This window comes from Mya arenaria, chromosome 17 (assembly GCF_026914265.1).
Source record: "Mya arenaria isolate MELC-2E11 chromosome 17, ASM2691426v1".
Classification (NCBI taxonomy): Eukaryota; Metazoa; Mollusca; class Bivalvia; order Myida; family Myidae; genus Mya; species Mya arenaria.
The window spans coordinates 16,316,004-16,366,523 of NC_069138.1; the positions used below are offsets into that span (position 1 = coordinate 16,316,004).

Genomic DNA, 50,520 nt, shown 5'->3' on the forward strand with positions numbered 1-50,520 from the left:
AAATGGTTAAACAGTTCTCGCAAATTAGTTTTTCGACCGATCAACTTACTTCCTTCGATCATATATGTCAGGATAATTCTGGCTCTTTAAGATGATGTTTTTGTTTTAGTTTAATGCTTTTTAAATTTTTCCTCATTATTTTGGGTTTTATTTGGTCACCAAAAGTTGCATTGAATTAAGAAGGAGGTAAACAAAATGTGCTATTTAAAGTTATTTATAGACATCCGATCTCTTAGCTTCCAGCTTCCCATGTATTTTTATTCTCTTTCAAATGCAATGTTGTAAAAATATTTTAAAACATCTGTTGATCGTTTTTGAACAATCATGTAAAATACGATGAAAGTCGATGCCCAGGAGAGGTAAAAATCCTGTGTAATCAACAGTGCGATAATGTATTCGGAACTGCTCGACCATTTTTATCGAAAACAACCTCGGATGTATGCCGGTATATCAGTAGAAGTAGTTCGTAAATTCAGTTTGGATTACATTATTAATTATTTAGTGTAGTGTTTTAGCTTGCATTTATTGAGTTAAGTTTAAATTGATTGCCAGTGAAGTGTACTATTGCAAACATAATTAAGATTCCCAAGAGTTAAGTCATTAAGTTTAACTGCTAAATTAAATTACCACGCGATCTACTTATACTCTGTTTCATAACCTTTTCGCTCTTTTGTTCGATCTGAAAATATGTTTTTGTTTTCTGCTTGACTCCATTTTTCCTATATCATATTTGAAATCAAATTATAATACTCGACATGAGACAGTTATGATGTATTTTTAAGTGTTCATGTTTATCAAATGTGTAGTTAAAATATATCGAAGCATAATCGTTTCTATAAAGTTTTTTAATTGACAGTTATCTTTGAAAATTTTACAGCTTTAACTGGGAATAGGATTTTTTGTTATTGATCCCAGGTTTTATTGGCAATCTGGACAATAATAATGGATACCATATCCTTTGCTGTGAAACATTATGAAAAAGGTCTTGAAAAGATAATTTCCCAAAAATAATTTGGATGTAATCCTGTATAACCTTTTCTATCTATTTTTTCGCAATCAACCCAACATGTTTATAAATACATATTTATTACTAGTATTTTGATATTATAGTTACATCAATGGTTTTTTGGTCATAATCTGTATTAGTTGGTAAGTTGTTTGGTAACGACTGCACTAGGTGTACATAACTGCCATTAAATCAACGTGATATTGAATAAACAAGGTATACATACACATCCAAGAAGTCATTGGTAATTTACACGTGAAATTGGACATTTTAAGACACTTTTTTTAAAACGAAAATTATCTCCCTACTCTATAATACAAACGTTTTTTAACCAAAGGTACAACGGAATTTCACTAAACCTATCATAATTATGAGTCTTAAAGTTGAAAAAAAACAACAACAACAAAACCACAATACATACTCCACGTCAGCAGTTTTACCTTCCTCTTTATTCACATCCAAAGTTATTTGTTTGTGACCGGAAACGGTTGAAAATGATGTCATACAGTCCATGGCGTCTGCCGGGAAAACAGACGTAATTTCAAGCTTTTATTTTTACGGAACTTTTTTCCCATCTTCGCTGTTAATGAAAAATGTCCACCAAAACGATTGGTAAATAAACGGTCGTTCATTGTTAGATTATTTGAAATACATGTGAGGATAAGCATTTAATTACTGATTGCATTTATTTAAAATCCATTTAGTTGAGAATAGTAATACGGAAAATATGCAGAATAAAACACAATTCTGTGTTAGCCTGACCTTTTGACATTTCGACTTAAGAGCGAATGTATAATTTCAATCTCGAGGGCAGCGGGTAGGACTGCAACGATCTATATAAAAAAACACTGGCAATTAATTTGTTTTGGGTACTTAAATAACACAATATTTTGCAAGGTTGTTGAGTTCCAAAATGTTATGTACATATATACTTATCCTCATCCTCCTCCGAATCCTTAATTTCGCAACTTCAGATTTTGACACTAAAATAGAGTCTGAGCTTTTAGCTCGTTCCATGGTTTCCTTCAGACTTCTGGTTCATGCAAAAGACACACGCACGCACGCACGCACGCACACACGCACACACACACACACACACACACACGTATATATACTAGTTAAAGCTGCACTCGTGGTCTAATTTCAAAGGTTATGACCACACTTAGGGGTCAATGGCATGTATAAAGAATACTATTAATAAGAATACAATCAAACTTATTAGCATTGTAGACCACCTTGGTAAGGTATATTGCGCACGACTTTCGCCCTCTTACATGTATGTTAATTGACAAGGTCACACTAAGACATGGCCTCTAAACGCCAGCTCCACCACTTTACGGTGGTGCAAAGAAAAAGAGCTGTCGACACTTCCGTGATGGAGCTGTGCCTTATGTTTACATGAACAAACGTGAGTATAATTTATAGTATATTTGATCATTTCATTTAACGGACATATTTCGAAAAGCGGAGAATGTGGTACCGTGTAAGAACACTTCTACTGTAGGCTGGTTATTATTTCGTTTCAATATTGTGCAAACTGTTGTGCCAGTTTGTAGAGGACTTAGAACTATATATGCAAGATAGCATCACTTCCGGTTTAAGTATTGATGACATTTTATTAATTATGTTGCTATTTGCTGACGATATGGCCATTTTAGGGAAATCGCCCGAGGAAGTCCAAAACGATTTAAACACTCTTTACTCGTATTGCAAAGCATGGGGATTAAATGAAAATACATCAAAGACAAAAATAATGGTTTTCCGTAAACGGGGTGGAATACGTCGTAATGAGCATTGGACATATAATGGCCATACAATCGATGCTGTTGATAACTTTAATTATTTAGGTTCTGTGATAAATTACACTGGAAGTTTTACATTGAATCAAGAGCATTTGGTTGGAAAAGCTCTTAAGGCCATGAATACTTTATTATATAAATGCGAAGAATACGACCTTAAACCTAAAATATTTTGTCAACTATTTGATTCTTTTGTTGGCTCAATATTGAATTATGCCTGTGAAATATGGGGTTTTAGTAAGTCAAAAGATATAGAACGTATACATTTAAAATTTTGTAAGCGATTGTTACACGTTAAAATAAACACATGTAATGCTACAGTGTATGGAGAACTAGGTAGATACCCTTTATACATTAATCGATATGTAAGAATTATTAGATACTGGTTTAAGATTTGTAACAGTAATAACATTATAATAAAGTCCGTGTATAAACAGGCCATTGATGACTGTAATAAGGGTTTTATAAACTGGGTTTCTAAGGTAAAAAAAACTGTTAAATGATTATGGTTTTGCATACGTATTTGATAACCCAAATATTGCGCATGTTAATGTATTTATAAACGAATTTAAATGTAGAATTATAGATACATTTAAACAAGAATGGTATGGTAATATAAGTAACAGTTCTGTTTTGGATATGTATAGAATTTTCAAAACTTCCTTTGATTATGAAATATATTTAGATTTAGTTCCAAAGAAATTACGTTTATACTTTGTTGGATTGAGAGTTTCTGTACACCCTTTAAGAATACAAACAGGACGTTATGCACGTTACAATAAACCTCGTAACGAAAGATATTGTTTATGTTGTAATAGTAGGGACATAGAGGATGAATATCACCTCATATGTATTTGTCCATGCTATCGTCAGTTACGTGTAACTTATATAAAACGATGCTATTATGTTAATCCATCTGTATTCAAATTCCATCAATTATTGGTATCATGTGATAAAAAGGAAGTTATGAATGTTTGTAAATATATTAAAGAATCATTTGTTATACGCAACTCACTTATAAATAGTTTAACTTGATATAGTATTTATGAAACATTCCCTCACTGCCAAAGTTAACATAATAATTATTTGGTATTCAATTTACATACTATTTTTGCTTATATTTTATTTTATTATATTATGTTTGTAAGTTTAGATACGTGACATGTTTATATGTATAACTATATGTATTACGACGATGTACACATGTATAAGTCGAATAAACTGTCTGTTCTGTTCTGTTCTGTTCCTATATCGAAAACAAACGGCTAAATGCTGTTAATATTTCCATAGAACTATAAGTATCTATCATGTGTGTCCGGTCTTTGCATACCGGACGTGTGTTTCCGGTCAATTTACCAGTGCTGGAAAAACACATCTTACACCACCATGTAAGATGAGGTACGCGCAACAACGCGCTACTTCTTATTTCTTTTATTGTATGGTTTATGAAAAGTACATTATTTCAATAATGCGCAATCAAATATATAAGTGTGCAATTAATTAAAATAGATAATGAATAATCATTAAAAACGCGATTTACTGTAAAGGTTACTAATTGACATCTATAATGATTTAAAATTACTGCGCTTTATGACGTCAGTAAACAACATAGCATGCGCATTTTGGTAAAATGTACAAAAGTGCGTTTTCTACGTCAATTTTTCCTCAAATTGATAATTTTAGATATGCAAGAAAAAAACATCAATTATTTTTTCCGGTCCGGATCGAAAAATCCCTCCCTCGGCAAGCCGCGTTACCAGCTTAAGCGCGTGCACTCGGTTAGATTTTTCTATTCGTAACGGACACACATGATATATACTTATAGTTCTATGGAAATATTAACAACACCTAGCTGTTTGTTTTCCAAATAGGTTATTACGGTTAATGTAGTTTGCGTAGAGTTTTGTTTCCGCAAGAAGTATGCATAACCAGCATAACAATAAATGATAAACATAGAAACCTTTGTATTCATTCCAAAAGCGTTAACTTTTTTTTATATTACTCCAAGCACAAAACATACGCGATAGCGCAACCACTACTCGACAGCGCCACCACTAGGGCATCAGCGCCACCACTTTTATAGATATGTGCATTTTTTTTCTTTTTAAGAAGTGCTTATCAGTTATGTTGTGTTCCGGCATAGGTACTATACATAACAGTTATGTTTACATGCGTGAGAATGTTCTTACAGGGTGTGTAAGCACCGAAATGTACTTGCTATGCAATCAGATCTCAAAATATGCACAAGTCCGATTCGGGAGAAAAGCTCCTGGCACAACAGTTTGCACAATATTGAAACGAAATAATAACCAGCCTACAGTAGAAGTGTTCTTACACCGTACCACATTCTCCGATTTTCGAAATATGTCCGTTAAATGAAATTATCAAATAAAATATAAATCATACTCACGTTTGTTTATGTAAACATAGGGCACAGCTCCACCACGGAAGTGTCGACAGCTCTTTTTCTTTGCACCACCGTAAAGTGGTGGCGCTGGCGTTTAGAGGCCGTGTAAGAGGTCCATGTTGCAGAGTATAGACTATATAGCAATAGTTCGTGTCTCACCCATATTTTTAACTACATGTATTAAAAGGAATGCAATCAAACGTCCGAGATTTGCAGAGCGCCAAAGATGGCTGTGATGCGCAAACAACACATGCTCTTATCTCGAAGGTTTAGGGTCGTATTGATAACGCTTTAACTAAACACTTTCAACTCAGTAAAAAAAAAATCAAATTTTTAACAACGGATATCTGAATACCCGCTATTTTTCATTCAATTTATTCATAGTCCTTAATTATTTCCTGCTCATTTTCACGCAAATATGCACAAACTGTCACAAAGAGTTATTTTCACCTAAAATATTGCTTTTTCAAACGAATAAAGAACATGTTATGGGGTAAGTTGTGAGTTCAACAAATATATATTTCAGTCCTTCCAAAATAAGACATCGGGGCAGCATTCTCCAATTTCTCTGATAATTTCTCTGATAATTATAAAACACACACGCACACGCACACGCACGCACACACACACACACACAGTATATCGATCGTTGTTAAAGGAATACAAGATACAAGTCGGGTCCAAGAAAATACTCAAGCCGGCCGTTTCTCAGTCTCATCTCATGTTTTCCACATTATAGCATGTCATGGTTGAACAATACTGAGTCTTTACTATTTTAAAAAGCATCTTGATTCTCTTTTTTCCGTTTATGTTGATAAACATCATTACTCAATATTGCAAACAAAATTAATTCTAGCACAAAAACAATATGACCAAAAAATAATGAATTTGACTCATCAAGTGAATTTTTTACCCTGCAATATTTTTAATAAAAATATATATCTAATAATTTTTAAAACATCATCTATGAGAGGAGGCGCTTTCACAAAGAGTAAAACATGTACAATTTGTAATGTATCATGCAAAGGTGTTACATAATGGATTGTTTGTTAGTTTCCAATAAAGTTCATGTTGCCCTTTGATATTGCTATTAAGAAATGAATACTATTTGCGGAGTCAATCAATCGAAACAACTCGGTCATAACCGGCAAGCTTCGAGTTCTTTTTTATTTTGATGGATAATGGTGCTCCAACTGGTAACAAATGAAATTTTCTTTCATTTTGGTAGTTGAGTTGTTTTATCTTTCTGATAGTTTTTCTTTCTGGTAAATTAAAGCAAAATAAATATTCAAGATGGCGCTCAAGAAAGCTGTCAACGATAGTAAGTTTCCTTTTTGGCTTGTTTCAGATTATTTTAACACTTATATTGTTAGGACTTCCAATAATCTTAATGTGTAAGTTTTTCCTGTTAATGTTTACCTATGTTTAATAACTTCTTAATTCTTGAATAACAGCACCTGTCAAATGTCAAATCGATCATTTTCAACTATTTTTATATACTCGTAATAGCTAACAAGAGTGCTATGATATCACTTATAGACTTCCCTTGAGCATTAGTACAAAACTGTATGAAATCATTTTTCTGTTTTGTTTTTATTAGAGACTGTCAATTTTAAAAAGAGTTATTTTCGGGTACAGTCCACTTGCAAAACTACCACTTTCCTTGATTTTATAAATACATTGTGGACTTCCGCCAAGTACGTAACCCGCTTTCCTTGCCAAAATCTGCTGAGTTTCACCCAGTTGCTTGTTTTCCATGGACGGTCTTATTACCGTTGATTGCCGTTCATGTTGATTTATTGACCTCAAAGCTGAACTGGGTTGTATGTATTGCTGTAGCCACAATAATGTGCGTTTAGGTAACTTTTTTAACGTCTGGATATTCATTTTGTTCCCTAAATGCCACAAGTCGACTATTTTATATCAATGTAAAATATATTCTTGAACTGTAACTCCACAATACTAAACACTTTCCTGTTGAATAAAAACACAAAAGTTACAGTTACACTTTAATTATTTTAGCCAATACGTTTTACTTATTACACAAAAGTTTTTAATGAAACATCGCCATTTTAAAAACATCTAGCAGGTGCCTGTTATCTTTCCACTCAATATGCTTAGCGCTGGGATCTGTCATTCTTGGCTAGGAAAACAACAGGTGCGATATGGACGCGTAGAGTCGCCAAATAAAAAATCGTCAAAGACTCTGAAGCAGCTGTTTATATGGACTAGCATTGCTGCTACATACTGCTCAAAATTAAATGATTACACATACATGCCATATCCCCCGGAGGGGGATAAAATCCCCCGGAATTTCGACCCATCCCCCGGTCTCCCGGAGGGGGATGAAAATCCCCCGGAATTAAAGTGTTTAAAATTACGCAAATTTATCACAGGGTTTAATTATATATGCCTGTTTACAGTTATAATGCCCTTCCTGTCTTGAAGCTTAATTGGATTATCAACTGATGGTGTGTTTTAACAACACCTATTGGGTGACACTTAATAAATCAGCAGGGCACATTTCATGTATTGTTTTGATTGAAACTGACAGAATTTGCGTAAGAAATGTCAATTAGACTGGTCAGATAAAAGGACGATTTTCATTGGTTAAAACTATAATTTTTATCCAATCAGAGAGGATGTAACAAATTAAAGCGTTCTTCATAACATGTGTCATTGTCATCAAAAGGATTGATAATTAAAATGTGACAGTAAATTATTCATTAAAGAAAAGGATTATTATAACTAATAGACAATGCTGTTCTTTGTTATGCCTCACTAATATGTTTACATACATGACATTGACATATGTTTACATACATGACATTGACCTTCATCGCAAATATCGGAAAATAACAGAACTTCCAGAAGAGAAACTGAAAGTAGACAATTCGGATGAAATGACTTTTATTTATTTATTATGGTGGTGATGTTTTTATTTTTTGACCAATGCCAAAAGAAGATATGTTTATGAACTTAAACAATAAATTATGCATTTGCTTTTTATCAGAAGCAAACAAATCTGACTATTTGGGAACTGAAATGAAAAATATTGATAATTCATTCCATTCTCTCTAATAGTCTGAAAGTCATCATTTATGATCATAGGCAGCAGATTTTGTATCCAATTTTAGAGGAAGGTAAGCCCATTAAATTGTCTCTGAAACATATTTTTCTGTGAAGTATTCTATTTTGCAAGTGAGTGATTTTATTATGCAATATGGTTGTGTCTCATAAAAATATAGATGAAGTGCTGGAAAAAGGGGTAAACAAGGTGAATTGGCATGTGTGTCATGCCCGTAATGCTACATGGCAATGATGAAAATCCCCTGGTATGTGACCAAAATCCCCTTAAATTCTGGACATAATCCCCTCAGGAGCCTTTCAAAATTATGGCAATTTGTTTTTTTTCGTACTTGCGTCTTAAAATACTTTGAAATTTTGCTGAATTAGATCTGCTAAAAAATCCCCCTGAATACTACCAAAATCCCCCTGAATTTTCAGACTTTTGAACAAATCCCCCTGAATGGTCTCCAGAAAATATGGCATGTATGATTACATGCAAAGTTATATTGTTCATAACAATCAGTCAATCCTCACATTTGTTTGATTTTTATGCATCATAATTTTTCTGTTGATATCCTCACTGTCAAATATAACACAATAGCATATGTGTTTGTGAATTAATCATTGTAATCTGAAACTCTTACTGTGTTAAATTGTTGAGATCTTAATTGGATTGGAGTAATGAAGAAGCCTTTCCTATCAGTGATGAAAGCAGCCATTTCAAGAGGCACTATTAATCCAAATGTTTACAATACCAGAAACCTAAGTTAAAATAGATATCAAACACTTCATTAACCCTTTGGCTAATTCAAAATCTATAATTAGACTTGAAAATAGAGACAGTTGCTTGACAGCACCTCTCTGTTATGAGGTTTAGTAACATGGTGTAAATAATAAACACATGTTTTTAAAAGGTCATTTTGTATAACAAATTTTATTATTGGCAGAATGAATACATGTACAGGTATATGTTTATGAGTGGCAAATTATTTTTTTAAACAATTATTTCTGTTCATGAAACTGAAATAGAATTTAAATGAATATAATACTTGACATGGCGTGGGATTAACAGTTGAGAGTTGTGGCCTTACTGGTTGAGAAGCAGTTTCCGACAGAAAGCAGTTTCCGACAAATCACTTTTTCGCGTACTTTCTTTAGATCTTCATAAAGAAGGTACTGCAATTCAGCTATATGGTAACTAGGCAATCAAAAGTTGAATTTTTTACCGAGACACGTAAGTAACTGTTATTATTATTTAATGTTTAATGTTTATTTTTCATTTTGTACACAAACTTGCACGTGGGGGATCAAGCACGGGCAGCGTATTTCACATGCGTGTGAACCTAATATGCATATCTATGAATAGCTACAAGGTTTTCCTAAATTGACTTATACAAAAGATGATCATTGTGTACATATTTGTGAACACTGGTGTCATGCTTGTTTTGCACCCACATTCACTTAAATGTATACAAACACAAGTTTCTATCAGAAATGAATCAAAATATCATTGATATTCAGTGTCTGCCTGATTAAGAGTATGAATTGACTGTTGTAAATTTTAAGGTTAAAATTTTTCATAAATGCTGAAGAAATAAATAACATTTCCCTTATTAAAGTCTTATATTTAGTATATTAAATAAACGGATAATAAAAACACACAATAGGCACCTAATTCTGCCCCGCATTCGATTTGTCAGAAACTGCTTCTCATCACAAGCTAATCAGAACAGTGTAAGTACCCTCTTTGCGCCCCTATTAGATACACTATGTGTGACGTCACACTTGTGAAAAATATATCGACAATAGCAGCTTGAGCCGTAGTTATCTAAAATGTGAACAATTTTAGTAGGTATTTAAACACGTATAAATAATTCAATAAAAACGTACAAAAACTGCTTCTCAACCAGTATAGGGAAATATTAACAATGTCAATGATTATTTTTTTATCTGAACACCCATTATTGTGGATATGTCAACCATTTTTAAGAAAACCAATTTGATATGTCAGTCTAAAAAAGATGAATCTCCTTACAGAGAGTTTGTTTAGTTTAAAATATTTTTTCTCGTTTTTATAACACCATTTGTCTCTAAATAGCATTAGGCTTAAAACAATAAGCGTTGTTTCAGGTTACAGCCTGAAAAATAATGGTCAGTAGGTAGGGATTTTTTATATTCCTTTTTTAGCTCTACTGGCCAAAGGCCAGAAGAGCTTATGCGATGGTAATGTGTACGTAGTATGTGCATCCGTGCGGTCGTGCGTTCGTGCGTCTGTAAACAATTGCTTGTGAACACAATACAGTCTTCAGTTTTGATTGTATCTCGATGAAACTTGTACAGTATCTAGATATCCATTAGAGCTCGATTCCTTTCGAAAACCAGCCAGATCCGCCCATGAATGCCTAGATTATGGGCCATGAAAGTTTTAAAGAAATGCTTTCTATTTTTAGCCAGGTCTGCATGAGCGAATTCTATTTTTAGCCAAGTTTACATGTACATGTATTCAAGTCTAGAGTTAAGGGAGACAATTTGCAAGTCTAGGATTTTGAGAGACAATTTGCTTTTTGCTTCTGCAGTTGATTTTGTGAATTACTCTGCCTTGTTCTTGTTGAAAGCCCAAAGGCCATTTTTTAGCTTTAAGTTCTGTAGTTTGCGCATTCATCTAAACAAAATTGGTTGTGAATGTTTAAGTTAAGCACCTAGTGTCATTACTGGCCACACCCAGGGTTCACAGGTTTGGTAAACATAAATCTGGAAAGGTTTGAAAATCTTTTTGTGTGTTCGTGCATCCATCTCAGCACAATTGATTGTGAATGTTTGTTCAAATTTATCAATGTTGTCCTAGGTTGCCCTTGACTTTGACCTTTTGACCAACTTTTTTTAATTTTTAAAACTACAGAATTTTTTTCTATGAGTACAGTTTTGAAAGCATTTTTTTTTTGTCAGTTGACTTTGACTTGGCACATATTAAAATAGTTCATGCAACTAATCTACTTACAATACTTTCTGGGCTCAGATGTTGAACGTGCTACGTTTTCAGGTAACCCAAACACAAAACATAAAGTATATGTCTGTTGCCTTTTACCCATACATACATGCTCTGGATTGATATGACCACAAATGCCATGCCAGTAGAGCATAGGCCCTTTTGGGCCTCTTGTTATCATTTGTGGGCTTGCTTTCGTTTCCACACCAACCCCAACTTTGTTGCCGCTTGTATGGTGAAGTATCTCAAACTTGAACAGCCAGTTTTTAACATTAATGTTTAATTAAAATGAATGACTATTTTCCCATTTTCAGAGATTATGCAAGATGTGATTCAGTCTGCAAAGAAAGATGGTGAGTGGAGAGTGCTGATTGTGGATCAGCTGAGTATGAGGATGATTTCCTCCTGCTGTAAGATGCACGAGATCATGTCCGAGGGAATAACATGTAAGTAAACATGTACAAACAGTCACATTTTCCAGATGTACGCTTTTTGAGCATGAACATAGGATATACTTTTACGTTTGAACACTAGACAAATGATATGAGCACAAAACAAAATAACCATTGCAGAATAGAGAAGGAACCTCTAAAACTTATACTGTGTCTGCCTTCTACTTACATTTTGAGCTTAAGCCTTTCTGAATCAAAGGTGTAAGGATAAGAAAGTCACAGTGGTTTCAATAGTGATGACAGCCCTCAACAAACTGAACAATACACATCTATGAAACTAAATGGATTATTATGTGATCCCATATTAAAATAAAAATTAAAAATACAATTGTTATGAAACTGCAGTGATACACAATTTTTTTTTTTATTTGTCAATGAATGCATCAACTGTAAGTTCACACTATATGTAACAATGTGTACATGTAATTTAGTGGTAGAGAACATCAACAAGCGTCGAGAGCCATTACCTAGACTTGAGTCTATTTACCTCATAACACCAACTGAGAAGTCGATACGGGCGCTCATGCAAGACTTCTGGAACCCTAACAATGTGCAGTACAAGTGTGCACATGTTTACTTCACTGAGGGTAAGCAAATCAAACTGAAATATGTTGCAACATTTTATCTTTAACTCACCTGTTCTTCAATTTGTTTATTTGTCGGTGACATTTTTTTTTCGGCTACTTGCCTGGTGCAACGTTAACATGAAGCCAGTTTCACATGCCCAAAATATATTTGCAATGATTTAGTCATTGAACATAATAAACATGGAAACAGATGACACACTGCTTTTCAATCATAACAGTAAATTATGTGTATCAATACTGATCTTTCAAACTACTCAATTCACTATGTGTTTGTTCATTATTAACCTCAATTGACTATGTGTTGGCATCCATTATTAACCTCAATTGACTATGTGTTGGCATCCATTATTAACCTCAATTGACTATGTGTTGGCGTCCATTATTAACCTCAATTGACTATGTGTTGGCGTCCATTATTAACCTCAATTGACTATGTGTTGGCGTCCATTATTAACCTCAATTGACTATGTGTTGGCGTCCATTATTAACCTCAATTGACTATGTGTTGGCGTCCATTATTAACCTCAATTGACTATGTGTTGGCGTCCATTATTAACCTCAATTGACTATGTGTTGGCGTCCATTATTAACCTCAATTGACGATGTGTTGGCGTCCATTATTAACCTCAATTGACTATGTGTTGGCGTCCATTATTAACCTCAATTGACTATGTGTTGGCGTCCATTATTAACCTCAATTGACTATGTGTTGGCGTCCATTATTAACCTCAATTGACTATGTGTTGGCGTCCATTATTAACCTCAATTGACTATGTGTTGGCGTCCATTATTAACCTCAATTGACTATGTGTTGGCGTCCATTATTAACCTCAATTGACTATGTGTTGGCGTCCATTATTAACCTCAATTGACTATGTGTTGGCGTCCATTATTAACCTCAATTGACTATGTGTTGGCGTCCATTATTAACCTCAATTGACTATGTGTTGGCGTCCATTATTAACCTCAATTGACTATGTGTTGGCGTCCATTATTAACCTCAATTGACTATGTGTTGGCGTCCATTATTAACCTCAATTGACTATGTGTTGGCGTCCATTATTAACCTCAATTGACTATGTGTTGGCGTCCATTATTAACCTCAATTGACTATGTGTTGGCGTCCATTATTAACCTCAATTGACTATGTGTTGGCATCCATTATTAACCTCAATTGACTATGTGTTGGCGTCCATTATTAACCTCAATTCACTATGTGTTGGCGTCCATTATTAACCTCAATTCACTATGTGTTGGTCTATTATTTATTAACTTCAATTCACTATGTGTGTTCATCTATTGTTAACCTCAATTCACTATGTGTTCATCCATTGTTAACCTCAATTCACTATATGTTCATCCATTGTTAACCTCAATTCACTATGTGTTCATCCATTGTTAACCTCAATTCACTAAGTGTTCATCCATTGTTAACCTCAATTCACTATGTGTTCGTCCATTCTTAACTTTCTGTGATTCTGTTCCATTCACAGCATGTCCAGATGAGCTATTTAATGAACTCTGCAAGAGCACCAGTGCTAAGTTCATCAAGACTTTGAAAGAAATCAACATTGCTTTCCTTCCATACGAGAGCCAGGTAGGTGAAGTTTTTTTACGATGAATGTTTACATAAAATATAAAAATGAAATATATGTCAATTTCCATGTGTTTATTAACAAGTTATAGGGGTACAGAAATAACCACAAAGAATTGGAAAGTAAATCTTAAGTTACAAGCATAATGGGAAACTTCATTGGCATAAATGACTGTTAGTGAAAAGTAAAAAATCAAGGTACCATATTTTGCCAAGTGTAGTTGACTTTATGTGAGTTTATCCTTTACGAAAACACTTTCAAAGTTCCAATTTGAAACTTGGTACACTTGCTGCGAGTGCAAAAATAAAATGTTAACTCTTGAAATTGCAGGTGTACTCACTGGATTCCCAGGAAACATTCCAGTTCTACTACAACCCTACCCGAGCATCCGGGCGCACCATCAACCTGGAGAGATGTGCCGAACAGATAGCCACACTATGTGCTACACTCGGGGAGTATCCAGCGGTCCGATACAGATGGTATGGCTTTTTATTTGCCTACGATAATTTATTGACTTAATGGTGAGTGTGGTCTGGCGATATTGGTGTCAGTCTCTCACCCAAGAGGTTGTAGGTTCAATCTCCAACAAGGGAACTTGCTCTTGTCCTCTCAAAATAGACACAAGTACTGGTTTCTAACTGACTCACAATGGAATTAAAATAAAAATTTTAAACTAAAACCGTTTAGCAATGGCACACTTATTTTAAATATATGCTGCTGCTAGAATCCAGTACAAGAATAAATCATTTAATGATGAAACAGAATAATAAACCATTTTGATTACACCCGTAACAGATATTTCATTGAGTATGGCTGTTGACAGAAATGCGCTGTTAGTATAATGAGTGAACATGTATTGTTAAACAAAAACTTACTGATACTTGTATGCTAGATGTTGCTAAATACACATGAAAATAAGACCTTCACAAAAAAGTATGTGTACCAATATTTCAGTGAGTATGACAGGAATGCAGAGTTTGCCCAGCTAGATCTGTAATGTTCTCATGTGTACTGTAATGTTCTCATGTGTACCAATATTTCAGTGAGTATGACAGGAATGCAGAGTTTGCCCAGCTGGTACAACAGAAGCTGGATGCTTACCGGGCTGATGACCACACAATGGGAGAGGTACAATAGCTTTTTTATCTTTTAAATTAAAAATATTTTTTTTGTTAAGTCAAATATTGTAGATATTTTTTTTATTGATATGACGCATAACTTGTAATACGACCCGCGATAGTAGCCTACTTATTGAATCCAAGTCGACATGAATTTATTGTCCAGTGTGATAATGCAACCAGTAAATCTCACCATTGGTTGTTTAACTGTTATGATTTGGTTTAGCTGTTACCCTTTTTTTAGGAAGATTTGTCGTTATGTCAGTTTTATGAGGCTTAAAGGGGAACAAAGGTTTACACTTGATAGATGCACAAAAGAAACATACTTATTTTAATTCGTTTGACTTAAATGATAAACAAACACCTATATTGTGCTACTTTAATATGTATTCATTTTTCTGCCAATTGAAGAAGCACATTTTTGCAAATTTCCCCAAAACTGCATGGCTTTGCACAACATATATTTATATAAACAAGTCCTGAAATGGCTCAGTGTGTTTGAAGTGCTTAATGTATTGATCAACAAATGCATGAAATGAATGATTTTTCATTGCTGTTCAGGGACCACAGAAGGACAGGTCCCAACTTGTGATCATTGACCGCGGGTTTGACCCTATCTCCCCACTGCTCCATGAGTTGACCCTACAGGCCATGGCGTATGACCTGTTACCTATAGAGAATGATGTATACAAGTAAGTGTGGTTACAGGTATCATGGTAGCTAACAGCAACTAAACATAGACCAAGGTTTTCACCATCTTATGTATTTATCAAATAAGATTAAAAAAATAATCATATTAAACTTCGAGCATCAGGAACAATGCTATTCTTGAATACTTTTGTGAGAAAATTTTAGACCAGAAAGTTGCTTTTCGGATTCATTATGTTGTATTAGACATTATTATGTTCATAATTACAATGATTAATGTGCACATACAAATGGACCTCAACTCATTTTTACACATTTATCAATGCAGATGTATCATGTAGATCATTGTCCTAGAAATAAGAAATTTGAGGAATAAACCACTGTTATTAGTTTTCTATCGGAATCTACAAACTTTTTGTAATATCCAATCAGACAACAAGTGATGTTCCGTTTGAGAATTGCACTTACTTTATATTGATATTAAATGATTGATTTGTGTTTTAATATCTGTTTAGGTATGAGAACACATCTGGCAATGAAGTGAACGAGAAAGAAGTTCTGTTGGATGAAAATGATGAGCTGTGGTCGGAGTTAAAACACCAACACATTGCTATTGTGTCTACGTAAGTTACCATAATTTTTTATTACTCACATAATTTTGAAGAGATGTGATATGAAGAATAAAGATAACTTTAGTTCTTTATTGTCATTAAACTTGTTCCTTATATTCTTCAGATGTTAATTTTGACAATTATTTAAACTTATTTTTAGCTCGACTTTTCGAAGAATAAGGAGGGCTATACTACTCTGGTCTGGTTAACGTTTTAGGGCAAGTTGGGATTTTCACTTATAAGTCCAATACCCTTCCTTCAATTGACTTAATACTTCACACAGTTGTTCAGGGCCATCACATAATGAGGTTAGATAACTCTATATTATCCTTTATACAAATTATGGCCCCTGTATGACTATGGAACTTAGGTTAAAGTTTTAGGGCAGGTTGGGATATTTATTAGGGCTGGGTATTGCTCAGAATTTTTCGATACGAAACGTATTCCAATATGGAGGTGCGATACGTATTGTCGTTACGATACAGCAATAGTTATAGTACAAAATTGTCTGAATAAACTGTAAAACAATTCTTATTTCAGAAAAACTTAAAACATGTAAACAAAAATCACCAACAAAGAGTGTAGTTATGTTACACAAAACAACAAATTACGTCTAGAATCAAATGATTAACAGACAAAAGGTATTTTAACTGTGAATGTATTAACTAACAAGCCTTTTCTTAAACATATACATGACCATGCAAAATGGTTAAATTGACGTCTTTTTGTAGACAGTTAAAACAATATTATCTAATGAACATGCAAATAATGAAAATTGCCTGGCCAATTCCGTTGCCGTACTGGTAAAATGAACTTTTGTCTTCGTCATTGACTTATGGTTCAATGCCGTCATGTAAATTTATTTTTGAAAACGAGTAAAAAAAAATAATTATACCGATCTGTCAGCAGGTAAATCATATTTATCACATGCTTACCCTTGTTTTCCGTGTAATATACCCATTACGAATATTTTTATCTTACACATGTGTAAGATAACTTATCAGACATTTCGATTGGCCAGACTAATCACACGCAACCTAGATATCCCTCCGCATTGTTTGTAAACAAAATGGTTTAAATGCCAGCAAATACTTACCGTAATAATGAAGCTGTAAGACTTTCGGGAGAGAAATAGCTAACCAATCATAGTGCCAGAAAGCATCTTGTACACAAACTTTCTGATAACAATGTTCCGCCAACCAGATAATGCAGATTACTAGTCACAGAAATATCCAGTCAGTCAACAAATACAGCCACAATAGTGACAAACACCACAAGAACATTTCAAACATCTCCATCTTGACCAACACAAGCAATATTCAATCAATGCCATTTGCTTGCCAATTTAATCAGCTGTCGGTTACCGAAAACACAAATACGAATTCCGCAGCACAGACATCTCATTACACATCCAATGGCGGCTAGAACATCATGTTCTCTGGAAACATTCCTGGTGGAAATTAACTTTTTCAACAGCAACATCCATGCAGTACAGAGTAAGGCTTCGCCATTATCATCTGCATGTTGTGAAACACCATGTACACGCTGCAAAATCATCGTAGAAAGTGACAGCGAATAACTTTTAAATCCGTGCACACAGAAAACTTGACAGACCGATGTAGGTCACATAAACCGCGTAAATGCATGTACTCTGAGTGTGACGTCATCAAATTGTGTACTTATTGGGTTTTTTGGTTAAAATCGTTCGTTATTCATGTTGTTGGATATTTTACTACACACTTTTGTATTTGTGACTTGTTAAGCGCTTTATCAGCTTTTAAAACTTGATAACTGCTAGTTACTTTTGTCATTTTAATTTGGAACTATTTGGCGCATCGTTGACATTCTACTCTGAGTACTTTGGCTGTCAAACAATCGGTTCAGAAAGTGGAACTTAATTGGTAATAAAAACACCGTTTTAAGCATGTGATAAAAAAGATCTGACACTCGTTGTCATTTAATTCAAGAATTTTATTAAACTCCTCCATGAAAGTTGTTAGTAAGCTCGCCAGAGGCTCGCTTACTAACAAATTTCATGAACTCGTTTAATAAAATCTTGTATTAAATGATAACTCGTGTCAGATCCTATATAAATCTACCTCCCGACACTACAGCGTACCTTGATGTACGGGCTAGTCAACGGTTTTTAACACTGGAGTTGGGAGTGTTAGGTAGATAAATAGATAGACATGCTTGAAGTACTGCGAGAACTAGCTACTTCTGCTTTACAAATATTGCAAACAGTCTTGATATCGTTTTGATTTATGTTTGATTGATTGATTGACTTAGGTTAAAGTTTAAGGGCAGGTTAAAGTTTGAGGGCAAGTTGGGATTTCAATAAAAAAAACTTCTGTACCCTTCCTTCAATGCACTTAATACTACGCAGAAACTATGACCATCTTACAACAAGGAACATAACTCCATTTTAACCTTACATACAAATTATGGCCCTTGAATGTTTATTTTTTTTTTTATTTCTTTTTAAAGGCACATTTTTATATTCTTAACCACATTTTCATAGAAGGAAAACAAGTTATTTGAATGACTTGCATCATGGGGCGGGCTGGTGGGAGGGCAGCATCAAAGTCACCTTATGTATCGATTTCATTTTAGCTTTTTAGCTAGGTTTGACATAAAGATACCAAACTTGGTAAATACTAAGAGTTTATGGAGACCTTTCATTGGAATGCGTTTGAGGCACCTAGGAGCAAGGTCAAGGTTACTATTAATAGAAAAAGGGTTGGTATTGAATAATTTAAGTAAGGGTCTACATATTGCGACCAAACTTGGTATACAGGAAGAGTTTATAGAGACCTTTCCTGAGATTGTGTTTTGGGCCCCTAGAGTTATGGTCTAGGTCAAGGTCACTGTTGCTAAAAATAGACATATGGTAAGTACTGAAAAACTCAAGTAAGGGTTGACATAGTGTGACCAAACTTGATATATAGGACAAGTTTAATGCAGAGCTTTCATGGATTGCCTTTTGGCCCCCTAGGGTCAAGGTCACTGTAGATTGCTGTTTCAGTTATGGTTGACATACTGTGACTAAACTTTATATGTAAGAAGAGTTTATGGAGGACTTCCATGGGATTGTGTTTGAGGATCAAGGTCACTGTTACAAAAAATAGAAGAAAGCAGTTGAAACTGAATCTCTTCTGCCAATCATTAAAAACCTGGTTTTGTCACATAAAGATCCTTGTTCACTTTTTAATTTGATTGTTATATTGCTTTTGACAGGCACATCATACATCATTATTGTATTCACTTCTAAGTCAAAGCGGCGTAGTCGAGCGTGCTGTCTTACGACAGCTCTTGTTAATATAGTGATAGTAAAGTCTGTCTGTAGGTCCTCAAACTTTGTATGGTGGATTGTTATGACAAGGGTCCCTATTGACTTTGATGTCAAGAGTTCATCTTGAAAGCAAAAATCTTGTCAATCACTATAAAAGAAACCCTTACACTAACAGTCCTCAAACTTGGTGGAGAGGCTCGTCATGACCTAAGATTACCCCACTCATATTTAATGCAAAATGACTATCGTAAATGACTGGTTATAAGATGCAGTTTTTCCCCTCAGATTCCGATCTAAAAAATGCTTGCGTCTTACAAACAGTAACAAGCTTTTGACATTATTTTTGAAGTTAATTTCAGAGAAATAAATGAGGAAAAAACTGGTTTGTTTATGTTTTTAAGAAAGGGATATAACTCACATCATCTCAATTGGGTTAAAACGGCAGTTGAAGATGGGGATATGGTATATCATAATTTTTTAAATTTTTTTCTTTGTTGTACGAGTAAAATTATTCAATATTATTTTGTATAAAACAATAATTAAACATGCATGTCAAGAAGCATGGCTGTGCACTGTCGAAATATTTTTTATCAGTGGTATTATAAGGTGTGAAAATCTCGCACTGCCTTTAAGCAGTTTAACATACCAATAGTACAAACAGTAACTGTTGCAATAAAAGTCATGTTTTTTCACACTTTGCCACATTCTTTATACTTTCCAGGTGTTGACATTTTGATAACAAACAGCTACAATATAAGGTTTTTGCTTTACAAAACTTTTCAATCTTGGCAGTTTATCGTTTACAATACACCATCAGAAAGCCTTTTCTGTTTTGTATTAGTATTGCATGGTTTAAAATAACCATCGCCGATTTCACGAAAAAAAAAAAATTTTGTCACTGTCAACAAACATGGTGGCCAATTGTGGCAGACGATTTTAAAATTAATCGTAATTGGCTGCTATATTGGGGCATAATTTTTTACAAGCATCTCTTTTATATTGGCTTTTCCTGTGACAAGACACAATCAGGGGTATTTGTCATGTGACAGGTCTGGTTAATATTTAAGGTTATAGAAAATGTATTGCTGTAGAATAACACAATGTAGAATAACACAAAATTTGTTTACAGACAAGTAACCAAGCAACTAAAACACTTTGCTGATTCAAAGAGGATGACATCTAGCCAGAAAGCCAACCTACGGGACCTCTCCCAGATGGTGAAACAGATGCCACAGTACCAAAAGGAGCTGAACAAATATGCTACACAGCTCCACCTGGCTGAAGACTGTATGAAGGTGTTCCAGCGACACGTTGATAAGCTTTGTAAAGTAGAACAGGTGAGTACACTACACAGCTCCACCTGGCTGAAGACTGTATGAAGGTGTTTCAGAGACACGTTGATAAGTTCTGTAAAGTAGAACAGGTGAGTACGCTACACAGCTCCACCTGGCTGAAGACTGTATAAAGGTGTTTCAGAGGCTGAGGGAATTTCTTTTTAATACTGTGCTAGATAAAAAAGATGAAGTTAATGTTTTCAACATACGAACTTAAGACTAACTGAGTTAAATATAGAATACACTATGACTGAAATATAGCATTGAAGCAGATTGCGATCTGTGTTTTATTCAATTATTTATTCTGATATTGTTATTATTCTAAAGACATTCAAATTGATATGTTCACTGTTTGAAAGAGGTTGATATAATAAAATGGTCCAATAAGTTGTTTAACAATATTTGGCACCCAAATAATTTTATTCACGACTGGCTTACTTGTTGGTTTCAGGACCTGGCCATGGGTACAGATGCCGAGGGGGAGAAGATAAAGGACCACATGCGCAACATCGTCCCCATTCTGCTGGACCAAAATATCACCGCGTACGACAAAATACGCATAATACTGCTCTACATTATCCATAAAGGGGGTATGTATTTGTGATCTAGTTCTCTGAAACAATCATTTGCCTGCTGTTGTGTTCTTGCATGTTGTAGGGTTTTGTGCTTCCCCCATATATTTATGCCCCCTTCAAAGAAGTGGGAGTATATTGCTTTGCACATGTCCTTCAGTAGTAGACAAAACCTTGGCTAATTGATAACTAGAGTATGCTTGGGCATACGGTCCTCAAACTTGGTGTGGAGGTTGGTCATGAACTGTAGAGCCCTATTATATATTAGACCCATGTTGATTTTAAAGACAATAGTCAAGGTCACTAGATTGACTAAAGTCGTGATAATCTTTCAAAACAGGAATTGACAAAAACAATACAATGATTAATTCCTAAAACTGTTTTGCTTGAGAAAGTGACCATTGTCAGATTTTTATAAACATATTGGTTGACCTTTAAGCAGCTATCTGTATATCTGTATAACTTGCATTTAAGTAATTCTGTGCTATGAGGTTGATGCATCATGTTTAACTGAAAACTATAACTCAACAACTCCTATGTTAAGAACGGGTCAATAAATATACCTGCCATCCTAAAACTTGTACTGGGCATTGGTCATTACCTTAAATTACCCCACAGACATTCAATACAAATGATTAAAGGACTGTCATTAGGGGAGGTACTTGTTTTACACGCCACTAACCATGCAGTTTGTCTGTGCCAAGTATGAACACTAAATAAATTGAGTTTTTCTATGTTTTTTTCCCTATGATTTCAGGCATTTCCGAGGAGAACTTGGCCAAGCTTGTACAACATGCCCAGATTCCGGTGGAAGAGAAGTTCATTATTAACAACATGCAAAACCTTGGAGTACCCATTATCTCTGATGTAAGTATTCAACAAATGTGGCCTTTCAATTTGCTAAATGTAGACACAATCCCAAATTTAACAAAAGCATTGCAACTTTTATAGATACTGTGATGACTGTGTACATTTTGCATTTATCCGTAGTGTAATAAGTATAAACATACATTATTTTGTTGCACGCAAATACAATCATTTGTTTTATTATTTATTTCTGAGTCAGACAAATGTAATTTTTTTTAACCATTTGGTTTCTAATAAAATATTAAATATCATTTTTTCTTACAAGAATGTAGATTGTAATATATCCTAGAAAACCAGCTTGTAGAGAACCTGCTTTATAGCCGCTGTCCGTACCAGTAGTGTCAAACGAAACCACCTCTAGATCTCTGTTTCAATAAACACTTTACCTTTTCTATTTTTTTTTGGTCTTGAGAAGTTCTATATTACAAGTTCTGAATCTGCCTGATTGATGATGTAATAAACAATCAATGTGTAAATACCAGGGCCTGGTTTCACAAAAAAACCAAAGTCACATAATAAACTAACCACTCGCAGACTTTATAGCCACATTATTGAACTGGTTTTACTAAACCGTTTGCGGAAAACATTTTTTTCGTGAAACTTTCCATAGATATCTTCATTATTTGTCTGGTTATGACATGTACATAAATTATACAATATATGATATTACTTTTAAAGATGAAAAACATTATTTTCAAATGAATTGTTAAAGCAATCAAGTAATGGCATACACTGATAATACAGGAGTTCTGTAACCTCACATCACATTTAAAATATTGTGTCACATATAGCAACAAATATATTGCACCTACACTCGCGAAAATGTTCACCTTCTAATCAACATTTCATTCGGTCTAACAGAGTAATGGCCCTTGACTTAGTAAAAAGATGGTCTCAAAGGTCTGTGTAGCTGCAAAAGTTACTTCATACAAATGTTGGTCAGTTTGGAAAATTGTGCCACTGTGATTTATGTGACATTTCACCTGGATTAACAAAAGTAACCCCCCTTGAAATGGTCTGAAAATATTGTGTTAGCGTGTGAAATTGTGCAACTGAGACTTGTATGATATTTCACTCATTCTTTCAACAGTTATGGCCTTGTGAATTATCATCTGGACAATCTTCAGACTGTCACGCAACTGCAGAATGTTGGTTATAGACCACTAAATCAATTCACAATATATTCTATAGTGAATTTTCCAGCAAAATAACACTGATTTCTAAAATAAATAAAAGAAGATCAATCATGTTCAGCAATGTGTTTTAAATTACAAACCACTCAAGACCTACAAATATTGAAAGTAACAAATGGTCTGATGTTACATTACTTGGATTAACTGTCATGTGTTAATAAATATATAAAACATTTGAATAGTCACTTCTGAATTGGTGTAATTTGCCCGGATTGTGAGTTTTACAACCCACATGCTCATGTTGTTAGTTCTAGGTGGCGTCTTGGGGCATTCATCACTTTTGTGACAGCTCTAGTTATATATTAGGCATGTCAAGCTGTTTTTTAATTATAAATGTTTACATACAAGAATGATTGAGATCCAAGTTTTACTTATCTTGCCTTCTTTGTTGTTGTCTGTTTCAATATGTTTTTTCACATGTGTGAGTGTTTCTTAGTGTCTGATATATAGGACTTCCATGAAAATAACTTAATGCTTTTTTAAGGCCTTAGATAGTAAATGTCATTAAAATTGAAATCTGAGAGCATTTTTATTAAAAGATGATGAAATGATCATAAAAAGCTTTTTTTAGGTATAAAATATAGAAACTGATTGCACATGAATATGACAATTTTGCCCCCAGAGTAAATGTACCAGGGTCAAGTCTGGGGCATATAAATGTAAAATAAGAGATGCTAAGTTTTAATGGAAGCCCTAGGCATTGTGATGATGGATGCTGTCCTATCAAGAAACATATTACTCATATAGTGTATGGTGTCTAAGAATGACATGTTCGGATGGTATAATTAAAGTAGCTAGAAATGAATGTCAAATACATTATTAAACATTTTTAAATCACAAATTGAAAAAAAAGAAGAAAGAATATGAATAGCAGTGCTATAAGTTGCTATAGATACCAGTATGAACTAATGAGAGATGAAGGCCTATTCACATGTATCAACTGTAATGCATTAAGAAAGTACATGTCAGTGTATGAGTTGTATGGCTGTTGATATGATAGTCTTCTATTTTCCTGCATGTTTATGTTTCTAACTTTCCACATGCAGAGTGACAAAGGAGGTAAAGTTAATTTAGGTCTTATCCCGGACACGTACGGTACGTTTCCAGCCAGTGTTGCCCAGGTGAGCAATGGAGGAGGGAATACCTTGGGTCTATGATCTCTTGCTTTCTTGTTTTTTAATTTCATTTTAGTTATCAACAAGATATAAATGGACACAATTATTTGCCTCATTTTTGCTGAAATTTGAATGCATTTGTGATTTGTATGCATAGCTGTAATCAAGGTATGAGATGTTAAAGAAATTACCTGTAAAATTTTATGTATACATAATATGATAAAAGTATTTTCTTCTTAATACTTGCTTTTTTCTTACTAAAACTTAAACACATGTTTAAGTAGATATAAATGTAATCTTTGTTACAAAGTCGATATAGGGAATGAGCATCACTAAAACATATTGTAAACAAAATATTACGAATTCTAACTGTCTGTTGCTCTGTGCTTTGGTATTACTGATCTTATTGAAATTTTAATATATGCTGTTATGCTGCTCAGTCATTTCGGCATAATTTTATAAAAATATAATCAAAGCCTTATGAAAAAGAGAAGTAAAACCACTGTTTTAAATTATTTATCCTCCAAATTTTGCTCCAAATCCCTGAATGACCCAGTCCTTGACAGTTAATTTAACATGTGATATTTTAACTCTTTCACCATGCTTTGATGCTTGAATTATATTTGCCACAAAGTAAATTTGTGTTTAAAAGCAATGTTCATTATCAAACAAGTAAAATGCATGTTTGATTAAAGCTTTTACACATATATTGTATTTTAAGGCATTGACTGTATGCTATGAGATGATTGTATGACATTTTATGTGGCATTTTAGGTTTTCGATGAGGTAATGTATTATATTAAAAAAGATACTGGTATATTACCTCCCTTTGATAAAACTGTAGCTTGTTCTTGCCCTTTGCAGCTATTATCACCCCTAAATGAAATCATGACAAGTGTACAACTAATCCAGAACTTGTTAGCTTGTCTGTATTTTTTGAAGGTAAAATTTGAACTGTTTTCATAGCCTTGGTGTCAGTTGTAGTGTTATTGTCATTATAATAAGTGCCAAACCATGGATGAAGGTGTTAAATTGAAACTTGCTACTTATTCGGCTGAATACAATAGTCACATGCACAACAAGGCTGTAGACAATAGCCACATGTTCATCAAGGCCAATAACTCTGGCTGTAGACAATAGTCACATGTACATCAAGGCCAATAACTCTGGCTGTAGACAATAGTCACATGTTCATCAAGGCCAATAACTCTGGCTGTAGACAATAGTCATATGTTCATCAAGGCCAATAACTCTGGCTGTAGACAATAGTCATATGTTCATCAAGGCCAATAACTCTGGCTGTAGACAATAGTCATATGTTCATCAAGGCCAATAACTCTGGCTGTAGACAATAGTCATATGTTCATCAAGGCCAATATCTCTGGCTGTAGACAATAGTCATATGTACATCAAGGCCCATAACTCTGGCTGTAGACAATAGCCACATGTTCATCAAGGCCCATAACTCTGGCTGTAGACAAAGTCACATGTACATCAAGGCCCATAACTCTGGCTGTAGACAATAGTCACATGTACATCAAGGCCCATAACTCAGGCTGTAGACAATAGTCACATGTACATCAAGGCCCATAACTCTGGCTGTAGACAATAGCCACATGCTCATCAGATGAGTTTTAGCATTTCCTCCATGACCCTCTTGTGCCATGTGTTCATTTTAAACTTCAATACTTTTTTGGGGATTTCCTGGCTGGCATGACTAAATCATCTTACGTTTTGGGATGAGAATCTACAGTTTCTTTGCTATATATTACCTCTATCTCAGCTTCACTCAACATCTTACTTAATTAATGTCACAACATTTAATTAAATGAACACCAGCATTAAAAAAAAATGAAGTAGTTAGTGGCATGGACATAGTGAAATAAAAAATGCACTATAACAACTATTTATTGAATAAAAGGTCTAAATCCTGAATAGAATATAGCCTTCTACAATCAAATGAGATGCATGAAGCTATTATATAGTATTATATGCATATTCTGAGGGTGACCTAGGTTATAAAAATGTAGATGCACCATTAATATTCAGAAAATGAAACACTATGATCAATTGTTTTGATAATCTTGATGACCTTTAACAGGCCAAAGGTACATAGATCTTAAAGTTGGATCATCTTGCTTGAGTATTTTGTTCAAAGAAGATAGAAAACTATTATGGAAGCAATTGTGTAAATGTGGGCTCTGTTGTACAAACACATTTAACTTGGCCATAACTAAAAAACACATTCAAGATACATGAAACATGGTACAGTTTAAACATTCAAGATACATGCAATGTGGTACAGTTTAAACACTCAAAATACATGCAATGTGGTACAGTTTAAACACTCAAGATACATGAAACATGGTACAGTTTAAACACTCAAGATACATGCAATGTGGTACAGTTTAAACACTCAAGATACATGAAACATGGTACAGTTTAAACACTCAAGATACATGCAATGTGGTACAGTGTAAACATTCAATATACATGAAACATGGTACAGTTTAAACATTCAAGATACATGGAATTTGGAACATGTTAAACATTCAAGATACATGAAACTCGGAACAGGTTAAACATTCAAGATACATGGAACAGGTTAAACATTCAAGATACATGAAACTTGGAACAGTTTAAACATTCAAGATACATGAAACATGGTACAGTTTAAACATTCAAGATGCATGGAATTTGGAACATGTTAAACATTCAAGATACATGAAACTCGGAACAGGTTAAACACTCAAGATACATGGAACAGGTTAAACATTCAAGATACATGAAACTTGGAACAGTTTAAACATTCAAGATACATGAAACTTGGAACAGTTTAAATATTCAAGATACATGCAACTTGGAACGGGTTAAACATTCAAGATACATGAAACTTGGAACATGTTAAACATTCAAGATACATGAAACTCGGAACAGGTTAAACATTCAAGATACATGGAACAGGTTAAACATTCAAGATACATGCAACTTGGAATGGGTTTAACATTCAAGATACATGCAACTTGGTACAGGTTAAACATTCAAGATACATGCAACTTGGTACAGGTTAAACATTCAAGATACATGAAACTTGGAACAGGTTAAAGATTCAAGATACATGCATCTTGGTACAGGTTAAAGATTCAAGATACATGCAACTTGGTACAGGTTAAAGATTCAAGATACATGCAACTTGGTACAGGTTAAAGATTCAAGATACATGCAACTTGGTACAGGTTAAACATTCAAGATACATGCAACTTGGTACAGGTTAAACATTCAAGATACATGCAACTTGGTACAGGTTAAACATTCAAGATACATGCAACTTGGAACAGGTTAAACATTTAAGATACATGCAACTTGTTACAACCTATCGCAAGCAACAATTCAAACAAAGCAGACATCTGTGATGCTATTGTTTATCTGCTTTTGATGCATGCTCTCTTATCTATCCTCAGTGATAATTAATGTTAAATACTTGTTCTGTGTTTGTGCTTTTGGGAACATTCTCTGATGTAATGTTAGTTATTTTATGCCCTCCTTTTATGAAGCAGGGGTATATTGCTTTTCACATGTTTGCTTCAGCCTAAGGGCCTCAAACTTGGTTTGGAGATAAGTTATGACCAGCAGATGAGCCCTATTGATTGTGAGGTCAGTAGGTAAAAGACCATGAACATGTGACCTTGGACACAAACAGCTTGTCTGATTGATAACTAGAGTATGCTTGGTCCTGTTGTCCTCAAATTTGGTAGGGAGGTTGGTCATGACCAGCAGATGACCTGCATTGAATTTGCGTTTAAAGGTCATGATGACATTGAACATAAAAAGCTTTGTCCAATTGAAAGCTACAATATGCTAGGTCCGACTTTCCTTAAACTTGTAGGGTTTTTGGTCATAACCTTTATTTACTCCACAGACATTTAATGTGCAATGAATAATTGGTTGCCTTTAGGGTGGTATAGATGTTTTTTCACACATTTCTGGTGCTATAATAATGGCTATCAGTTTGGCAAAGCCCAACTGGGGGTATTGTGTCTAGTGACTGTGACGGATCTTGTTTGTTTTGTTTGATCAAGGGAAATTGTAAAGGGAATATTATTTTTATAATTTTTGGGATATTATACCTGGATTGTTTCCTTTAGTTTGTTGGTGAATTTTGTACATATTTGGGCAATATGGAATTATTTGTCATGACAGCTTGAACCAAATATATTCAATATTTTATGTTTATTATATGTGTAATGTCTGATGTTGGACATGCAAAATTGTATCTGTTAAGCTTAATGTCAATCCAACTTAACATAGTTGTCACAGTGGTGGACAATTGACATGATGCTGAAACCTGATATAAATATTCAGCATTTTTTTATGTTAAACAAATCAGCTGTCATAATGTGATTTAAGTGTCATGTCAATTGTATGTTGAACAGGCTGTGGTGACTGCCAGGTCTTATCCTGATTGTAATCTGATCATATCAATGGTCAAACTTGCAAATATTCTGGCTTGGCTGGACAGTATTTTGAATGGGGAGATTTTGAAGTTACTTGGTACAAATGATGTTCACCATGACATGTTTGCAGGTCAAGGTATGCTTCGGGGTCAATGGTTAAAATTTTATATTTTTATATAGCTTGTCTGGACTGTGCTGTAAATTAGTCATGCAGTAGATGATTTTGAGATAACTAAGAACACATATATATCATGCTGAGATTGAATGTGTGTAGTGCAAGATACAGCAGGACTGAAGGTCAAGGTCAAAATTAGACTGTCAAAATGGTCATATTTCAGCTTGTCCTGACTGTAATTTGGTCATAAATTGAAAGATTCTAAAAACACTTGGTGCAAATATTCATAGTGGGAATATGTCTCAAAAGGAAGACCTTGGAATGTAGGTCATTGGTCAAGGTCATACTTTGAGTTCATTGGTTAAAATTATATGCACATATTGATATTTCATTTCCAAAGAGTTTATTTGAAAAATTGTTGGCTTATTTCCATATATACTAACATTTAATAGATGTTTAACTCAAATATACTTGGACACTAATAATTTACTCCCAATGTACACAGATGTTATTATGTTTCACTGATAACTTTAGAACTGTAGAATGTTAACACTTTTTTTCAGGCTTTAATTTGGTCATTATACATTTTTATATTGTATGAGTACTGTTTTGTATGATTTCACACGAAGTCTATTTTAATGCTTGACAGTATGTTGTGCTAGTCTAGATAACAACTTCACATTTATGTTTGTCTTGTTGAAATTGTAAATGTTTGCCCGTACAAAAAAGGGTCAACATTGTAAATTATTTGAGTTAAAATGCTGATGCATCAACGTATGTATTTTCAGAGCGGTAAGAAAAAGTCAGCCCAGCCATATCATCAGTATAACAGGAAGGAGCGCACGTCTGAACACACGTACCAGATGTCACGATGGACGCCGTATATTAAGGACATTATGGAGGTAAAACTAAGGAGGAGGTTAGAGAGTTTGAGAGATTTTTTTGTCTCAGACGTATGAGTATTTGTCATTTAAAATTTGTGAATGTTGAAACACACGCCTACCAGATGTTTTAACTGACTCCACATATTAAAGATATTATAATGGAGGAATACCGTATCTTAATGAGGTGTTGCGAGGTGTAGAATGTTTGTCAATATTGTAACAATCAATATTTATAGATTAGCAGTTGTAGAAATGGTCTCTGAATTTTAGGACATTTTGGAAGTATAATTAATATAACTTGTTTTGTTTTTAAGATGAGGTGTTTTATGTTGTATAAATAATGACCTGATGTTTATTTTAAGAATCCCAAACATAAAACTGTAACTAGGTTCACAATGCAGTCTGTACTAGTATGGATTTAAACTGGTGATCCAGTATTGTCAAAAGTTGACTGTTTGGCTCTGAATTATGTAATATTCAATTATGATTTCAGCAAATTTGAATATTGCAGACAAGTTCAAAATAATTTCTTTAACTAAACCCTATATAAGGACATTTTTAAATGGATTTTTTTATACTGAACCTGAAATAAGGTTAAAAAATGCTTGTTGTCTACAAATAAGAGTTAATTATATCCACTAGGCTAGCATTGTACATAGTTCTGATCAGCCCTATTTGTTTGTATTTCTTCTATTTTTAGAGGAATAAAAGTTGTGTTTTTGTCCTAAATTAAGTGTCTTTGATGTGAGTGGCGTCGCCAGCATAGTGATTTAACATAAAATTAGGTTAGATTTATAGATAATGTTCAAGATATTAAACTCAAACATGGTACACATGTGGCCAGAGACAATATGCAAATGCATTTGAAGGCCCATAACTGGTTTAAATATTTGTTGAGTTAAGCCCCTTTTTAACCGAAATGAAGGGTGCTCGTGTTTAAAACACAATATGAACCTAGATCACATTTTTACAGTATTTTCTTCCAATTAACATAAATCCAGTTTAAGAATTAATGAAAAGGGCCTCTTCTATAATCATTCATGGGTTTATGTTTGATTTTCAAACATTAAAAGTATATAATGGAGAGTTAAAGATAGGGGATGGAGAGGTCAAACATTATAGCTGAATATTAAACAACTTTTGGACATAATGATTATGCACACATGTCAAAATGTCCAGACAATTATGCAGTGTTAAAAAAAGAGTCTTATACCTTGTCCAATTTTCATAAAGATTTTTTTTTCTCTAGGAAGCTGTAGATGAGAAGTTGAGCACACGTCAGTATCCGTTTCTGTCTGGTGGGGCAGCTCCAAGGACAGGCTACAGACCACCAATTAGGTGAGGTTACATACAACTATGTTCATTGTTGTACATAGTGTTTTTCTGTTTTATATTCAAGATATTGATAAAAATGGTTTGGGGATATGTTCACTACTTTTGATAGAAGATATTTGAATTAGAGTTGTAATGTTTCATTAGCAAATTTCTTGCTTAATTGTTGTTGATAATGAACCCTTTATATAAATAACTCTTTATGCCAAAATGAAATTCATTTTAAGAAAAAAAATACAAAAAGAAACCTATCAATCAGTCTATGAGACTTTGTATTCAGGAAGAACTGATGTATTCCTTGTGATTCATAATGTATTGATAGTCAAATGTGTTACTCAAGACAACTGACAAAGAAATCATTGTTTACTGTTGTACTAAAATAAAAACATGGAAATGTTTGTTAAAAATATAGTTAATCATCATATTTGGAATGTACATGTAAATTCAGGTCAGTTTGTACACTGTTGGTATATATTGTGGTGTTTTATTGCCCGATGTTTTTCAGCGCCAAGTCAACGGGTTCCGCAAGGTTTATACGCTAGTTAATTTTCTGTTGCCTATGGCATATTCGAACCTTTATGTTTGAAGAAGTCATATTTATTTGACCTGTTAAAGAAAGTTGCAGTTATCTTTATATTTTAACATCAGAAACATATTTTATTGAAAAGAAATGGTAATTAAGTGGGTTTCATATACTTTCTGAGATGCATTTTATTTTTGCAAAACTAATCAGGTCAGAATATTATGGGATTTTGTTCAGGTCAAATAAATTTGACTTTAAATTGAATGCAAACTGTTTATCCCAATTCCTGCAAACATAAATGTTAATGTTTTCCATATTGAGGTTGGCTTACTAGACTGTACATTCTACATGAAGTTGTATAAGTACAGTCTTAAGGCAGCCATCAAGTAACTGAAGGTAGAACCAAGGATTTTCGTTGTTTAAAGTTAAGAAATATTGAATTACATGCTGATGTAGTTTACCCAAGATAATATAAAGTATACCAGACATCATGCCATAATAATGCCTTGGTTTTACACTTCATAAATTGCAAAAAGATACAAATACAATCTTAAGGTATTGCATCGTTCTCTTGAATCTAGGCTAAATGGCAATTATTCGTCATTTTTCGTAGTCAATTGCTTGACCAGTTTTCTTCTTGGATCAATGTGTATGTACAGCCTGAAATAAAGCTGTAAAAGTACATCTCATACTTCCCAGTATTCTCTGACAGATAACACAATTTTAGTCCTTTGTAGAAAATAATATTTAAAGCATGATTTTATTTGATCCAATGAAGACTCTGTTGTCTTGATGCCTGTGCTGGTATTGAATTATGACCCATTAGTTATGTATGGATTTGTGACGTACCTTGTTCTTCTGATAAGTAGAAGTAGCAGGGGGAGTTACATTTGTTCAAAAATGTGTACTTTAAGATTGTCTTCTTGTTATTAAAAATTTGCTCTGCATTTAGCCCTGATTGATAATAACCAGGCTTTCGATATGCAACTTCCAAAATGCGAAAATCCTGACTGTCCAAGAACCACTCCTCAATTGGTAGACCTCAGTACATTTAAAGTGCATACATTGTCATTGTAGACAAGAACATTTTTAAGTATAATTACAGTACATTAATATACATAGACACATAATTATTGATATGCATTGAAAGAAGAAGTAGCGGTAATGTGATGGGTCATGATTGAATTTATCATTGTTTGTCATACGTTATTTCATGCAACACGAGTTTCTGAGTTCTCCTTTGAATATGTGCAGTCTACTAACAGTAATGCTTATTTCATTGGCTGAAGCTCTCAATGGTGCATTTTGCCGTTTGATAACATGCAGATTATAGTTGTATTTTGTGTTCTTTGGTGTATTTGGGTATACCCAAGTATCTCAAATCCAAGTAAATTTTTAAACTAATTGAAAGATTGAAAGGAAAGGTAAGGCTACTCTTAAAGTCATACCAAATTGATTCTATACTTGGGGATGTAAGTTTTGCATGGGTTTTCAATATTAATACTAAAAGCACTAAGGTATATCCAAACATGAAATATTATTTACTTTATGGATGTGCAAGAAAATCTTTTGAACCAGAAAGGTTATAAGCAATGAGCATACGTTACGGATGATTAAGTAGGTGAGCTATCAAGTTGTCTATTATCCCCTCCTTGAGATAAAAATGTAGTCATTTCAATAGATTCATACATAGATGTATTGTCTATTGATCATGGATTCCCACAGCAGATGCTGCTTTTTGCAAACATGTTGAACAGGATAGTAACATAAAACAACAACTGAGTAGGATATTGACAGTTCCAAGCGGATGTAAGCTGTACAAACATCAAAGACCTTAATTGTCCACGGACACAACATGTCTATGACGGACACAACATATCTATGACGGACATAACATGTCCATGACGGACATAACATGTCTATGACGGACACAACATGTCTATGACGGACACAACATGTCTATGACGGACACAACATGTCTATGACGGACACAACATGTCTATGACGGACATTACATGTCTATGACGGACACATGTCTATGACGGACACAACATGTCTATGACGGACATAACATATCTATGACAGACACAACATTGTCCATGTTGTGTCTATGACGAACATAACATGTCTATGACGGACATAACATGTCTATGACAGACACAACATGTCTATGACGGACACAACATATCTATGACGGACATAACATGTCTATGACAGACACAACATGTCTATGACGGACATAACATGGGACACAACATGTCTATGATGGACACAACATATCTACGACAGACATAACATGTCTATGACGGACACAACATGTCTATGACGGACACAACATGTCTATGACGGACATTACATGTCTATGACGGACACATGTCTATGACGGACACAACATGTCTATGACGGACATAACATATCTATGACAGACACAACATTGTCCATGTTGTGTCTATGACGAACATAACATGTCTATGACAGACACAACATGTCTATGACGGACATAACATGTCTATGACAGACACAACATGTCTATGACGGACACAACATATCTATGACGGACATAACATGTCTATGACAGACACAACATGTCTATGACGGACATAACATGGGACACAACATGTCTATGATGGACACAACATATCTACGACAGACATAACATGTCTATGACGGACACAACATGTCTATGACGGACACAACATGTCTATGACGGACACAACATGTCTATGACGGACACAACATGTCTATGACGGACACAACATGTCTATGACGGACACAACATGTCTATGACGGACACAACATGTCTATGACGGACACAACATGTCTATGACGGACACAACATGTCTATGACGGACACAACATGTCTATGACGGACACAACATGTCTATGACGGACACAACATGTCTATGACGGACACAACATGTCTATGACGGACACAACATGTCTATGACGGACACAACATGTCTATGACGGACACAACATGTCTATGACGGACACAACATGTCTATGACGGACACAACATGTCTATGACGGACACAACATGTCTATGACGGACATTACATGTCTATGACGGACACAACATGTCTATGACGGACACAACATGTCTATGACGGACATTACATGTCTATGACAGACACAACATGTCTATGACGGACACAACATATCTATGACAGACATAACATATCTATGATGGACACAACATATCTATAACGGACACAACATATTTACGATGGACACAACATATCTTTGACGGACACAACATATCTGATGCATCCATGTTGACCATTTCACCCTGCCCCAAGCAGTTTGTACATATTGAGCAAAAACATGTTATAAATTGTGATCTTAACAATGCAATGGATTTTTCTGTAATTCATTTTTTTCAACTCTGATCCTTATTTGAATTTTTTACCTTTCACACATGTTCTAGAAAAAATCAGTAAAACTATTATGTCTTGCTTCCAAATTATACAAAATAAGGAAGTGGTCATTGTTCTGAAATAACAGTCTCACTCTAAGTGGCATTATTTGTTGTTACCATATTGAATTAGAACAAACTGTGCAGGACAGACCGTGAAGAACAAACCGTGCGGAACAAACCGTGCAGAACTTTTGTCCTTTAATATATTTTCAGACTCAGGTTCCATGTTCGTTTCCTACCTACCTGGCAGGAATAATACTGTTTATGAGTGCATTAGAGAAAAACATCTTACTCTCTTTACAACAAATGTTTATATAATTGCATGAAAAATGTAAAAAACCCATTAACATTTGTAGGCCCATCCAAATAGAAATGAAATTTCTCCCTATATATGATATATTATAAATTGACTTGTATCATTACTATTTGAATGATTAAACTCTAGGAAATCATATTTTGTTTCTTATATTGATTTATATTTGGGGCAATGTTGTTTTTTTCAATTTGAAGGCTGAAAACCTGCTCGGCCAATGATGCTAAGCTTAAATCAGTTTGTTATTGCCTTTTTGTAAAATAAACCATGTCATAGTTTAAAACCATTCCTATGTATCATTATAAATTTTCAAAAGTTTTCTTTGCAATTGTATATTTTCCAAGCTTTTCAAAGGTATTCACAGTATACGTTCCTTGCAACTACCTCATAAACTACATGTTTATTTGTCACATAATTTATTAAAGCTCACTTAGGTTTTTGATAATCCTATGAATTAAATATCATTGAAAATCATTATTCATAATTTAAGTATTGACATAGGAAGTTTATTATAATCATATTCTATTTATAATCTACATTTGATTAACTTACATTACCAGTTAATAGATGTTTCTAATTGCAAAGTGTTAGATTCTTTAAAACAAATCCATATTCTGTTTAGACATCACTTGTTTCATGTGGATGAAGTTTGGCATTATTTTATTAAATAGGTTAGTGCGCTGACTTGTTTTACATAATTTCAATCAATCTGTATCAACACTGATCTATTTTAATTCTAATAAAGTTTCAAGATTATTTAAAGCCAATATGATTTTGTGCCCATTTCAGTGCAAGATATGGCCACTGGCACAAGGACAAGGGTCAGGCTAACTACAAGAGTGGACCAAGGCTGATTATCTTCATCATCGGTGGTACCTGCTACTCCGAGCTCAGATGTGCTTATGAAGTCACACAGGCAGTGAAGAATTGGGAGGTTCTGATTGGTAAGTTAAGATTTGTGTCAATATGAATTGATCTTGCTATAATGTACTTAAGTTATGAGTTCACACAGGCAGTGAGGAATTGGGAGGTACTGATTGGTTAGTTAAGATTTGTGTCAATATGAATTGCTCTAGCTATAATGTACTTATGAGGTCACACAGGCAGTGAAGAATTGGGAGGTTCTGATTGGTTAGTAAAGATTTGTGTCAATAAGCGATGATCTTGCTATAATGCACTTATGAGGTCACGCAGGCAGTGAAGGATTGGGAGGTTCTCATTGGTTGTATTGATTTGTGTAAAAATGCTGTGAACTTACTATGATGAGTTTACATGCAGTGAAATTTGTGGGATTAAGAAGTGAATAATCTGGGAAATTTCTTTGGTATATTTTTCTTGGAAAAGCAGCATTGCATTGAATATAGTTTTTAATTGGTCAGTATTCTAATCAAAGAAAAACAAATAATCAGGTGTTCTAAATCAATTTAAAAATAATAGTGTCTTTGTTAAACTTAATTATTTTGAATAAAAATACTGAATTGGTTCAAAGTCGTAGTATATTCCAAGATTGTATTGAAGTATATTTATTTTACTAAATTAACATAACTTTTGAATGTTTTTATTAGAACGTTAAAAAATACCCAAGGTAAATATTTCTATTTTCCAGGGTCCACCCATATATTATCTCCGGAGGGCTTCTTGGGTGACTTACGAGAGCTGAGCAGTTAAACTCTTCATGAGTGAAAGAGGATACCAACATAACACTGAACTATGCTACTACACAAGACATATGGTCATGTCATACTATGTGTTGTTATAATTATGTAGAAGTGTATTGCCGTAGAACCAAGTCTTTAACAGGCATATGTAAAAACACAGGAGCATTTTAAAGGGAGAAAAATGTGACAAGAAGACTCTTATTTATTCAGAATGTATGCAAGATTTTTGTAAATTTGTTGACTGTTTAAAGAAGGAAGTGTGTAAACCATTTTATATTGCAAGATTATATGGCCGTTGTTTACTCTTGTCATTTTAAACGTAGAAATAGTCAGAAGTTTGAATATTGTCTCATACATTGCTACATAACTTTTGTCTAATAAATGACATCTGACATAACTTAATTAATGCTGCTTGTCTCCTTTTCCAGCTTATGTTTGTCACTTCTTACCTATTGAGTTCTAGTTTGTCACTTCTTACCTATTGAGTTCTAGTTTGTCACTTCTTACCTATTGAGTTCTAGTTTGTCACTTCTTACCTATTGAGTTCTAGTTTGTCACTTCTTACCTATTGAGTTCTAGTTTGTCACTTCTTACCTATTGAGTTCTAGTTTGTCACTTCTTACCTATTGAGTTCTAGTTTGTCACTTCTTACCTATTGAGTTCTAGTTTGTCACTTCTTACCTATTGAGTTCTAGTTTGTCACTACTTCTGGAGAACTTGATAGCAGCTTGCATTTGTATATGTAGTTATTCCATTCTTACACTAGGGTGACAAGTTATAACACTATGGTGACGAGTTTTGGGTTACACACAAATTTGATCAATGTTTCTTTTTAAAGTCTTGTGAAAGTCCCAGGTTAGTTTTCTTATCAAACTTTCTTGAGTGCAAAGAAATATTTCAAAAGATTTGTTGAATTTCAGTGTCTGTTAATTGGATTTCTGTTGCATTGGCTTTAAAGGAAGTGTTTTTTATCAGGTGTTGATGTGTGTTCTTATAAAATTATCTTAATATCTTTCATTATGTATGACCAAAGTTTTTGCAAATGTCTAGAACTGTGTTATTATGGTTATTGAAAGGGACCAATTTGTTTATAAATCTTATTGAATGTATACAATATACTAGTAGGAAAGTTGTATAAGTAGTCATCAATTGTCACTAACATTTACTGTTGATATATCATAAGCATATGTACAAACATTTGTTGTTTTTTATTTTAATGTTTTTTTATGTAAAGTGTATTTTCCAATGATAATTATCACTGTTAGTCTTTTTGTTATTTATGTGTAGAAGTGTATGAAGTTGTTTTTGTAGAATTGTTATACATGTGCAGTAGGTCATATATTATTATAATGACTGGAGTTTGAAAGTTGATGTACTTACATATTGTATTTTGAAACTGTCTTTGTCAATGTATATCTTGTACAAGTCCTATTAAGCCTATTTATAGCAACTCTCATTATCGTGGCTGTTACAAAGCAGTGTTTTAGTGTGTGAATGATTATTTCAGTGATATTCTATGCATTTATTCATATTCATTTTTATGCCAGGGACATAAGAGCAATGTATAAAATATTTAGCCATCATCTCGAAGACCTGTTAAAACATATTCTGAATTAAGGAAGTTACATAGCAGTATGAGATATGACATTATATTCAAATCGATTCAAGATGCAATATAAAAAGAAGAAACCCTTTAAATTGAATGACACTTGCATATGCATAAACTGCCAATATGGAAATATTTGTCTCAGAAGCCAGAAAGCCAACTCCAGTATACAAGTCCATCATATGAGTGAGTGTAGAACAGATAAACAGATGTGCTTATTCAGGGGTGAGAAAGGGTCAGAGAAAATTAACTTAATGTGGAGGGTAGAGCTAGGCCTGGGGTTCTGGAAAGCCCCTTGCTGGGGGACCTGGGAAGCCCCTTGATGGGAGTCATAGGAAGCCCCTTGCTGGGGGTCACTTAGTGAAGCCCCTTGTAGCTCCTTGATTTTAGCATTTTAATCTGTTATACACTCATTGATATGTCTTTAGAAGTACATGAAGTCCTTCTATTAACAATGTTATTACTAGCTGTTTACAATATGTATCTGATATTTTGGTGTGGCTTTAATGTATGTACTTTACACATCACCGTCATAATACATGTGATCAGAAGTACATATGTAGTTGAAGAGTTATGCCCCAACAGCACCTAGATATCAGCTTATATCCATGTAGCTTACTTAAACTTAATTATATCTCTAAGTTAACCTTAAAACTATGTCCAGGTAGGAAAATAGAGACGATAAAGTGATCTTAACAATTGTTGCAACAATATTTTAGTTGATTAAACAATGATATCCTTAATGTATTCCTACTGATGTGTGTTTCTATGGATAGTTAGTGCTTATGTAAATCTGATTGTGAAATGTTAACCTTTCTCGTAGGGAGTGTGCAATATGTATAGTTTTTCACTGTCAAGTTTTTGACAAAGTTTACTAAATGTTACTCCAGACCAGTTGCAGGCTTGGCAACATACCCGTTAGTTATGCACTCGCTTTTAGGCACTTTCTCAAGTAATAACTGTACTTAAAAGTATAATTGTATATTTTGATTTAAAGGGAATCTCTCATAGATATGCAAATAATGTATCAACGTTTGGCGAAATGTTTCCCAGGCCCCAATGACAGTATTGCAAATAGTCTAAATTTCTATCAAATTACTGTTCCCAAATCTTGTCCTTGTTTTTTTCCATTCTGTTTCTAGTGCAATTTGGATTAAAAACTGGCCAATCTACATTCATTCATCAACCCTATCACAGGACAACACTGCAGGTTTTCCTGATAAATTTAAAACATGCTTCCAAGTAGTGCTGATGATGCCTACTGCAATATTGGTATATTTTGGCTTCGATCAGCTTAGGTCAGAAAAAAAGTGTTTTATTGTTGATATAATGGATACCACTTTTTGTGCAAATCTATGAGAGTCCTTTTTAGTCTAAAAAAGAAGCATGAATAAGTCCATAACATGACTTCTATTTAAAATGTATTTCTCATCTTATTATCCATATCTAAATCCCAATGATTTTATGTTGGCTATGTACGAGTTGTATACAGAGACCAATTTTTGTAACCATCCAGGTAGCTGTACAGTTTCATTCAAACTGGCCAACAACTGTTTTCTACTCATAGTCTATTAGTTCCATTTATCTTGAGTAGTGCTTAAAAGGAAGATGACTGATATTAAGAACATGGCATTAGAACAATTTAAGGTGTAGTCTTCTGGATGGTTTTTCCAATATAATAGTGTTTATATATTGGTCTTACACAATAATATTATTATGTTTAAACCAGATGTATCCCGACATGTTCTTACAACGTTTATTATGCTTGTTTATTCACCTTAATAAATTTTACAAAAAATCTGTACGTTGCTCGTGTAAGTACCTTATCCTTAGCCTATATTATCCATACTGCCATGACTTTGACGGTGATATGGTCTGGTGCTTCAAGTGGTAGAACTGTCTGCATCACATACAAGATCTCTCGGGGTTTACTCATAAAAACTGTCAACTGTTATCTTTAGTTTGCCAGCAAGTTTAAAACTGTAAAACAGTTTAACACCTGCAGTTTTTTTAAAATATACTTTGCAACAACTGCATACTAAGTATACATCAGCTCTCCAAGGATCAAACACCAAAGCTCGTAGGATTGTTCTGTGTCATGTGTCATAACTTGGACAATTTTTAAAACATTAGTTGTGTGCCTTGCTGTACATGAGCTTCTTATCTGGCAACAATAATTGAATGTTGAACATGTATGCCAGCCAAGAATGGTTTCTGAGTGACCAAGGTTGAAGTTTTTGAATCGGCAACACAAACTTTCTTCTTGTGTATGCTTTCTTTGCATGACGATTTGTTGAGTATGAAAGAGATCTAAGCAAAGACAAATAGTTCTTTTATAAAATAATAGAGCATTTCAAGTCAGTAAATAACAAATAATTAATAGTTCATTTCCAACACTCTCACAATCTCGCGGTGTAATACATACGTCTATTGTTGGCACTGTTATCTTGACCATTGCATACAAGCAATTGGTTGATATTAACATACATTGTAGATTGGCAGGTCAGCTTGTGTATTGAATGCTTTGTATGTGGCCCTTGTATAATGTTTGTACATTACATGTACTTCCAACACCTCAGTGGATGTAGCGCAGTGGTTAGAAATGCCGTTTTTTGGACAGGCAGGTCCCAATATCACAAAAAACACAAGAAAATCTCAACTCATTTCTCCATATTATTGCAAGATATTAGTCCAAACTATGAATATGTTTTAATCCTTTTAAAACCCCAATGTCATCTGCATGATGGTGAATATCAGTGGTCGAAATTCTAAAGAATAATATTTCTATATCATAGAATGTACTTGAGAAAAAACTAAAAACCAATAAATTGAGAATCTTTGTGATATGAAGGCCTAGTCTGTGGTTCAAGTATGCCACAAGGTGTTTTAGTTGTAAATTTCATGGAGTTCATCACATCACAATAGATTGTTTATAATGACGTTTCGTAATGAGTTATTTTTCATGTTTTGGGACAATACTTGTGTATAATAAAATTTAGTCAGATATCATTATGTTCAAATTAATGTAAATGATTCATTTTGTCCAGTAATAACAAATAAAATTAACAATGTACAGATACCGTATTTGTGCATTGGATACTGCTACACCAAAGTAATGTGTACATGTTAAATTTTACTTGTACAAAACTCATAATCAGCCAATAAAACTTGATCTACCTACAGTTTACTGTAATTGCCGGTTGCCGGTGGTCAAGATAACTCTGATGAACAATACATACAGACTTTATGACAAACCCTTTTAAATTTAATACTCCTCAAATCAACAAAAGTGTAAGAAAATATTTCAACTGAAAACGAATCAATCTGTCAGTCAGTGTCTTTAAACTTTGCCCGCTGAGCATATAAAGTTTCCCACCTTCGAACCTTGTAAAAACACATGAAATAATAACTATTCAAGAGACACCCTTCGTCAAAAGGATTATATTCATTGTCCAAATACTTTAGATAAGTTATTCTCTCCCTTGAAGAAGCTTCCCACGTTGTTTGGCCATTTAGCATCAAGTATGTATGGAACGCCAGAAGTCCAACCACAACAGGCCCACTTATTACAAGAACAGCGATGATAAGAAATAAGACAATGTTTGTATGAAACCATTCTGCCCAGGTTCTTTTGGTAATAAAACTTTCCCTGAAAGAAAAAAATATCAGAGTTTACATACATACATTCGCTTAAAGTTCATATATGATCAGTTAGTTAATTAAGCATTTTCAAAGTTACTTGAGTGAACCGTTATACAGTTATAGTGTTAATTTTGCATGATTTTTTTAAACTAACAAGGGGCATAACTTGACAGTGATAACAGTTAGAGTTATGGGCCTAGGTACACAGCTGCATATTGTTATCAGTAATTATGCACCAATTTTGGTAAATTTACTGAACTGGCTTAAATATCACACAAAACTTCAAATCTCAACCCCAGTCTCAACTCATTGTAACTCATTAAAGCATATATATATATAGTACATGTATGATTCAAATTATTGTATGTTTTAACTCCTTTTAAAAGCGCATTTCCTCATAGAATCAATGTGTTGATAATAACTTTTTGTCAATATTTTAAAGAAAACATATTCTAGAGCCAAAAATAATAAAAAAACAACATTGAGTTGTACTTGTACTTAATTTAAATCTTGATCAGAGTTTTAATCAACATAGTCTATGAGAGAATGAGCTCTTAAAAGGTGTAAAATTGTCAACAATTTTTTAGATTTTTTGATGCTATGTGGTGAAATGAATTGAGACTGAAAATGAGAGAAATGAGATTTGACATCAGTATTTTTGTAATATTGGGGCCATTTGTTACGTTATTGCTGAGGTTTTACACATTGCCGCCACCAAAAAATGACACCAAGGCCACATGTATGACATTAACTCCGATATTTTCCTCCCTACAACGGACAAGCTAAGAAAAGTGTATAAATGACTCACCAAACTATAACAACAGTCCATATAATAAGTATAGACATCACGAGTAGAAACCACCAGAAGTATTTATGGTTTCGTTCCCCAATACATGTCTCTAGCCACGGGCAGTGGTGATCATAGCGACGTACACATTGCTTACAATCTTCACAGTGCTTGCTTCTTAAAGGAGGCTGAAATGAATTTCAAAGTTTTACAACTTAAAATACAACATATATATTTACTAAAAATATAATGTAACTTCTAACATGTATATCTTATTTTTAAAATTTATTATCCATATTATTATTTGAGCTATAACTTAATTGTACCATGTTTGTTTTTGACTATACGTTAATTTTCATATTGCAACTGAAACAAGTAGGCGGAGCTTAACCATTGAGTAACTAGAGTGTGGATAAATTGCAACAGGTTTTGCTTACGGTTTATTGCTGGATAGTTGTTAAACATTGCCCTTGACAACATGGTACAAAACAGTTATGTCTACCACTACCCATGTGCTTGAAATATACCCACACTGAGCGCTGGTGTATAACTGCAATAACTCGCATTAAAGCTCTTTATATTCTACTATCTTAAGGAATTTTATGATATTCAGCATAGCCTATGGTATCCTTATCCTATGTAAAGTGTGTCATTTTATTGAGCCATTGGCAATCATGATACAGTTGGATGCATGGTGACCACACTGTGCACACATAATTTTGACATCATTGCTGACAACTTAAATTTAAAATAAATGACGGAAATTGTATTATCGATTTATAACATTATTTCAATTTCTACTTTAGTTCTTTAATTCAACTGGATATGCGCAATCTTTCAAGGCCACGAAAGAATGAGAGCTACATTAGTTTTGTTACCGGTATAACTTTTTACATAGTCTTTCTCTAAACAGAATGTACTCTTTCAAATGACATCTTAGTAAGATGAGGTAACCAGGCATCTGAGATTTCCATTTATGAGTGTCAGATATCTTCACTTCTACTTTCATACCTGGTCCATATAAAGAAAAAACCTTATATGGAAGTATCAGTCACAGATGCGGAAACATCTTTTACTTATATAACATTATTACATGTAAATATTTAAAAATAATCCCCATCTCTGAGTGATACAACATTTACCACTTAGTTTAAACATGCACTAAGTGCACTATTATAACCAATGTCTAAAATAGACTTAATCCATTGGTGCTAAGTTGTACCATTATTTCACAGTAGTCGCAGTATCTGTACTTGTATCTGTTGCGTTTGTCCAATGGCTGGTTGTCTCCCCTAGTGCTGTCTAACCTGGAAAAGTGGGTTTCTTCTTCTGACATTTCGCTCTCTATGTCCAAACAGTGGTCGTTTCCTGCTGACTGAAAATCATTTGATTGTTATCATTATAGAAAATATCTCATACTCGAATATGAAACATACGTAATGTTAAAAAAAAAAAAAAATTACATTCCTAATTTTTTTCTGGACTTTAAAGCCTTTAATGTATTTAACTTCGAAGGTATTATTTCTAAGAAGCATATCAATCAAACAAAAAAGCTAGAAATAACAGTTTATACAGTTACAAGTATGATTCTTTAATCAAAACAGGTGATTCAATTTTTTCTAAACCACTTACCTGTCTAAATTGAGAAATATCAACATAACCAGGATCAGTCATGCTTGCAATGTAATACAGCACTAAAGAGACAAACAGTGTGAACAGAAATATCGTGCCATACACTGGATATTGTAACTCAATCAAGGCACGGCGCAGTTCTGAAATTAACAGTTTAATTCAATCTCATTAATTTCAAAATAATATATTCATTTTACAATCAGAGCTACAGATGAGGGTTGTTATTGGTATAAATACAAGTTAAAATGTGCCAGTTGCGAATTAAAATCAAACATCTGTTCATATTGTACAATGGGGTGCAGGACGAAGTGAACCATTTCACAAGTGAACCAGTTCCTTAGTGTACCATTTCAGGACCAAGTGAACCACATATGTATTATATAGTGGCTATTGTGTGATGGCACACTGCCTGAAAGGTGATAATAACTAGTAATTATCGCCATTTGAATGCAAGACTTCACACATTTGCTACACTGTTAAAGATGTTTATTTAGCTGTTAGAAATTGACTTTTAAGCTTCATGACAATTAGTATAGTAGCTACTTTATGATAGTAACATAAATACAAGAGATGCATAAACATTATGATATTTATTACTTGATGCATTCAACATTATTGGCTATTACTAAGGTGTTTAAAAATTCAGTATTTTGTTATTATTATATCATAGGCTCAGATTATCTTTAAAATGCTAGCGAAATGCAGATGGATCCAGCCGAAATGTCATGAAACACCCACACTTATTTGTTTTTGGTACATGACTGAGGTGTAAATAACAAACATAGAGAATTTTTTAACATATATGGAATAAAATTCAACAAAGTAGGATGTATTGATAATATATTCATTGTAAGGATTAAATAAAAAGGTATTTTGTTTTTCATTTTTCTTTTCCTTTTTTCAAAACATTGTTATATCAAAATACATAATTCTAATAAATAAATACTTTAATATGATTAACAATTTATCCATATCATCTATTAAATCATTTATACTCAGGAAAATAAACTCTGAAACATAATATTTCATTAAGAGAATATTCCCTATATAACATATAGATGGTTCACTTCATCTTACCAAGTGGTTCACTTAGTCCTGGTTCACTTAGGAAGTGGTTCACTTCGTCCTACATTCGTACAATGTATGGATACCTATTGTTATATGGGCGTATCGTTACTATGATCAACTAATGTTTGTATCAGGAACAACCATTTGGACCAATCACAAACTGGTGTTGATCACTCCGACACAGTGTTTTCCATGATAAGTTTTGTGTTTGATAATGCTAACGGACATTCAGCGCTGTTCAGTATTTTTAATCAAACTCTGCAATAATCGCATTACACTTTATCGAATGAAACCAAAGTGTACATGTGAATTACAATATAATTATCATGCTCAACAAACATACAGATATTATTATATAATATATTTACATTATTGAACCTAGTGGTTAGTTGACAGAAAACAATTCATTCACTGTCACATTAAGATTGCATAGTTTTATAATTAAATAACCTGTGTCTTTCCAAAGCAGTCCGGACAAGATGCCGAGACAAAGGCCAGTGTGTACTAGTCTAACGACCAACTTGACACCGCAACCTGTCGTCCAAAACTTGTACCCATTTCTCATGAAATCCATACTGTAATAAGTGTACATTATTTTATATTAAATATAGTTTAATGAGCGCTTTTTAGATCTTGATAAAAAATATTCTGACATTTTTGCTATTATTTGGAATATGTCTAAAACTAATAAAAAAATATATGACATTAACTTTTCGTTTTCTTTCAAGAAGTTATATTGATACGAAGTTATTTCATCAATAGTTTCCAAATAAGATCAAATTCATGATTTAACTTTGTTTACGTTATTTTGCTCTGTATCACTAGAGGTTTGTAGTTTTTTCGGTTACACACCACTAACTAGGATTTACAAGCAAGAAACATCCTAACATTGATTTTAAATTGCCAGTTCTCCTACAGGATGGGATGTTTCATTACCTCTATTATTATCGTCCTGCTAGTTTGAACAACACAATTTGATTTAATAGTCTTATATTTCATGGATTCATTCGATTCTTGAATTAATTTTCAAAGCTGTTTCGTAACGTACGTGCTCGTCACTTTACACAAGCCCTAGGACCAACAACCGAATGATAACACTACTCCCAGACCACACTTTACACAAGACCTAGGTCCAACAACCGAATGATAACACTACTCCCAGACCACACTTTACATAAGACATAGGACCAACAACCGAATGATAACACTACTCCCAGACCACACTTTACACAAGACCTAGGTCCAACAACCGAATGATAACACTACTCCCAGACCACACTTTACACAAGACCTAGGTCCAACAACCGAATGATAACACTACTCCCAGACCACACTTTACACAAGACCTAGGTCCAACAACCGAATGATAACACTACTCCCAGACCACACTTTACACAAGACCTAGGTCCGACCAACAACCGAATGATAACACTACTCCCAGACCACACTTTACACAAGACCTAGGACCAACAACCGAATGATAACACTACTCCCAGACCACACTTTACACAAGACCTAGGTCCGACCAACAACCGAATGATAACACTACTCCCAGACCACACTTTACACAAGACCTAGGACCAACAACCGAATGATAACACTACTCCCAGACCACACTTTACACAAGACCTAGGTCCAACAACCGAATGATAATACTACTCCCAGACCACACTTTACACAAGACCTAGGACCAACAACCGAATGATAACACTACTCCCAGACCACACTTTACACAAGACCTAGGACCAACAACCGAATGATAACACTACCCCCAGACCACATTTTACACAAGACCTAGGTCCGACCAACAACCGAATGATAACACTAAACCCAGACCACACTTTACACAAGACCTAGGACCAACAACCGAATGATAACACTACTCCCATACCACACTTTACACAAGACCTAGGTCCAACAACCGAATGATAACACTACTCCCAGACCACACTTTACACAAGACCTAGGTCCAACAACCGAATGATAATACTACTCCCAGACCACACTTTACACAAGACCTAGGTCCAACAACCGAATGATAACAATACTCCCAGACCACACTTTACACAAGACCTAGGTCCAACAACCGAATGATAACACTACTCCCAGACCACACTTTACACAAGACCTAGGACCAACAACCGAATGATAACACTACTCCCAGACCACACTTTACACAAGACCTATGTCCAACAACCGAATGATAATACAACTCCCAGACCACACTTTACACAAGACCTAGGTCCGACCAACAACCGAATGATAACACTACTCCCAGACCACACTTTACACAAGACCTAGGTCCGACAAACAACCGAATGATAACACTACTCCCAGACCACACTTTACACAAGACCTAGGTCCGACCAACAACCGAATGATAACACTACTCCCAGACCACACTTTACACAAGACCTAGGTCCGACCAACAACCGAATGATAACACTACTCCCAGACCACACTTTACACAAGACCTAGGTCCAACAACCGAATGATAACACTACTCCCAGACCACACTTTACACAAGACCTAGGTCCAACAACCGAATGATAACACTACTCCCAGACCACACTTTACACAAGACCTAGGTCCAACAACCGAATGATAACACTACTCCCAGACCACACTTTACACAAGACCTAGGTCCAACAACCGAATGATAACACTACTCCCAGACCACACTTTACACAAGACCTAGGTCCAACAACCGAATGATAATACTACTCCCAGACCACACTTTACACAAGACCTAGGACCAACAACCGAATGATAATACTACTCCCAGACCACACTTTACACAAGACCTAGGACCAACAACCGAATGATAACACTACTCCCAGACCACACTTTACACAAGACCTAGGTCCAACAACCGAATGATAATACTACTCCCAGACCACACTTTACACATGACCTAGGTCCAACAACCGAGTGATAACACTACTCCCAGATCACACTTTACACAAGACTTAGGTCACACAAGACCTAGGTCCAACAACCGAATGATAACACTACTCCCAGACCACACTTTACACAAGACCTAGGTTCGACCAACAACCGAATGATAACACTACTCCCAGACCACACTTTACACAAGACCTAGGTTCGACCAACAACCGAATGATAACACTACTCCCAGACCACACTTTACACAAGACCTAGGTCCGACCAACAACCGAATGATAACACTACTCCCAGACCACACTTTACACAAGACCTAGGTTCGACCAACAACCGAATGATAACACTTCTCCCAGACCACACTTTACACAAGACCTAGGTCCGACCAACAACCGAATGATAACACTACTCCCAGACCACACTTATAATAATGGCAATGTCTTTTAAAGTATAAATGTATATGATTCCTGATGTATTTCCCTCGTATTGAATATAAACCTTATAAAACATGATAGTACATTAACACTTACTGCAAAGCTTTCGTCCGATTGTGTTCATGAATGATTCATTGCTTGCCCATTTCTAAGTTTAAGAAAATAAATTCAATAACGGCTGTTACATTTCGTACAGGTGATCACACAAAACGTTAGACAAAATAAGACCAGTCATGGACGTGTGCATGCAAATGGCTTTCGCCTGAGCACATTGTGAATAGGCTTTTTCGTTTTAAATTTCCCGAGTATCATCTGTACTTATTTCTGTTAAAGGAAATATAAAATGTTATCATTTTGCTGTATTGAAGTTGTTCAGAGATTTATGTTAGAGTACAAGGATGCCTTTTTCTAGAAAGTCACGAGTGAACTGACGCCAATAAAGTACGTCTACTTCGGAACGGTATAAGCAAAATAATATTACGTATCCGAAAAAGACACATTTTCATTTTCATTATTGTAAGTTTAGCCTCAACAATACTCAAAACAAAGATAAATTTTAAAGTTTCTAATTTCTAAACACCTGTCATACTCAAGTAATTACTCTTTGCATTTATCTAAAATAAAAACGTTATGCATCATGTTTTTCTTGTAAAATTCCTATAATTCTAATGACGAATTATTTATGAATAGACGAATTAATCATTAACCAATAACTCATGTAGAAATCACTTAATCGGTCATATTGGTATGTTTTGAGAATAATAATGATACATGTACTTCTTAAACATTTCTCTAACATAACTGAAATAAAGAAAAGTCTTACTACTTTTAAACACTCTTCTAAAATTTGCCATCACATACATATCAAACTAATGGCATTTTATGATTAAATAATTGTTTTTCTTAATCTTTAACATCTAAACAAATGAAATGTTGCAGGAAATGGCAGCAATAACATAGTTTACATTGTTGTTTTTCTTTCAGGAACTTGAGCAACAAAAAAACACTTGATGATTGCTACATTGCACGAGAAAAGGGATGGGCGCGTAAAGTGCTTTCAAATGTTGATTACAAGATTAGACGAGGTGGTATGTTGTTGTAA

General features: G+C 34.2%; 2 protein-coding genes across 10 annotated transcripts; one reads left to right on the top strand and one right to left on the bottom strand.

Moving 5' to 3' along the window:
* Positions 1 to 6,481: 6,481 nt before the first annotated feature.
* Positions 6,482 to 40,754, top strand: LOC128222937 (syntaxin-binding protein 1-like). Of its 4 annotated transcripts, XM_052932125.1 has the most exons (18): positions 6,482 to 6,533; positions 11,582 to 11,713; positions 12,151 to 12,306; positions 13,800 to 13,903; positions 14,232 to 14,380; positions 14,945 to 15,029; positions 15,581 to 15,711; positions 16,183 to 16,290; positions 20,700 to 20,907; positions 21,356 to 21,494; positions 22,234 to 22,343; positions 24,583 to 24,657; positions 25,426 to 25,437; positions 30,009 to 30,122; positions 31,354 to 31,442; positions 31,942 to 31,965; positions 36,480 to 36,634; positions 37,297 to 40,754. In XM_052932125.1, exons 1-18 carry the CDS (start codon positions 6,506 to 6,508, stop codon positions 37,356 to 37,358), a joined length of 1,881 nt encoding a protein of 626 aa, XP_052788085.1. In that variant the 5' UTR covers positions 6,482 to 6,505; the 3' UTR covers positions 37,359 to 40,754. The 4 variants fall into 4 exon arrangements, with proteins under 4 accessions (XP_052788085.1, XP_052788086.1, XP_052788087.1 ...); XM_052932126.1 differs by lacking the exon at positions 31,942 to 31,965; XM_052932127.1 differs by lacking the exons at positions 24,583 to 24,657; positions 25,426 to 25,437.
* Positions 40,755 to 41,273: 519 nt separating this feature from the next.
* On the bottom strand, positions 41,274 to 49,533 carry LOC128222865 (palmitoyltransferase ZDHHC12-B-like). Of its 6 annotated transcripts, none has more exons than XM_052932023.1 (6): positions 49,515 to 49,533; positions 46,534 to 46,658; positions 45,016 to 45,155; positions 44,606 to 44,758; positions 43,405 to 43,571; positions 41,274 to 42,603 (listed from the first exon to the last, which is right to left on the bottom strand). In XM_052932023.1, the coding sequence occupies exons 2-6, from the start codon at positions 46,655 to 46,657 to the stop codon at positions 42,282 to 42,284; spliced, it is 906 nt and encodes a 301-aa protein (XP_052787983.1). In that variant the 5' UTR covers position 46,658; positions 49,515 to 49,533; the 3' UTR covers positions 41,274 to 42,281. The 6 variants fall into 6 exon arrangements, with proteins under 6 accessions (XP_052787983.1, XP_052787984.1, XP_052787982.1 ...); XM_052932024.1 differs by lacking the exon at positions 49,515 to 49,533 and adding an exon at positions 47,020 to 47,038; XM_052932022.1 differs by lacking the exon at positions 49,515 to 49,533 and adding an exon at positions 46,886 to 46,919.
* Between the last annotated feature and the right edge of the window lie 987 nt (positions 49,534 to 50,520).

Bases quoted from the DNA above. Each gene is read 5' to 3' on its own strand.
- LOC128222937 (XM_052932125.1), top strand. From the start codon at position 6,506: ATGGCGCTCAAGAAAGCTGTCAACGATA. The intron at 14,381-14,944 runs GTATGGCTTTTT...CCAATATTTCAG, and splicing joins CCAGCGGTCCGATACAGATG to TGAGTATGACAGGAATGCAG. The intron at 22,344-24,582 runs GTAAGTATTCAA...TTCCACATGCAG, and splicing joins GAGTACCCATTATCTCTGAT to AGTGACAAAGGAGGTAAAGT.
- LOC128222865 (XM_052932020.1), bottom strand. From the start codon at position 46,675: ATGTACACTTATTACAGTATGGATTTCATGAGAAATGGGTACAAGTTT. The intron at 45,156-46,533 runs GTTATTTAATTA...TGTTAATTTCAG, and splicing joins ACTGCTTTGGAAAGACACAG to AACTGCGCCGTGCCTTGATT. The intron at 43,572-44,605 runs GTACAACTTAGC...AATTCATTTCAG, and splicing joins GCGACTACTGTGAAATAATG to CCTCCTTTAAGAAGCAAGCA.